This window comes from Rutidosis leptorrhynchoides, chromosome 4 (assembly GCF_046630445.1).
Source record: "Rutidosis leptorrhynchoides isolate AG116_Rl617_1_P2 chromosome 4, CSIRO_AGI_Rlap_v1, whole genome shotgun sequence".
NCBI classification, from domain to species: Eukaryota; Viridiplantae; Streptophyta; class Magnoliopsida; order Asterales; family Asteraceae; genus Rutidosis; species Rutidosis leptorrhynchoides.
In genome coordinates, this window is record NC_092336.1 from 327,159,377 (window position 1) to 327,231,465 (window position 72,089).

General features: G+C 35.3%; 1 protein-coding gene across 4 annotated transcripts; it reads left to right on the forward strand.

The window, feature by feature from the left end:
* Window positions 1-20,674: 20,674 nt before the first annotated feature.
* LOC139843694 (dihydroorotate dehydrogenase (quinone), mitochondrial-like) lies at window positions 20,675-35,936 on the forward strand. 4 transcript variants are annotated; one of them, XM_071833827.1, is made up of 13 exons: window positions 20,675-20,828; window positions 21,377-21,453; window positions 22,556-22,579; window positions 22,653-22,976; window positions 23,366-23,570; window positions 26,106-26,123; window positions 33,478-33,558; window positions 33,664-33,771; window positions 33,850-33,879; window positions 34,007-34,144; window positions 34,899-34,936; window positions 35,037-35,136; window positions 35,607-35,936. In XM_071833827.1, exons 1-13 carry the CDS (start codon window positions 20,706-20,708, stop codon window positions 35,679-35,681), a joined length of 1,341 nt encoding a protein of 446 aa, XP_071689928.1. In that variant the 5' UTR covers window positions 20,675-20,705; the 3' UTR covers window positions 35,682-35,936. The 4 variants fall into 4 exon arrangements, with proteins under 4 accessions (XP_071689928.1, XP_071689929.1, XP_071689930.1 ...); XM_071833828.1 differs by lacking the exon at window positions 26,106-26,123; XM_071833829.1 differs by lacking the exon at window positions 22,556-22,579.
* The last annotated feature ends 36,153 nt before the right edge of the window (window positions 35,937-72,089 follow it).

Here is a 72,089-nt window from a genome sequence, read left to right on the forward strand (position 1 = left end):
GCTGATCATTGGAGTGTATATACCAATAGTACATACATCTAAAAGCTGTGTATTGTACGAGTACGAATACGGGTGCATACGAGTAAAATTGTTGATGAAACTGAACGAGGATGTAATTGTAAGCATTTTTGTTAAGTAGAAGTATTTTGATAAGTGTCTTGAAGTCTTTCAAAAGTGTATGAATACATATTAAAACACTACATGTATATACATTTTAACTGAGTCGTTAAGTCATCGTTAGTCGTTACATGTAAATGTTGTTTTGAAACCTTTAGGTTAACGATCTTGTTGAATGTTATTAACCCATTGTTTATTATAATAAACGAGATGTTAAATTGTTATATTATCATGATATTATGATATATAATATATCTTAGTATGATATATATACAGTTAAATATCGTTACAACGATAATCGTTACATATATGTCTCGTTTCGAAATCATTAAGTTAGTAGTCTTATTTTTACATATGTATTTCATTGTTAATACACTTAATAATATATTTACTTATCATTTAACATAATTAACCAAGTATATCAATATCTTAATATGATTCATATGTACCTAGTAAGACGTTGTTATAACGATAATCGTTATATATATCGTTTTCGAGTTTCTTAAATTAATAGTCTCATTTTTATGTATTTAACTCATTGTTAAAATACCTAATGAGATACATACTTATAATAAAATCATTTTAACTATATATATAACCATATATATGTCATCGTATAGTTTTTACAAGTTTTAACGTTCGTGAATCACCGGTCAACTTGGGTGGTCAATTGTCTATATGAAACCTATTTCAATTAATCAAGTCTTAACAAGTTTGATTGCTTAACATGTTGGAAACACTTAATCATGTAAATAACAATTTAATTTAATATATATATAAACATGGAAAAGTTCGGGTCACTACAGTACCTACCCATTAAATAAATTTCGTCCCGAAATTTTAAGCAGTTGGAGGTGTTGACGTATCTTCTGGAAATAAATGCGGGTATTTCTTCTTCATTTGATCTTCACACTCCCAGGTGAGCTCGGGTCCTCTACGAGCATTCCATCGAACCTTAACAATCGGTATCTTGTTTTGTTTAAGTCTCTTAACCTCATGATCCATTATTTCGACGGGTTCTTCAATGAATTGAAGTTTTTCATTGATTTGGATTTCGTCCAACGGAATAGTGAGATCTTCTTTAGCAAAACATTTCTTCAAATTTAAGATTTGGAAAGTGTTATGTACAGCCACGAGTTGTTGAGGTAGCTCCAGTTGGTAAGCTACTGGTCCGACACGATCTATAATCTTAAATGGTCCAATGTACCTTGGATTTAGTTTCCCCCGTTTACCAAATCGAACAACGCCTTTCCAAGGTGAAACCTTAAGCATGACCATTTCTCCAATTTCAAACTCTATATCTTTTCTTTTACTGTCCGCATAGCTCTTTTGTCGACTATGGGCGGTTTTCAATCTTTGTTGAATTTGGATGATTTTCTCGGTAGTTTCTTGTATTATCTTCGGACCTGTAATCTGTCTATCCCCCACTTCACTCCAACAAATCGAAGACCTGCACTTTCTACCATAAAGTGCTTCAAAAGGCGCCATCTCAATGCTTGAATGGTAGCTGTTGTTGTAGGAAAATTCTGCTAACGGTAGATGTCGATCCCAACTGTTTCCGAAATCAATAACACAAGCTCGTAGCATGTCTTCAAGCATTTATATCGTCCTTTCACTCTGCCCATCAGTTTGTGGATGATAGGCAGTACTCATGTCTAGACGAGTTCCCAATGCTTGCTGTAATGTCTGCCAGAATCTTGAAATAAATCTGCCATCCCTATCAGAGATAATAGAGATTGGTATTCCATGTCTGGAGATGACTTCCTTCAAATACAGTCGTGCTAACTTCTCCATCTTGTCATTTTCTCTTATTGGCAGGAAGTGTGCTGACTTGGTGAGACGATCAACTATTACCCAAATAGTATCATAACCACTTGCAGTCCTTGGCAATTTAGTAATGAAATCCATGGTAATGTTTTCCCATTTCCATTCCGGGATTTCAGGTTGTTGTAGTAGACCTGATGGTTTCCGATGTTTAGCTTTGACCTTAGAACACGTCAAACATTCTCCTACATATTTAGCAATATCGGCTTTCATACCTGGCCACCAAAAATGTTTCTTAAGATCCTTGTACATCTACCCCGTTCCAGGATGTATTGAGTATCTGGTTTTATGAGCTTCTCTAAGTACCATTTCTCTCATATCTCCAAATTTTGGTACCCAAATTCTTTCAGCCCTATACCGGGTTCCGTCTTCCCGAATATTAAGATGCTTCTCCGATCCTTTGGGTATTTCATCCTTTAAATTTCCCTCTTTTAAAACTCCTTGTTGCGCCTCCTTTATTTGAGTAGTAAGGTTAGTGTGAATCATTATATTCATAGATTTTACTCGAATGGGTTCTCTGTCCTTTCTGCTCAAGGCGTCGGCTACCACATTTGCCTTTCCCGAGTGGTAACGAATCTCAAAGTCGTAATCATTCAACAATTCAATCCACCTACGCTGCCTCATATTCAGTTGTTTCTGATTAAATATGTGTTGAAGACTTTTTTGGTCGGTATATATAATACTTTTGACCCCATATAAGTAGTGCCTCCAAGTCTTTAATGCAAAAACAACCGCTCCTAATTCCAAATCATGCGTCGTATAATTTTGCTCGTGAATCTTCAATTGTCTAGACGCATAAGCAATCACCTTCGTTCGTTGCATTAATACACAACCGAGACCTTGCTTTGATGCGTCACAATAAATCACAAAATCATCATTCCCTTCAGGCAATGACAATATAGGTGCCGTAGTTAGCTTTTTCTTCAATAATTGAAACGCCTCCTCTTGTTCATCCTTCCATTTAAATTTCTTCCCTTTATGCATTAATGCAGTCAAGGGTTTTGCTATTTTGGAGAAATCTTGGATGAATCTTCTGTAGTAACCAGCCAATCCTAAAAATTGACGTATATGCTTCGGAGTTTTTGGGGTTTCCCACTTTTCAACGGTTTCGATCTTTGCCGGGTCCACCTGGATACCTTCTTTGTTCACTATGTGACCGAGGAATTGAACTTCTTCCAACCAAAATGCACACTTTGAAAACTTAGCGTACAGTTTTTCTTTCCTCAATACTTCTAGCACTTTTCTCAAATGTTCTTCGTGCTCTTGATCATTCTTTGAGTAAATAAGTATGTCATCGATGGAAACAATGACAAACTTGTCAAGATATGGCCCACACACTCGGTTCATAAGGTCCAAGAACACAACTGGTGAGTTAGTCAATCCAAACGGCATAACCATAAACTCGTAATGACCATAACGCGTCCTAAAAGCAGTTTTTGGAATATCATCCTCCTTTACTCGCATTTGATGATATCCAGAACGTAAATCGATCTTCGAATAAATCGACGAGCCTTGTAGTTGATCAAATAAGTCGTCAATTCTCGGCAGTGGATAACGGTTTTTGATGGTAAGTTTGTTCAACTCTCTGTAGTCAATACACAACCTAAATGTACCATCCTTATTCTTGACAAACAAAATAGGAGCTCCCCATGGTGATGTGCTTGGTCGAATGAAACCACGTTCTAATAGTTCTTGCAGTTGGCTTTGCATTTCTTTCATCTCGCTAGGTGCGAGTCTATAAGGAGCACGAGCTATTGGTGCAGCTCCTGGTACAAGATCTATTTGAAATTCAACAGATCGATGTGGAGGTAGTCCCGGTAATTCTTTCGGAAATACATCGGGAAATTCTTTTGCGACGGGAACATCATTGATGCTCTTTTCTTCAGTTTGTACTTTCTTGACGTGTGCTAGAACAGCATAGCAACCTTTTCTTATTAATTTTTGTGCCTTCAAATTACTAATAAGATGTAGCTTCATGTTGCCCTTTTCTCCGTACACCATTAAGGGTTCTCCTTCTTCTCGTACAATGCGAATTGCATTTTTATAACATACGATCTCTGCTTTCACCTTCTTCAGCCAGTCCATGCCAACTATTACATCAAAACTCCCTAACTCTACTGGTATCAAATCAATCTTAAATATTTCGCTACCCAGTTTAATTTATCGATTCTGGCATATATTATCTGCTGAAATTAATTTACCGTTTGCTAATTCGAGTAAAAATTTACTATCCAACGGCGTCAATGGACAACTTAATTTAGTACAAAAATCGCTACTCATATAGCTTCTATCCGCACCCGAATCAAATAAAACGTAAGCAGATTTATTGTCAATAAGAAACGTACCTGTAACAAGCTCCGGGTCTTCCTGTGCCTCTGCTGCATTAATATTGAAAAATCTTCCGCGGCCTTGTCCATTCGTGTTCTCCTGGTTCGGGCAATTTCTAATAATGTGGCCCGATTTTCCACATTTATAACAAACTACATTGGCATAACTTGCTCCGACACTACTTGCTCTGCCATTACTCATTCCGACACCATTTGTTCCTTTCGTTCTGTTAACCCCTGGTCCGTAGACCTCACACTTCGCCGCGCTATGACCATTTCTTTTACACTTGTTGAAAAATTTGGTGCAGAACCCCGAGTGATACTTTTCACACCTTTGGCATAGCTGCTTCTGATTGTTGTTGTTGTTGCGGTTGTTATTGTTGTTGGGATGATTGTTGTAGTTGATGTTGTTGTTGCTGTTGTTATTGTTGTTGTTGTTGTTGTTGGGCCGTTTGTTGTAGTTGCGATTGATGTTGCGATTGTTGGGATAATTGTTGCGATTATTATTGTAATTGCTGTTGTTGTTGTATTGGTGATTCTTATCACCGTTTTCCTCCCACTTTCTTTTGACTTGCTTCACATTGGCCTCTTCAGCCGTCTGTTCTTTAATTCTTTCCTCAATCTGGTTCACTAGTTTGTGAGCCATTCTACATGCCAGTTGTATGGAGGCGGGCTCGTGTGAACTTATATCTTCTTGAATTCTTTCTGGTAATCCTTTCACAAACGCGTCGATCTTCTCTTCCTCATCTTCGAACGCTCCCGGACACAATTGGCACAATTCTGTGAATCGTCTTTCGTACGTGGTAATATCAAATCCTTGGGTTCGTAACCCTCAAAGTTCTGTCTTGAGCTTATTGACCTCGGTTCTGGGACGGTACTTCTCGTTCATCAAGTGCTTGAATGCTGACTACGGTAGTGCGTACGCATCATCTTGTCCCACTTGCTCTAGATAGGTATTCCACCATGTTAACGCAGAACCTGTGAAGGTATGCGTAGCGTACTTCACTTTGTCGTCTTCAGTACACTTACTTATGGCAAACACCGATTCGACCTTCTCGGTCCACCGTTTCAATCCGATCGGTCCTTCGGTTCCATCAAATTCCAAAGGTTTGCAGGCAGTGAATTCTTTGTAGGTGCATCCTACACGATTTCCTGTACTGCTAGATCCAAGGTTATTGTTGGTATGTAGCGCAGCCTGTACTGCGGCTATGTTTGAAGCTAGAAAAGTACGGAATTCCTCTTCATTCATATTCACGGTGTGTCAAGTAGTCGGTGTCATTTCCTTCAAAATAGTCAAATGGAACAAGTTAATCATACAGAATATTAAGAGTAGTTAATAGTATTTCGTAGCATAATATGAACTCATTTATAAAAGCTTTTTCTTCATATTAGTGTTTTATAAGTTTAAATTCGGGTAGTACCTACCCGTTAAGTTCATACTTAGTAGCTAATATACAATTCAACTACTACAATTCTATATGAAAAACTGATTATAATAATATTTCGCGTTCAAACTTTTATACAATATTTTACAAACTTACAATACCGCTTATTTTACATAAAGCATGAAATATAGCACATAATAACTTTGATACAAGATAGTTGTCAAGATAATTCTAGCTAGTACACAAGTCGTTCAGCAAAGGCAATAAAGACACGTAATTCATACGTCCAGAAACAAGTCATGTATTCTGGTTTTACTAGGACTACTTCCCATCCTTGGTCTTGTGGAACATAACCGTTATGGCCGTTGATAAGACAGCGTGTTGTAACGTCGTCAAAGGGACGAGGGTTACGTAATGACCAACAGTCTCGTAATAACCTAAAAACCTCATTTCTTACCCCAATTACCGACTCCGTCACTTGTGGGAACATTTTGTTTAATAGTTGTAGCCCGATGTTCTTTTTCTCACTTTGGTGAGAAGCGAACATTACTAACCCGTAAGCATAGCATGCTTCTTTATGTTGCATGTTAGCCGCTTTTTCTAAATCATGAAGTCCTATATTCGGATACATTGAGTCAAAATAATTTCTTAACCCGTTGCGTAAAATAGCATTTGGGTTCCCCGCAATATATGCGTCAAAGTAAACACATCGTAACTTATGGGTTTCCTAATGTGATATCCCCCATCTTTCAAACGAAAGTCTCTTATAAACCAAGACATTCTTGGAACGTTCTTCGAATGTCTTACAAACTGATTTCGCCGTAAATAGTTGTGCCGAAGAATTCTGACCGACTCTAGACAAGATTTCATCAATCATGTCTCCGAGTAGGTCTCTTAAAATATTGGGTTGTCTATCCATTTTGTGTTTTTATACTGTAAAATAGACAAGAGTTAGATTCATAAAAAAAAATACTTATTAATACAAGCAATTTTTACATATATCATAAAGCATAAGCACACTATATTATATATATTACACCACACGAATACAACTATCTTATTCTGACTTGCTCGTTTCTTCTTCTTCAGTTTTGGTTCATTTTGCCAAGTTTCTAGGGATATTTGATGTTCCCCTAATACGAGCTGTCGTTTTCCACAACGGTTTAGAAAAACCTGGTGGTTTAGAGGTTCCCGGGTCATTGTTACAACTTAAGGGCTTCGGGGGTTGACGATACATATAAAGTTCATCGGGGTTGGAATTAGATTTCTCTATTTTTATGCTCTTTCCCTTATTATTTTCTTTTGCCTTTTTAAATTCAGTTGGGGTAATTTCTATAACATCATCGGAATTCTCGTCGGAATCCGATTCATCGGAGAATTGGTAATCCTCCCAATATTTTGCTTCCTTGGCGGAAACACCATTGACCATAATTAACCTTGGTCGGTTGGTTGAGGATTTTCTTTTACTTAACCGTTTTATTATTTCCCCCACCGGATCTATTTCCTCCTCCGGTTCCTCCTCTTCCGGTTCTGATTCTTCTTCCGGTTCTGATTCTTCTTCCGATTCTTCTTCGGGAACTTGTGAATCAGTCCAATATATATTCGACTCTTCGTTATTATTAGGTGAGTCAATGGGATTTATACTAGAGGTAGACATCTATCACACAATATCAAACATGTTAAGAGATTAATATATCACATAATATATACATGTTAATAATATATAGTTTCCAACAAAAATGTTAAGCAATCATTTTTAAAGAAAACACGGTCGAAGTCCAGACTCACTAATGCATCCTAACAAACTCGATAAGACACACTAATGCAAATTTTCTGGTTCTCTAAGACCAACGCTCGGATACCAACTGAAATGTCCCGTTCTTATTGATTAAAAACGTTCCATATTAATTGATTTCGTTGCGAGGTTTTGACCTCTATATGAGACGTTTTTCAAAGACTGCATTCATTTTTAAAACAAACCATAACCTTTATTTCATAAATAAAGATTTAAAAAGCTTTACATAGATTATCAAATAATAATAATCTAAAATATCCTGTTTACACACGACCATTACATAATGGTTTACAATACAAATATGTTACATCGAAATCAGTTTCTTGAATGCAGTTTTTACACAATATCATACAAACATGGACTCCAAATCTTGTCCTTATTTTAGTATGCAACAGCAGAAGCTCTTAGTATTCACCTGAGAATAAACATGCTTTAAACGTCAACAAAAATGTTGGTGAGTTATAGGTTTAACCTATATATATCAAATCGTAACAATAGACCACAAGATTTCATATTTCAATACACATCCCATACATAGAGATAAAAATCATTCATATGGTGAACACCTGGTAATCGACATTAACAAGATGCATATATAAGAATATCCCCATCATTCCGGGACACCCTTCGAATATGATATAAATTTTGAAGTACTAAAGCATCCGGTACTTTGGATGGGGTTTGTTAGGCCCAATAGATCTATCTTTAGGATTCGTGTCAATTAGGGTGTCTGTTCCCTAATTCTTAGATTACCAGACTTAATAAAAAGGGGCATATTCGATTTCGATAATTCAACCATAGAATGTAGTTTCACGTACTTGTGTCTATTTTGTAAATCATTTATAAAACCTGCATGTATTCTCATCCCAAAAATATTAGATTTTAAAAGTGGGACTATAACTCACTTTCACAGATTTTTACTTCATCAGGAAGTAAGACTTGGCCACTGGTTGATTCACGAACCTATAACAATATATACATATATATATCAAAGTATGTTCAAAATATATTTACAACACTTTTAATATATTTTGATGTTTTAAGTTTATTAAGTCAGCTGTCCTCGTTAGTAACCTATAACTAGTTGTCCACAGTTAGATGTACAAAAATAAATCGATAAATATTATCTTGAATCAATCCACGACCCAGTGTATACGTATCTCAGTATTGATCACAACTCAAACTATATATATTTTGGAATCAACCTCAACCCTGTATAGCTAACTCCAACATTCACATATAGAGTGTCTATGGTTGTTCCGAAATATATATAGATGTGTCGACATGATAGGTCGAAACATTGTATACGTGTCTATGGTATCTCAAGATTACATAATATACAATACAAGTTGATTAAGTTATGGTTGGAATAGATTTGTTACCAATTTTCACGTAGCTAAAATGAGAAAAATTATCCAATCTTGTTTTACCCATAACTTCTTCATTTTAAATCCGTTTTGAGTGAATCAAATTGCTATGGTTTCATATTGAACTCTATTTTATGAATATAAACAGAAAAAGTATAGGTTTATAGTCGGAAAAATAAGTTACAAGTCATTTTTGTAAAGGTAGTCATTTCAGTCGAAAGAACGACGTCTAGATGACCATTTTAGAAAACATACTTCCACATTGAGTTTAACCATAATTTTTGGATATAGTTTCATGTTCATAATAAAAATCATTTTCCCAGAATAACAACTTTTAAATCAAAGTTTATCATAGTTTTTAATTAACTAACCCAAAACAGCCCGCGGTTTTACTACGACGGCGTAAATCCAATTTTACGGTGTTTTTCGTGTTTCCAGGTTTTAAATCATTAAGTTAGCATATCATATAGATATAGAACATATGTTTAGTTGATTTTAAAAGTCAAGTTAGAAGGATTAACTTTTATTTGAGAACAAGTTTAGAATTAACTAAACTATGTTATAGTGATTACAAGTTTAAACCTTCGAATAAGATAGCTTTATATGTATGAATCGAATGATGTTATGAACATCATTACTACCTCAAGTTCCTTGGATAAACCTACTGAAAATGATAAAAATAGATCTAGCTTCAAAGGATCCTTGGATGGCTTGAAAGTTCTTGAAGCAGAATCATGACACGAAAACAATTTCAAGTAAGATTTCCACTTGAAATAAGATTGTTATAGTTATAGAAATTGAATTAAAGTTTGAATATGATTATTACCTTGTATTAGAAATATAACCTACTTTAAGTAACAAAGGTTTCTTGATCTTGGATGATTACTTGGAATGGATTTAGAAAACTTGGAAGTAAACTTGCAATCTTGGAAGTATTCTTGATTTTATGAAACTAGAACTTTTGGAATTTATGAAGAACACTTAGAACTTGATGATAGAACTTGAGAGAGATCAATTAGATGAAGAAAATTGAAGAATGAAAGTGTTTGTAGGTGTTTTTGGTCGTTGGTGTATGGATTAGATATAAAGGATATGTAATTTTGTTTTCATGTAAATAAGTCATGAATGATTACTCATATTTTTGTAATTTTATGAGATATTTCATGCTAGTTGCCAAATGATGGTTCCCACATGTGTTAGGTGACTCACATGGGCTACTAAGAGCTGATCATTGGAGTGTATATACCAATAGTACATACATCTAAAAGCTGTGTATTGTACGAGTACGAATACGGGTGCATACGAGTAGAATTGTTGATGAAACTGAACGAGGATGTAATTGTAAGCATTTTTGTTAAGTAGAAGTATTTTGATAAGTTTCTTGAAGTCTTTCAAAAGTGTATGAATACATATTAAAACACTACATGTATATACATTTTAACTGAGTCGTTAAGTCATCGTTAGTCGTTACATGTAAATGTTGTTTTGAAACCTTTAGGTTAACGATCTTGTTGAATGTTGTTAACCCATTGTTTATTATAACAAATGAGATGTTAAATTGTTATATTATCATGATATTATGATATATAATATATCTTAGTATGATATATATACAGTTAAATGTCGTTACAACGATAATCGTTACATATATGTCTCGTTTCTAAATCATTAAGTTAGTAGTCTTATTTTTACATATGTATTTCATTATTAATACACTTAATAATATATTTACTTATCATTTAACATAATTAACCAAGTGTATCAATATCTTAATATGATTCATATGTACCTAGTAAGACGTTGTTATAACGATAATCGTTATATATATCATTTTCGAGTTTCTTAAATTAATAGTCTCATTTTTATGTATATAACTCATTGTTAAAATACCTAATGAGATACATACTTATAATAAAATCATGTTAACTATATATATATAACCATATATATGTCATCGTATAGTTTTTACAAGTTTTAACGTTCGTGAATCACAGGTCAACTTGGGTGGTCAATTGTCTATATGAAACCTATTTCAATTAATCAAGTATTAACAAGTTTGATTGCTTAACATGTTGGAAACACTTAATCATGTAAATAACAATTTCATTTAATATATATATAAACATGGAAAAGTTCGGGTCACTACAGTATGTGTTTGGAGGATACTTTAATGTTTGATTTGATTAATGCATGATAATTATGAGTTTTGATTAAGAACCATTCTTGTGGGTGTTGATTATTATTACTAGGTTGATTAGTGATCTTGTTTGAACAAAGGGAACCCTGTTTCAATTTAGTACACTAGTTTTCAATTGATTTGTCTTAACCAATTGGGTGCTTACTGGACCAAGGGGGTAAACCGGGTAACAAAGATGAAACAAAATAGGGGTGAATTGTGTGGAGCGAAAGCGTAACCAATTGAATCTTAATCTTATAATTAGTTAATTATTAAGTCACAAACGAAAGAGGTCTTTGGTGAAAGGGAACCCTAAGCCAATAAATCCAAGTTTGACGTGTTTGCTAAAAGAGAACTCTTGGTAAACCGACTCTGTAGTTGCATGTATTGATAAATTGAACTAGAGCTTAATAACAAATCATCCGACACTGCGAATAGGAGATCTAGGCGAACATTCTTTTATCTATCGAATTCAAATATCTTTACTTTTCGTTGAGTCTGCATCTATTTCTATAAACTTAAAAACACAAAAATATTGTCTTCTACTTTTAATCAATCTTTGATTTGGCTAATCATTAAATAGCCACAAAACAAACTATCTCGTACTTTCGATTTTCATAGATTAACTTAGTTTATTTTATTAGTTTCAATCTCAATTCTCACGTTTAAACTGTCCTTGGAACGATTTCAGAATTACCAACTTTATAATATTGCACGATCGGGTACACTGCCCGTTAGTGTGTAGTAATCTTTAAACCGGCATTTTCCAAGATAAATTATATACTAGATTTTACACATCAGATTGCAAAGTTATCTTCGGTAATAACAACGTCGAAGGAGCTAGCACAGATACGTGTTAAACGTTTATTCAGTTTCCGAGAGTTTTTCATGTGTATAACTATATGCATGAATCTTTCCTTACGTAGATGAAGTACGGTTGGTTCATCCTCTAGATTGAGGTGTTTTCAAGAATCTTGAAAGGTTTGAACGCAGAATGTAATCGTCAAGATACATATGAGGTTTAAGATGAAATCAAGTGGCAAACTTGAAAAATTGTTTAGTTTCATATGTTATAATCAATATATTAATTCATTTTAATTGTCCAATGTTGGTAGTCCACAGTTAGAAATTCAATAATTCATATATAGCTTAATATATAATATTCGAATTAATTAATACGTGTCGTGACCCATTATATACATGTCTCAGACTCGATCACAACTCAAAGTATATATATTATTTTAGAATCAACCTCAACCATGTATAGCTAACTCAAACATTACTGCATATAGAGTGTCTATGGTTATTCCAAATAATATATATAGATGCGTCGATATGATATGTCAAAACCTTGTATATGTGTCCCGATATTTAAAGTGCGTAAAATAAATAACAGAAATTAAATGACGATAAATAAAATTGAGAGAATTAAAATTGCGATAATTAAATTGCGATAAATAAATGTAATAAGGAATTAACAGTTAGCTAGGATTTTGTTATCGTGGTTTCTTAACAGAATTTCTCATAGTTAACTTGTCTGTTTCTAACAAATTTTATTTTGTCAAATGTTTTCTTCATTATGCCACTTGTTGAATTCTGATAGGTCAAAATCCAAATATGAAATTGAATGAAAATGGTTATTCTGTGGTGAACAGATACATATATATGTGGATGTAAGTAGGATAGTAATTGACTGGTGAATCAGATTCGAAGAATGTACAGTGTAACTTATTAATGTAAAATCTAAATATTCCTCGGGTATTACCTACCCGTTAAAATATTTTTACCATTAACAGTTTATACGAAAGAATTTTTAATTACAATCTTTATGAAAATATACTTACATATATATTTTCTTCAGATGTAATTATGGATTTAATGAGTTAATATAATATTAAACTCATTAGATTTTCCGTTAGAACAAGAATATATATAATCTCTAAAACATTAGAGATTACATAATTGTCATGTCGAACGAAGATAAATGATGTAGAACGTCATGTAGAACGATGATTATACTCGAGGTAAAGATTGCGATGTTGAGGTGTGTGATGCAGATGTTGTTGTTGGTGGTACTAGTACTGTCGGTACCGATGTTGGTGGTACTGTTGGTGCCGGTGATGTTGCTAAAGTTGGTAAATTTGCACCATATTCTCCAAATTGATTACTCGAGCGCGAAGTTCGTTGACTTCTTATATTATTCCGGGATGATTGTCGATCGGAACGAGCGAATGAATAAGGTTTAGAATTTTAGATAGAATATAATCGTGGCAAGATATTCGGGAAATGAGGGTGAAAATGGTGTTTCGAATTGGTTCGTCGGTAAGTGCTTCAGGTTCTTCGCCAAGAGGTGAAGTTGGTTGGTGGAAAGGATCGCCTTCTTCTCGTCTCCATTGATTAAGTCGACTACGAACCCATCAGATGAATTGGGGATGGATGATTGGTTGATTCATTCTGGTGACGCTGCTTTCGGAGCTTAGGTGAACATCCATGTCGGAATAGCTGTCGGGTTCCGAAGAACTTGATCTAGTGACGAGTTCCATTTCGTACTATTGAGTAAAGGGTTTTTCGGTATGAAATGATTTTCGGATGTCGGATGATATTCTAATTACATAGAATACTTATATATTGTACAGAAGAACCCATAGATTACGGAGGAATTTGCAGAATATGTCAGGCAAAGTTTACAGTAATAGATAAGCTAAGATATGAGTTAGCAGATACGCTAAGATATGAGTTTTGTCTATACACTATTTAGGCAATAGAGGCAGTAAGATGTGTCTAGACTTTAAGGATGATAAGTAAGTAATATTTGACATGAAATGATAAGCAAAACTTTTGACACGCAGACACAGTCGAAGTCAAGACTCACTAATGCATCTTAACAACTAGCAGTTAGACACACTAATGCAAGACCTGGTTCGCTAAGACCACCGCTCTGATACCAACTTTAATGACCCGTTCATATCGATTATAAACGATTCACAATAGTTGAATACATCACGAGGTTCTGACCTCTATATGATACGTTTTACAAACATTGCATTCGTTTTTAAAAGACAAACTTTCGTTACATCGAAAGTTGACAGGCATGCATACCATTTCATAATATATCCAAACTATAAACGACTTAACAATAATCTTGTTGAACTCAACGACTCGAATGCAACGTCTTTTGAAATATGCCATGAATGACTCCAAGTAATATCTTTAAAATGAGCAAATGCACAACGGAAGATTTCTTTCATACCTGAGAATAAACATGCTTTCAAGTGTCAATCAAAACGTTGGTGAGTTCATTAGTTTATCATAAACAATCATTTTCAATAATATAATAGACCACAAGATTTCTATTTTCATTTTTCATAAACATCATCTCATATCAGGCATTTCGCACAAATTGCATAGAGATAAAAATCATTCATATGGTGAACACCTGGTAATTGACATTAACAAAGCGCGTCTAGAATATCCCCATCATTCCGGGACTCTCATCGGACATGATAAAATCGAAGTACTAAAGCATCCGTAACCCGGATGGGGTTTGTTAGGCCCAATAGATCAATCTTTAGGATTCGCGTCAATTAGGGTTTCTGTTCCCTAATTCTTAGATTACCAGACTAAAAAGGGTGATATTCGATTCGATAATCCAACCATAGAACGTAGTTTCGATTACTTGTGTCTATTTCGTAAAACATTTATAAAAGCAGCGCATGAATTCTTAGTCCCAAAAATATATATTGCAAAAACATTTAAAAAGAGAGCAAATGAAACTCACGATATGATATTTTGTAGTAAAAATATGCATACGACGGAACTGAACAAAGCAAGGTTGGCCTTGGATTCACGAACCTATATCAAATATGTTTATTAACACATATAATCACATAATTCCTCCTACATAATATTTATATATTAAGTGTTGTAGTTATATATACTTTATTTATATTTTATATCTTCAGTTATATTTTATATATAGTTATTTTGTAAATAATCAATATTCATACATATAGTTATATTACAATATATATATATATATATATATATATATATATATATATATATATATATATATATATATATATATATATATATATATATATATATATATATTTGGTATTATATCAAAAATCAGTAATTTGTTATATGTAATATTTATATAATAATGTTATTATGTTTGTAGTAATAATAATAATACTGTAATAATAATAATACTAATGATAATAATAGTGATAATAAAAATAATGTAAATAAAATTATATATAAAAATCATATGTTAATGAAATTAATAATAATAATGATAGTAATAATGATAATAATAACGATAGTTATAATTTTAATTAAAAAGGTTAATTTTAATGTTAATAATAATAATAACAATAATAATAATAATAATAATAATAATAATAATAATAATAATAATAATAATAATAATAATAATAATAATAATAATAATAATAATAATAATAATAATAATAATAATAATAATAATGAGTAATAAGTAAACTACCTCAACGAAATAGTTCTAAAAAAAATATGCCCAAGTCCGAGTTTGAACTCGCGACGTCCCGCTAACCCGATAACATCCTTAATCAATCTTCCATTTATGTTTATCTCACAACCAATATATGTATAACCCGAACTTCTGTTTCTATTTTCTTCTATCATCATCATAATCATAATTATAAATCATAATCATGATCATAAATCATAATCATCATCGAACCTATTATCAATAAACGCCATCAACATGATTATTTTCTTGAATCCTCACATCATAACTATATTTTTATCATCGTCTTTATTAACTCTCCTCCTCATTGTTTATCACTCGCTTTATCACCTATGCAACATCACCAAACCGTCATCATTTATGTATTCTTCATAACTCATCATCATAATATCGTCATCAGCCCTAACATCATCATAATCCTATTGTCGACATCGTGGTCATTATCATAACCCTGATCCTCGTGTACCATCATCATTTACGAATCATGTATCGTTATTATCAACCTACACTAATCAATATTGTAATACCTCCTTGTTCGTTTATAACACAAAAGCCATGAACTTCTTACGTTCATCAACTTTATCATCATTACAAATCTCTCGGCCCAAGAAAGATTATTTAGCCCATTTAATTAAAACCAACGGAAGCCCAACTTATTTGGTTAATTGGATTCAAAACCCGATAACATGTTATATTAGTTGATGGACAGTGGGGGTTGTTAGGTTTCAACAAAAGTGGGACATCAATATCATTCATCATCATATATCATACATAATCATCCTCATCATAAGCACATCATCATCATTCGTTTGTATTGTTTCTTGTAATTATTAAGTATTACTATGGAAGTCCATTAAGAGCCCAAAGAAAAGGAATAGCCTATTTATTTAAAAGGAGCCCAAATCAAAACCTAATTTGTACGTACTTGTGGCAATTGAGTTATCACAGGAACTCGGCTGGAAAAGAATAATAATACACATACAATTTTCAAGGAACAATTCCTTTTATCTGCCACTTCTCATCGATTTGATTAAACAATTTAGAAGTGGCCTTATAAATCGTTTATTATAATCAAGAGTTTATCCATAAAGTACTTTATTACTTTGAGCGAATTAAGTAACAGCATGAGGAGCATGTAGCAGAAACAATAGTGAACCACCATAAAAGATGGTAAGTTTGTCGATGGGTTAAGCCAGAAAAAGTATAGTAGCGGCTGCAATAAACGTGTATCAAAACAGAAGTAGGTCGAGCACGTTTTTAGGGTTTGTAGAGTTGGATGGAACCGAAAATTATAGTAGCTGTAGTTGTAGCTGATGGTGTACGAAAATAGAAAATAAAGTATAGCAGCAGCAAACTCGGGCAGTAGATCAGAAGAAACAATATGATTGTTTTGGTTTTGCGTGAATAATTGAAAACATAAGAGTTAGAGTCACAACAAACCTTTAATACGTGATGGTTTTGGTTATGGATTTGATCGAAAATAAAAGAAGCAAACAGGTTGCAGGTGTAGTGGTTTGTGAATCTGAACAGTAAACAGAAACAAGTAATGTAGTTGCCATCGATGGTGTTCTTAATCTTCTCATAATCCTAAGCCTCGTATCTTCTTAATCGCTGTAGCAGTAAGTAATCAGGAAAGAATAAGTAATATTACTCAAGTGGGTTTCATGAGGGTTTTATCGAACTTATAAGCAAGTTGGGGAATGTTTCAAGTTAACGAAGAAGAGACAAGGGTGGTGTTGGTTTTTGAATCGGTGGTGATAAATAGGGTGATGTGTGGTGGTCGTGGATGACATGGTGGTGGTGCTCTTGGTGGTGACGAATTTGAGTGTCGGTGGTGAAGTTTGGTTGTGAAAGTGAAGAAGAAAGAAATTTCATGATTCCTATCCATAAGTCTGAATGATTGATATAAAGGGAAGATAAGAATTCTGTAGCAATAATTAAGTGGGATTCAAACATACAAAAACAGTTTAAAGTGGTTGATTGACATAATAATGCAACTCGACATATACTCACAGATAAATAGGAAATCAGAAGAAAAAGAAAATATTGATCTGGATTGTTAACTGATTTTGTTCTATATGCTTAATATACTATATTAGTAGTAATAATAATAATAATAATTTAACAATTATATATATATATATATATATATATATATATATATATATATATATATCCATTTTCATAATAATATTGATAATATAAATATAGATGTTAATATTGAGAGTAATAATAATATTACTATAACAATTATAGTTTATAATTAAACTTATTATATTAAATATTAATATTACATATTATTAATTATATGATATGAGGAATATTCATTTGAGTCCATAAATTAAGTTGAGATTCAAGGGACCAATGAGAGCGCGACATGTGTCGCGAAAATCACATGTGATTAAAAAAAATTAAAAAATTTTGTTTCGAAAAAAAAATTTTAAATTTTTTTTGCGAAATTTTTTTTTTTAAATTTTTTTTCTACAATCACATGTGATTTACCTGCACAATCACATGTGATTTACCCGCACAATCACATGTGATTGAATTGTACAATCACATGTGATTGGGTTTACAATCACATGTGATTGACATGCATAATCACATATGATTTAAAAAAAAAATTCGAAAAAAAATTTCGAAAAAAAAATTCGAAAAAAAAGAATTTCGAAAAAAAAATTTCAAAAAAAAAAATTTCAAATTTTTTTTTCAATCACATGTGATTTTCGCGCCACATGTCGCGTTCTCATTGGTCCCTTTGTTTTCAAGTAAATTTATGGATGCAAGTGGTTACAACTCTATATGATATATATAATTACATACATTTGAATATTCAATATTCAAACATTACAATATATAGAAATCATATTTATTTATATATTGATTCATTTTTAAATTACACTTAATTACTTGGTATCTTATTTTATATATATAATTCTAAAGTAGTAATTATATTATATAATTTCAAATTATTATATATATACTTACATTCATGAATATATACATGTTTATTTACAAACAATTATTCGTGAATCGTCGGGAATAGTCAAGGTCAAATGTATTCATGAAAAATAGTTCCAACATTTTGAGACTCGGTTTAATAGACTTTGCTTATCGTGTTGAAATCATATAAGAATAAAGTTTAAATTTGATCGGAAATTTCCGGGTCGTCACATTTAGATGGATGTAAATAAGACGATGAGATTGAAAGCATGACACACTGTTTATCGATTCACGAATTTGAAACTCACAAACTAATGGAACCCTAATTTTAAAAGATTAAACTGTATTAGCACGGATGGAAGTATATGTAAGGATTGAAGGGATGTAATCCATGAATGCTTTAGAACAAACTGGATTATAAACGGAAGACGTCGATTGTATGAAGTTTGGATTTGGGGTTAGCTAGGGTTTTATCTTCCAGAGTTTTTTTTCTTTTTTTTTTGGTATCGACGTATGATACAAAGAGTACAAAATCGTAAGCTATTGAGTGAGATTGAAGGGTATAAAGAGAAATGTCTTTTAATCTTATCGAGAGATACAATTCTTAAATTAGATAAATATCAACCATTAGATCTTGGCTAAAAATCCTATCTAATGGTCGAAATTGGCTCCTGAAAGGGACCTTTTCAACATCTTAAGTAATTATGCCCCTGCTTTAATATATAGAGAAGATTCAGTTAAGCTACTAAAGTCTCTTTTCATATGGACATTACTAATTACATTAATTAAAACTTATCAAATCAAGTCTCTCGAATCAAAAATATAAAATTCAGACGCATATAAATTTAGTGTATAAGGTATTGGAATAGGAATATAGAGTATTCAAAAATGAATGAATTAACTGAATTTCACATACAAACCCTAAACTTTAAGAAACCCCAGTTTTCACCACCGTTTATCTTCTCCGGTAACACAACCACCACCGTTCATCTTCTCTGGTGTACAATTGAATCCGATTGAAGTGCTCACAAATCTAGTAGATCTGGTGTACGAAACTAAGATCCGATTGAAGTCCGCTTCCGAACACCTGCAACTCCGACCACCATATCCGGCGATTGATTTATTTTATATGCATTTTGGGTGATTTCATTTGGGTATCTCTAATTCTGAAATTCATTTCAGTCTTAAACAGTTTCGTGAACTCCATGGTCAAGATGTTGACGTGGACCGTCTTCGTATCAGTGCTTCCCATGTTTCTGATTCTAAAAATAATGTTTGATTATTTATTAATTGGTTTTGCATTATATGTGAAAAACGGGGTTTGCTGTTTGATGATAAAGTTAGTATATTTTTGTAATTGGGGGTTTGATTATTTGTTTTCGTGGTAATCATATGAAATGTGAATTGGGGTTTGTTGTTTGTTAATAAAGTTGGGATCTTTTTGCGTTTTGGGGTTTGATTATTATTCTTGTAGGAATTCACATGGAATGGGGTTTGTTATTTGAAGATAAAATTAAGATCTTTTTGTATATTAAGGGTTTGAATGTTTGATTTTGTGGCAAAATATTACGAAGTATTTGGTTTATTTTGGGAAATTAGTGGTTTTCATTGATGAATTTGAGAGAAATTTGGGAGGAAGATGAAGATGAAAACTTAACAAAAAATTTAATGCACGTTAAGTCGAGGGACCAATTACGTAATTTTTTTATATATTGACCTGTTACTTGAGTTACAAGTACTTAAATGCATAAAAGTTGAATGCATATAATAGGAGATATGAAAGTTAGATGCATACAATAGGAATTTGATGAAAGTTGATTGCATTTTCAAACAATTTTTCCTTTAATATATGAGTGATCTATGAACACAAAAGATAAATTTGGGTGACCTTAAAAAATTATATTCAAATATCAATGTCCTAAAAACACAAAGGGGATGATTCTCACACACACTTTTTTGATCCTCACACACTTATTTTAACCTTTTACTCTTCTAATAATACTCAATTGGTGTGTGAGGATCAAAAAAGTGTGTGTGAGAATCATTCCCAAACACAAAACCATAAAATTAGTGCCCCATATATATATATATATATATATATATATATATATATATATATATATATATATATATATATATATAATAATAATAATACCAAAATTTTAGGAGTAATATAAAGCAGAAGGGTTTTACATAAACACATACCATAAAATTTGAAGAACATAATCGGATTTTCATTTTGCCGAAATTACTTAAATATGGCGGGAATTGCATTCAGATTCATGAAACGATCTTCAAAATTAATTTCAAATTCCAGGCTTTACTCTTCAACATCCGCTGCTGCTGCTGCTAAACCTAATATTTCTCCTTCTTCACGAATGGTAAATTTTTTTAATTATATTTGATAGAGTATTGTTTAAGTGTATGCTAAAATACACACTACTGTAATAATTTATATAATACATCTCACATTGAATTTGATGATATAAGCTTCCATAGCTGATTGTGTAGAAGAAATTGATAACTTCTTGTTGAAGATGAAAGATAAACCACTGTTTTAGGAATAATGCGTGAACATTTTTAAGTGTTGGATAATGAATAGTTGAGATACAAAGTTCAATTTAATCAGATAAATGCAAGTTTTAAGGTAAGTTTTTTAACTTTGATATGTAGTTAAATTAAAAATAAATTTTTGTGGTAAATGAATACAGAGTATTATTTTATTAAATGGACTTAACTACATAAATGCTTGGAGAATACAAGGTTTGTAGCTAGTAAATGGTGAAATCGCGCCAATAATATAAGATGTTATTGTGTAATGCGTGTGTTTTTTTTTGTATAGATTATAACAATCTTTGACAGCATGTATTGTAGTTATGAGAAGGTATAGGTCAGCGAGTTACTAAATCGTAGTTATGTTAAACTATAGGAAAGATTGCTTGCAGGAACTGTCATCGGCCTTGTTGGAGGAGCTTATGTGAGTACCATAGATGAAGCAACTTTCAGGTATTTAATTTGATTATGTTTTAGGGTAGAGTCTTTTAGTATTATTTATGCTTCACTGTTTTTAGTGCGCTTCTTGTGTGGGTTAATCCACTCTATGGTCATTCTACGTCTTCAAAAATATCAATATGATATATCATATGTTTTATTTATTATTTTTTGTTTCTGAAGACCTGAAGGGGTAAGTCTATCTATGTTAAATATAATAATCAAGTCATTAATAACTGGCTCATAAGACTAACTAATAATAAGTTGTTGACAGTTGACTTGGCTATTTTTTAACGGGTTAATGCAGTTTATTGTCATCACACTCCTCAAAAAATCACTTAGTTATTTCACTATTTCTTTAAGATATGGTAAATGAGGGGAAAGGTGGTAACCAGTTATCAGTAAGTAATAAGGAGTAATTTGAATGCATAGATAGTTGTTTAGCTTTCAATTTTTAGAATGATTACAAGTACAATGACCTTGCCATTAAAAATAATAGTAGTAAAAGAACTGGAAAAAGAAGTTATTTTTATAGTTCATGCATGACTTGTTGAATAATGACCATTGAACTCAATTGGGATGTAGGTGATATAATATTGAGAACAAATAATAATCTATAGATAACGTATCTGACTCTGCTATAAAGATCTTGACTTGATACATAACGCTTGGATAATATGCTATATCTGCTGACAGTTTCTACATTATTATAAAAGAAATAAAGGATTCGGAACCTACCCGAGTACTCTAGTGTGGAAGCGTAAATAACGAACCATGATCACCGATCGAAATAGCAATCATAAGCGGAAAGCTATCATGATTCACAACCTAAAAGCTATCATGATTCACAACCTAAGATTTTTTTTGCCGGTTTACATAGAATATACATGATCCAATGAGTAGTTACTCGTTTCTTTCAATTACCTTCCCCGTGTGTGTGTGTGTGTGTGTTTGTTGTGTCTTTCTCATGTCTTCGACTCTACCATATAGAAATACCCCCGCTATATATACTCAACAGGTGTAACCACCAAGAAAGTGAGAAACTAAATAGTCTTCATTAAGCAGCACCATACATTATGTGTTAGGTGTAATGTACAAATTTCATGCTTGGTTTCAGGAAATATAAATACATGTGCTGTTGGTATATGATGTTCTATTAGCACATCTATCAAAAGTGTAAACTATACGAAGATTCCTGATGTATATTTCTGCAGTGGCTGGCTATTTACAGCATCAAAACTAGCCAATCCGGTTTTCGCATTGCTGGATCCAGAGGTTGCTCATCGTCTGGCTATATCTGCTGCAGCTCGGGGATTGATACCTAAAGAAAAGCGGGCCGATCAGCCGATTCTCAGACTTGAAGTTTGGGGAAGGAAGTTTTCCAATCCAATAGGACTCTCTGCTGGTTTCGATAAAAATGCAGAGGCTATTGACGGTTTACTCGGATTAGGGTTTGGTTTTGTAGAAGTTGGATCCGTAACTCCACTTCCACAAGAAGGCAATCCGAAGCCTCGTATGTTTAGATTAAGAGAGCAAGGGTAGTAACTAATTTTTCTTGTTCATTACTTACAATAATGATTGATAATAACTAACTTCTTGTTTGTGTTGCAGAACTCGGAATTACTCGGTGAGTACTCGGTTTTCGGTTTTGGCAGATCAGGGTGTACTTAGTCAAAATCGGTCAAACTTAGTCAAATTTGGTCAAAACTTGGTCAAAATCGGAAAACATTCAAAACTGGTCAAAACTCTGCCAAAATCGGTCAAAGTCAAACTTAGTCAACATCCGAGTACTCCCGAGTTGCTGAGTACTCCCAAAAAGTCCTGACCGAGTACTCCCCAAGTAGTGATTTTTGCAACCTTGCTTCTTGTTGCATATACCTTTGTACTGTATAAAGCTTATGTTTGGGATGATTGTGTTTGTGGGCAGTGCTATTATAAATAGGTGTGGATTCAATGGCGAAGGAATAAATGCTGCTTCGAAACGGTTGGGTGCGTACTATGAATTTAAACAAGGAGGGAAAGCGGGTCCAGGCGTTGTCGGGGTTAATATCGGAAAGAACAAAACCACTGAAGATGCTGCTTCAGACTATGCACATGGTGTACATGCTTTAGGACAGTATGCTGACTACTTGGTAGCTTCTTTGTTTAACTAATGCTTAAAATATTCTATCACCTGCATGTTATTGCACCTGCGCGCCTAGTTAAATTTTGATTTAGGTAGATTTTTTCCGATTAGTACCCTAATGCACAATCTTAGCAATAACTTTCTCTTTCATTTTTTGAGTTACTTATCTAAATTTACTGGTGATATTAATAAACTGCTCTTTTGTAATAGAAATTCTACTTCCATTGCTTTAAAGGTTAACAAATTCTACCAACGAGCTAATAGCTCAGTGAGTGAGTGGTACCCGTTGCCTTAGAAGCTGGGCCCACCATGTGGAAGCCTTTGCCAAAATGGGCGCAGGTTTGAGTCCCACTCTTGACAAAGCGTGATGATACTCGTTCTTGCTACATGAGGGTATTCGGTGGAAGTATTTTACAGGCATCCGACTCTTACAGGTGGGTTTCCAATGGAAACTCCTGCCGATCTACACCTTTTGTTAAAGTTAACAAAATGTCTTGGCTGTATTTTATTAATTCTTCGACTAAGATATATTTAGCTCGAATACAGACCTTAAAGCTTGATTATTTTCTCAAACTCGCATGTATAGAGTTGTGATTGAGTTTGGGTAGTATTCTCTAGTGATTATTGATAAGTTAGAGATATATGCAAACTTGTGTCTTGTCTTAAGTTTTAGGTCTCAAAGTGTTCATAGATTATAACCATCCTTATCTTTGTTCTTTTAGGTGCTTAACAATGCATGGAAATGAGCCTTGATTTTTTCATTCTTTGAGTTGTAGCCTTCTCTGTTTCTATTCACCTTGTACCCTCTTTACCTTCTTAGTCCACTCTTTCGTATATTCTTGTCTGCTGCTTAAGCAGTTCGTTAAGAAATGATTATTGTTCGATATATTCTCATCTGAATTTCGTGGGTTTCCAAATGGTTTATATTTACCCTGTTCTGTTTCTGATAATTCAAACTTATACAATTACGCTTAACATTACATTTGTGTAAGACCCGAATAATTGAAGTGTACACATGTGTATATAAGTGTATTGTGCGGTACTCGAATCGGGGTTTGGTTGTATATATTTAAAAAGGCAAAAGGAGCTGGACTGGGAGAGTTGCGCGCCGCGCGGCCTGGTGGCGCGCCGCGCCATCTGTCTGTGACAGATTCTCTCTTTCTTTTAAATTAGATATTTTGAGGGTATTTTGGTAAAATCACTTGGAGGCCGGATTTAATGCCTTAGATCAGTTTTGGGGAGTTCATTTACTCCTTCCACAACTACCAACACTTATCCAAATCAATTCTAGAGAGAGAGTGGCTTTTAGTGAGGGAAACCCCATTTTGGAGAAGAAGAAGAAGGTTTCTTGCTTAAGTCCAAGCATTAAAGTTGTTCGCCTTCCCTCTAGCTTCGTTGTGATAGTTGTGGTATGCTCTAATCTTAATTTCTTTGTTTAATTTGATTTAGGGCTAGGGTTTGGGGTGAAGATGAACATAAAACCCATTTTGTTAGTGTTTTGGGTGTTCTAGGGTAATTTGAGTCATGTAGACTCAATATTGGGTTAACTAGGGTTTGGAAGAGTTACTTGTTGTTAGAGAACCCTAATTAGCTAGTAAAATTGCTAGAACACCATGACTTATGTAAATGGGTGTAAATGGGTTAGTGGTTGACCCAAAATGGGTAGGTTGACTTTGAAAGTGTCAAATGGGTCAAAATGAACCTAAGCTAATTAATATGTGTGGTTGAAGCCTAAAACTAGTGTTAAAATGTGTAATGAACCTACTTTGGTTAATGATAGGGTTTTGTGATGAGTTAACCCGATTTTAGGGTTAAGGGTGCAAATGGGTCGGATTTGCACCATGGGTCAAATTAACACTAGGAGTGAGCTTTAGAGTGTTGACCAACTCGAGTTGTGATTTTGATATTGTGATAAATGTAATAGGTGCGTTACATTGAAGTGTTCAAGCTCGGTTATCTTTCACCAAGAGATTTTGAGGTGAGTGGAATAATTATGCATTCGTGTATATGGCGTGTTTATTTGTGGGTGTTATGGTATGAACCATCGAGCCGGTAGTACCATAGCATGTGTGTAAATTGATGTGAACCACGAGCCGGTAGCATCGAGTGTGAACCACGAGCCGGTAGCACTATAAAATAATTGATGTGAACCACGAGCCGGTAGCATCGAGTGTGAACCACGAGCCGGTAGCACTATAAACAAAGTGTGAACCACGAGCCGGTAGCACTATAAACGAGTGAGACTCAATGCGTATGGTGTGAACCACGAGCCGGTAGCACCATAGCGTCATGGTTAACCATATTAAGATTTGTTGATATTTAGCATGCTAAATTATTTATGGTTGTGTTGAGTATATGCTAACTCGGTTATGTTATTGTATGACTTGTTAAGTGTTTGAGGTTGATGACATGCTTTTGTGTTACACGTTTCGTACGAGGTATCTTGTGTTGTGATTGCAAATAGATGGGCGATATATATGTATGTGTAATTATTGCATTCACTAAGCTTTGCTTACCCTCTCGTTGTTTACCACTTTTATAGGTTCGGTGTTGGACAAGGGTAAGGGCATCGTTTTGGACTAGGGATCCCGCTTGTTGCTAAGGGACGCTTTTGGTTTTAGTAGCTCTCGGAGTTTGACCGATAGTTGGGTAGTTTAATCCAAACGCCATGCTCATTGTGTAGTTTGGAACTTAAACTTTTGGTGGTCGAAACTCCTAAATTGTACTAAACTTGTAATTTGGGTCGTGTGGGCCCCGCTTGTAAAACTTTAATTTTATGTTTGAAACATGTTAGTTTTACATATTTGGTTGTATGGTAAAAAGCGTTTTGTCTAAAAGTGCCGGGAACTAGTCAATCTTTTCGCGGTTAAAAGTCCCGGGGACAGCCAGATATGGCGCGGCGCGCGGGCCATATGGCGCGGCGCGCCGATGGTCTGCAACAGAATTTTTTTTTTTTTTTTATTTCGTTTTTTCTCAAGGTTTTTGTCGGGTGTTGGTTTGGGTTGTTACAAGTGGTATCAGAGCATGGTCTAAGGGATTTAGGTGACTTGAGATAGGCGCCTAGACTTAGACTTTTGTGTGCGTGATTATGCGGGACTTGTAGGACTTTGGGTCGGATCGGAATGATTAGTGCATAGGTTTATGTGAACTAATCATGCGCTATTTGTTTGTGTTGTGTTTAGCAATCATCAAGCGAGATGGACGTTGTACTAGCGAGTTAGCGCGACGTGCTCGCGTAGTAATGACTAGCTACCATTACTACGGGTGCAAATCGGGCCAAACAAGCAATGTACGACGATTGTTGAGCGAGATGGGGTAGTGAGGCGTATATGTATGTAATTGTGTATAATTGCCCTTTCGTTTCGTGGTTTAAGCTAATTCGTTTTATAGAATGAAGACGAGAAACGGTCCCGATCACGATAACGGAAGTACAAGTGAAGACGCCGAGTTCTCGACCAAGGTCGAGGCCGTCTTTAAGAAGTTGAAATCGGATTTTTTTGCGGACGTTCGAAAGGTCTTCCAAGAGTCGGTCAATGGGCAAGTGACCGAAATGATAAACGAACGAATGAAGGCCACTATTGAAGAGGCCCTTGATGCTAGAAACATTTATCCTCGAGGTGAAGGGGGTGATGGAAAGAGAGACTTCCACTACAAAAATTTTAAGGATACTCAACCTCCGACGTTTAATGGGGTGAGGGATCCGTTGAAAAGTACTTGTTGGATTTCGGACATCGAGGGGGCCTTCCGTACCGCGGAGTGTCCTCCCGAGAAGAAGACGAGGTTTGGGTCTAGCATGTTACGTGAAGAGGGCAAGTTGTGGTGGGATGATAAAATCAATTTGTATGGCGAAGAGCAATGCATGGACTTGACATGGGAGGAGTTCAAGAAAGAGTTTTTCAAGGAATACCGAACTTCATCCGATCTTGATCGAATCCGGGACGAGTTGCATCATTTGCAACAAGGTTCCATGGATTTAGTTACCCTCAAGTCTACATTCTTGGCAAAGACTCGTTTTTGCCCGGAGTATGTGGGTGATGATCATAAGCTTATGAAAGATTTTTATCGTACCTTGAATGCCGACTACAAGAGCAAGATTAGCCGGGGTATGGCTAAGACTTTTGATGAATTGTTTGAGTTGGCTCGGGGTTTTGAGCCGGAGGTGCCTAGGAAGAGTGATTTTACTTTTTCGAAAAGGAAGTTTGAAGGATCGAGCCATTCGAATTTTTCAAACAAGAAGTCCAAAAGAGGCGCCGAGAGCGTTAATAGTGCGAAGAAGGGTGGTTCCGGGAGTTTTGGACCCACTTGCTTTAATTGTAATCAAAGAGGGCACATGGCTCGCGAATGTCCTAAGGCGTCGACCAAGGTTACTTGCTTTAATTGCGGCAAGGAGGGGCATAAGAAGCCGGAGTGTCCCGACTTGCGAAATGATAATGTGAAAAGGTTGGAGAGGGCGGCGGGTACGGCTAGGGGTCGCAACTATTTGATGACTAATGATGAAGCCAAACAATCGAACGAAGTTGTCTCAGGTACTTTTATGGTTAATTCTAATCCGGCGAGAATTCTTTTTGATAGCGGTGCAAATTTGTCGTTTGTTTCTCCTAAATTTGTGCCTAAACTTGATAGACCATTAGCTAAGTTAAGTCGTCCGGTAGAAGTCGAAATAGCGGACGGCAAGACGGTGCTAGTGGTTGATGTGTGTAGGAATTGTGATGTTGTTTTTGGTGCCGAAACTTTTAAAATTAATCTCATTCCAATGACCTTGGGCGATTTTGATATTGTCGTTGGTATGGATTGGCTCGATCATTACAGAGCCGATATTGCATGCCATGACAAGTTTATTCGTGTTAAGGCCCCAAGTGGGGGAGAAATGATTATTCATGGTGATAAGAGAAGAAGAACGGTGCCGATATGCACTTTTGCACGGGCGCGTCGTTCCGTTGTTACCGGTGGCATGACTTTCCTTGCTCATGTTGTTGATACTCGTAATGAGCCACCACCTATTCGTGAAATTCCGGTAGTTAATGAGTTTGAAGACGTTTTTCCGGATGAGTTACCGGGTGTTCCGGCGGAAAGACAAGTCGAGTTTCGCATTGAGTTGGTTCCGGGGGCTACCCCCATCGCTAAAACTCCTTATCGTTTAGCACCAACGGAAATGCAAGAGTTGTTGAATCAAATTCAAGAGTTGCTTGAGAAAGGTTTTATCCGACCGAGTGCTTCGCCGTGGGGCGCTCCGGTCTTATTCGTGAAGAAGAAAGATGGTAGTATGCGTATGTGCATCGATTACCGTGAGTTAAATAAAGTGACGATCAAGAATCGTTATCCGTTACCTAGGATTGACGATTTGTTTGATCAACTTCAAGGCGCGACGTATTTCTCTAAGATCGACCTACGGTCCGGCTATCATCAAATGCGGGTCCGTGAGGAAGACATTGAGAAAACGGCTTTCCGAACGCGTTATGGGCATTATGAGTTTGTGGTTATGCCTTTTGGTCTTACGAATGCACCGGCGGCATTCATGGATCTTATGAACCGGGTGTGCCAACCTATGTTGGACAAGTCGGTCATTGTGTTCATTGACGACATACTAGTCTACTCGAAAAGTATGCACGAACATGAACGTCACTTGCGTGAAGTTTTGAAGACATTAAGAAAGGAGAAGTTGTATGCAAAATTCTCTAAATGTGAATTTTGGCTAAGAGAGGTCCAATTTCTTGGCCATATTGTGAACGAAGGCGGTATCCAAGTGGATCCGGGGAAGATTGAGACGGTGAAGAGTTGGAGACGACCGACTACGCCTACGGAAATCCGGAGTTTTCTCGGGTTGGCCGGTTATTATCGTCGGTTTATCCAAGATTTTTCTAAGATCGCTTCTTCGTTGACGAAATTGACAAGGAAAAATGCGAAGTTTGTTTGGGAGAACGAGCAAGAAATTGCTTTTCAATTGTTAAAAGAGAAGTTATGTCAGGCTCCGGTGTTAGTGTTACCGGAAGGTGTCGAAGATATGGTAGTTTTTTGTGATGCTTCCTTAAATGGGCTCGGGTGTGTTCTTATGCAAAGGGGTAAAGTCATTGCTTATGCCTCTCGACAATTAAAGGAGCACGAGACGAGGTACCCGACTCACGATTTAGAGATGGCGGCGGTTGTGCATGCGTTGAAAATTTGGCGCCATTACTTGTATGGTGTCAAGTGTACGATATATTCGGATCATAAAAATTTGAAACATCTTTTCACTCAAAGAGATTTGAATTATCGTCAACGTAGGTGGATGGATGTGGTGAAGGACTATGATTGTGAGATACTTTATCATCCGGGTAAGGCGAATGTGGTCGCGGATGCGTTAAGTCGAAAGACTCAACATCCGGCGATACGTGTAGCATCGTTACGTTTGGTTATCACTAACGACTTTCTTGAAAAGATGGGTGAAGATCAAATAGAGGCTTATGTTCACAATAAGCATGCGGAGCGAATTGTGGGCCAATCGGAATTCATTACTATGGGCCCGCGGGGTTTATTGTCGTTTCAAGGAAGGGTGTGGGTGCCTAAGATGGGTGATTACCGACGGGTGCTACTTGACGAGGCACATAAGTCAAAATATTCTATTCATCCGGGCGCGACAAAAATGTATCACGACTTGAAGAAAGACTATTGGTGGCCGGGCATGAAACGCGATGTTGTGAAATATGTTGAGCGATGTGTTACTTGCTTGCAAGTTAAAGCCGAGCACCAAAAGCCGTATGGTAAGTTGCAACCGTTAGAGATCCCGAAGTGGAAATGGGAGCACATTACCATGGATTTCATCACTAAGTTACCTAAGACGGCGAGGACTCAATATGATTCGATTTGGGTTATAGTTGATCGGTTGACGAAAAGCGCTTTGTTTCTTCCCATTAAAGAAGCAATATCTTTGGAGACCTTGGCTAAGTTGTTTATCAAGGAAGTGGTCGCTCGTCATGGGGTTCCTATATCTATTATCTCGGATCGAGATACCCGTTTTACATCTCGATTTTGGGAAAAGTTTCATGAAGATATGGGTACGCAATTGAAGTTGAGCACGGCGTATCATCCTCAAACGGACGGTCAAACCGAACGTACGAACCAAACTCTAGAAGATATGTTACGGGCGTGCATTATTGATTTTGGTGGTAGTTGGGACGAGCATTTGCCTTTGGTGGAATTCTCGTACAATAATAGTTATCATACTAGTATCGGGATGCCACCGTATGAGATGCTCTATGGGCGTAGATGTCGAACTCCCGTTTGTTGGGGAGAAGTGGGTCAACGAGAGATCGGGAGTACCGATTTGGTTTTGGAGACGAACAACAAGATTGATATTATTCGGGAACATTTGAAGAAGGCTCAAGATAGGCAAAAGTCGTATGCCGACAAACGTAGGCGAACGATCGAATTTCAAGAAGGCGACATGGTGATGCTTAAAGTTTCGCCATGGAAGGGTATTATTCGATTTCGAAAACGGGGAAAGTTAGCTCCTCGGTTTATTGGGCCATTCAAGGTTTTAGCTCGTGTTGGCGAAGTTGCATATCGATTGGAATTACCCGAAGAGCTTGCGGGGATCCATAATACATTCCATGTTTCCCACCTCCGTAAGTGTCTTGCGGATGATTCCTTATGGATGCCTTTAGACGAGATCGAGCTAAACAACAAGTTGGAATATGTCGAAGAACCGGTCGCCATACTCGATGAGAAAGTTAAGAGGTTGAGACATAAAGAAGTGAGGACTTTTAAAGTCCAATGGCGGCGTAGCAAGGGTTCCGAGTTCACTTGGGAACCCGAAGAGTTCGTGTTAGTGTATCTTCCCTCTTGTCATGCGGCTTGGGTTGCGAGGACGCAATCCGAATAAGTGGGGGAGAGTTGTAAGACCCGAATAATTGAAGTGTACACATGTGTATATAAGTGTATTGTGCGGTACTCGAATCGGGGTTTGGTTGTATATATTTAAAAAGGCAAAAGGAGCTGGACTGGGAGAGTTGCGCGCCGCGCGGCCTGGTGGCGCGCCGCGCCATCTGTCTGTGACAGATTCTCTCTTTCTTTTAAATTAGATATTTTGAGGGTATTTTGGTAAAATCACTTGGAGGCCGGATTTAATGCCTTAGATCGGTTTTGGGGAGTTCATTTACTCCTTCCACAACTACCAACACTTATCCAAATCAATTCTAGAGAGAGAGTGGCTTTTAGTGAGGGAAACCCCATTTTGGAGAAGAAGAAGAAGGTTTCTTGCTTAAGTCCAAGCATTAAAGTTGTTCGCCTTCCCTCTAGCTTCGTTGTGATAGTTGTGGTATGCTCTAATCTTAATTTCTTTGTTTAATTTGATTTAGGGCTAGGGTTTGGGGTGAAGATGAACATAAAACCCATTTTGTTAGTGTTTTGGGTGTTCTAGGGTAATTTGAGTCATGTAGACTCAATATTGGGTTAACTAGGGTTTGGAAGAGTTACTTGTTGTTAGAGAACCCTAATTAGCTAGTAAAATTGCTAGAACACCATGACTTATGTAAATGGGTGTAAATGGGTTAGTGGTTGACCCAAAATGGGTAGGTTGACTTTGAAAGTGTCAAATGGGTCAAAATGAACCTAAGCTAATTAATATGTGTGGTTGAAGCCTAAAACTAGTGTTAAAATGTGTAATGAACCTACTTTGGTTAATGATAGGGTTTTGTGATGAGTTAACCCGATTTTAGGGTTAAGGGTGCAAATGGGTCGGATTTGCACCATGGGTCAAATTAACACTAGGAGTGAGCTTTAGAGTGTTGACCAACTCGAGTTGTGATTTTGATATTGTGATAAATGTAATAGGTGCGTTACATTGAAGTGTTCAAGCTCGGTTATCTTTCACCAAGAGATTTTGAGGTGAGTGGAATAATTATGCATTCGTGTATATGGCGTGTTTATTTGTGGGTGTTATGGTATGAACCATCGAGCCGGTAGTACCATAGCATGTGTGTAAATTGATGTGAACCACGAGCCGGTAGCATCGAGTGTGAACCACGAGCCGGTAGCACTATAAAATAATTGATGTGAACCACGAGCCGGTAGCATCGAGTGTGAACCACGAGCCGGTAGCACTATAAACGAAGTGTGAACCACGAGCCGGTAGCACTATAAACGAGTGAGACTCAATGCGTATGGTGTGAACCACGAGCCGGTAGCACCATAGCGTCATGGTTAACCATATTAAGATTTGTTGATATTTAGCATGCTAAATTATTTATGGTTGTGTTGAGTATATGCTAACTCGGTTATGTTATTGTATGACTTGGTAAGTGTTTGAGGTTGATGACATGCTTTTGTGTTACACGTTTCGTACGAGGTATCTTGTGTTGTGATTGCAAATAGATGGGCGATATATATGTATGTGTAATTATTGCATTCACTAAGCTTTGCTTATCCTCTCGTTGTTTACCACTTTTATAGGTTCGGTGTTGGATAAGGGTAAGGGCATCGTTTTGGACTAGGGATCCCGCTTGTTGCTAAGGGACGCTTTTGGTTTTAGTAGCTCTCGGAGTTTGACCGATAGTTGGGTAGTTTAATCCCAAACGCCATGCTCATTGTGTAGTTTGGAACTTAAACTTTTGGTGGTCGAAACTCCTAAATTGTACTAAACTTGTAATTTGGGTCGTGTGGGCCCCGCTTGTAAAACTTTAATTTTATGTTTGAAACATGTTAGTTTTACATATTTGGTTGTATGGTAAAAAGCGTTTTGTCTAAAAGTGCCGGGAACTAGTCAATCTTTTCGCGGTTAAAAGTCCCGGGGACAGCCAGATATGGCGCGGCGCGCGGGCCATATGGCGCGGCGCGCCGATGGTCTGCAACAGAATTTTTTTTTTTTTTATTTCGTATTTTCACAAGGTTTTTGTCGGGTGTTGGTTTGGGTTGTTACAATTTGTTTAATTGTTGTATAGGTAATTAATGTCTCATCGCCCAATACTCCCGGACTCCGCCAGCTTCAAGGAAGAAAACAGTTAAAGGACCTTGTTGAAAAGGTATGACTTTTAATCCGACTTCTTGTTTAGTCTTATTATATCGTAAATTCAAATATAAAAGGGTGAAGATTCATCTCATTTTTTTTTTTTTTATAATTATTAAAGGTTCAAGCAGCTCGTGACAAAATGCAATGGAGTAAAGAAGGACCCCCTCCATTGCTTGTTAAAATTGCTCCTGACTTGTCTAGACAAGATCTTGAAGATATTGCAGCGGTATTAATTTATATTTGCAACTCTAGACTTACTCTTTCAGAAATTGGGATTTTTACACATTTCACTCTTACATTGTAGGTTGCTCTTGATCTCCACTTGGATGGTTTGGTATGTATCTTTATTCATATCCATATACATATATATGTTATATAGGAAACAAATGGTTATGATACTGTTGCTAAGAAAATAAGGAATCAAGTAATATGCAGTTAAAAACCTTTCTTGCTTCATGTAGATTATATCAAACACAACCATTTCAAGACCAGAAGTTGTACAAATGAATCCTGTGTCGGAGGAAAGTGGTGGACTAAGTGGGAAGCCCCTTTTCAGTTTGTCAAATGGTGTCCTGAAGGACATGTATATTCTAACAAAGGTACAATTGACTTTGTAGTAGATGTGTTTCGTTACATGGTTTCATTACAGTTGTCTAAAAATATGTTCAGGGTTTCAGAACTCGGAATTACTCGGCGAGTACTCCGTTTTTTCAACTCGGGATTACTCGGAAAATAGGTCAAAACTCGGTCAAAGTCAAACTTAGTCAACATCCGAGTACTCCCTATAAAGTCCTGACTGAGTACTCCTCGAGTAGCGAGATTTGCAACCTTTAATATGTTACCTTTTTATCGTCTGCCACACAGTGATTGAATATGACAATTTTTTTTTTCACTCTTTTAAGTTTGAAAGAGTATCGTGCCTGTCTAATATAGAAGACTTCTTTGGTAAGTTTGACTACACTTATATTGTTTTAAAGGATCCCAAGTTGACGCATAAATCAGTTCGACTACACTTGGAATGTAAACTAGTAAATGCTCAAATTCACATACAGTAACGATTTAAAAAAAAAAAAAAAAATCTGAACAGTTAGTTAATAATATCCTAGACCTGGAACCTTTTTTATGTGGTAGAAAATTCTAAATATATCTTACCTTAACAACTGTCTCTAATAGTAATACCCCTAGAGCACAGTACCTTATATTTCTCAACACTGCTTACACTTTGTAATATGTCCTTGTATGCTATCCATGTTTCATCCCATATTTGCTACTAAAGTGAATTTATGAGAAGTTGTTTGCCATTATTTTTATGCGTTTCGAAAGGCTATCTGTGAATTTTTACTTTGTTTCTAGGGAAAAATACCTTTGGTTGGCTGTGGAGGTGTCAGCAGGTTCGTGTCTGGTTGTATCTACTTTTATCGAGTACCGAGTTATGATTGTAACAACATTACTGGACTGATTGCTTACCAAATGTGTGTGTGTTTGATTTAGTGGTGAGGATGCTTACAAAAAAATAAGAGCAGGAGCAACTCTTGTTCAGATTTATTCTGCGTTTGCTTATGGTGGACCTTCCCTCATACCTCAGATTAAGGTATGATGATGCTGTGTGTGTGTGTGTGTGTGTGTGGTCACATGCTGCACCTAGTGTTATAAACGTAGACTGACTAGTCAGCCGACTATTCGGTTTAGTGACTAACCTGTCCCGTTTTGCTCAATAACGTCTGTCTGAGTAGGACCATATGTTATAGTAGTATTTTGGAGGCATATATTTGGGGTAGCAAGATGGGTGGGTTGGATTATTTATCAAAATGTATAAATTATGGAAAAAGTTGAAACAGCGTGGCTTGACCTGAATCACTTTTTGCCCATAATTAAGGCTTAGCATTTCAGATATTGGTACAACGTTTTTACTTCATTAATAATCCTGTTAATGAATTAAATTATCAGGTGGTTTTAGGATGACTTTTGACTCAATTTGCATCGTTAACAATCTTGTTAATGTATAATGCAAGCTGATTTGTGGATTTATCATGTATTATCAATTTTTTTCTTGCTTTGTAGGATGAACTTGCACACTGTTTAGAAAGAGACGGCTTCAAGTCAATTTATGATGCAGTTGGTGCAGACTGCCGGTAATCGTGCGAATTGTATTATGGTCAGTTTCAAGCTTTTGGTAACACGAGTGACTGGCGAGGATGAATATTCTGATCATATGTACAATTTGATCACGAAACTTTAATTTTCAACTGTTTTTTGTGTAAGCAGTGTAGTGGTCATGATGTTTGAGGGTTAAAGGTAAATCGAAATCTGATGATTGATGATGTTCCTAAAATTATCATCTATTGCTCATAATGAACGGGTTAGATAATCTCTGTTTCTATTAACCAATAATGACAATATGTTACGTATGTTAGTAATTCATGGTCGAATATATAATCTTTCAAATATGTGATATATGAATTATGATCTTGGGTGTGTCCTCTGGTGGATCCAAAGAATGGTAGCCAAAATATTATTAATTAGAACTGTAGATTGATCTTATTAGACACTTCCAAAAAAAGTAAAACATATTTCTTCTTCTAACTATTTTGTTTTGAAGATACAGTATGCAAATGGTAAAATGTATTTCAACAACAAACAAACAAGATTTTCAGAAGATATCAAATATCACATCCATCAAACAAACCATAAAACTCATTCATTCCCTTAATTTCGTATTAATTTTGATCACTTTCTTTCTACTCATAACAAACAAACTACCAACCAAAGTCTCTTAATTTCCCAATTCAATTATAAGCTGAACACCCAAAAATCTCATCTTTTTGACTAATTTTGTTCAAAGAAGAAGAATGGCAGGTAGGAGTGTATCTAGATTCATGAAAGAATGTTTAACAAAGAAGATGAAATCAATGGCGGCTTCTGCTGCTACACCCAGACATTATTCTTTTTATTCTGCTGCTGCTGCTGCAGTTAAACCTAATCTTCCTCATACTTCGAGAAAGGTGACCTTTTTTTTATTACAACTCATGTACATTTGTGATTGTTCATCATGGTTACTCTCACTGAAATTTCAAAAGAATCATTATCTACTTTCACAACTCCTAATCATGTTTATGATGTCTTTCTAAGTTTTAGAGGTGCTGACACTCGTCTTAGTTTCACCGATCATCTATACAAGGCTCTGCTGGATGCCAATATCAATACCTTTTTGGATAACGAAGAGATCCGAACTGGGGAAGATCTTAAGCCGGAACTGGAGAGCGCAATTAAAGCGTCTAGTGTTTCAATCGTTGTGTTGTCAAAGAATTATGCTTCATCTACATGGTTCCTTGATGAACTGGTATTGATCCCTGAGCGATGCAAGACCGCCAAACATATTGTGAATTGTTGAAATAATAAATTGGTTGGTGGATAGTTGAATAATAAATTGGTTGGTGAATGGCTGGCTAAATCACCTACCATGTTTTACAATCTAGCCGAAATATTTGAAGATTTTTGTGAATCTTCATATCTCACCAACCAAGTTGTCTACAAAATATTTACCATGATGTCATTCCATTTTGGGTGATACAAGCTTCAAAATGCATCCCATATTCATTCTTCAATCTTGTATTCTAGTAGATAAATAGAATTCTAGTAGATAAATAGAGAGTTGTGAGTATTAATCTCCTAATTACAAGAGATATAAAGATTGATACTTATCCTTGTACTTACAGAGAAAGTGTAATTCCTATTTTTCTTATTAGTGAAACGTTTCTTTCCTTGCCCTTGGTTTTTACCCTATTGGGGTTTTCCACGTTAAATCTTGGTGTTCCTTTATTGTCATTATTTCGAGTATTACTAGCGGTTTGCTATAATTCGGTGTCGCTTTTCTCAACAAGTGGTATCAGAGCTAAGGTCTAATATCTAGTGTGTATTAATCTACTTATCGTATGCTCTGTGGTTGCCACGGGAGTGGATCGTCCACATCAGAAAATAAGTAAGATTATTTTCACTCGATAAGATAAAATTTCCGTGGGTACTATTTATCGAAAAATAGTATTGTCGAAAAGAAGATTGTAATTATAACAATGTCTACGAAATTTGAAATTGAAAAGTTCAACGGGAGTAACTTCACGTTATGGAAACTAAAGATGAAAGCTATCCTGAGAAAGGATAAGTGTTTGGCGGCCATGCCGTTCCGCCAAAGTCACTGATGAAAAATGGGAAGAGATGGACGGCCAGGCTATCGCAAATCTTCATCTGGCACTAGCAGATGGCGTTTTGTCTAGCATTGAAGAAAAGAAGACGGCGAAAGAGATTTGGGATCACCTCGTAAAATTGTACGAGACCAAATCACTCCACAACAAGATATTCCTTAAGAGGAAACTTTATTCGCTACGCATGAATGAATCTACTTCAGTTAATGAGCACATTAATTCTTTGAATACTCTATTTTCTCAACTCGCTTCATTAAGTTGCAATATAGAGCCAAAAGAACGTGCTGAACTTTTACTCCAGAGTCTACCTGACTCGTATGATCAACTCATTATTAACTTAACCAATAATGTTCTCTCGGAGTATCTAGTCTATGATGAAGTTGCGGCTGCTATTCTAGAAGAAGAAAATCGGCGCAATAACAAGGAGGACAAACAGGCCGGTTCACGACAAATGGAGGCCTTGGTGGTGTCAGGAGGGAGATCAACGGAACGTGGCCCAAGTGGGAGTCACAATCATGGTAAACCGAAGTCTAAAAAGAAGAAGACCTATACATGCTACAATTGTGGCAAGAAAGGTCACCTGAAGAAGGATTGTCGGAGTTTAAATAACTCAAATCCTCAAGGAAATATTGCAAGCACTTCAGATGATGGGACTGCTTTGGTTAGTGAGGCAGTTGTAGCAAATGAAGGAAGAAAGACATTTGTTGATGTCTGGTTATTTGACTTGGGAGCTACTTTTCACATGACCTCTAGAACAGAATGGTTCAAACAATATGAACGTATCTCAGGAGGATCTGTATACAGTTGCAATGATCATGAACTAAAGATCATTGGAATCGGAGATATCATTCTGAAGATGCACGATGGTACAGTTCGTACTATTCAAGGTGTACGACACGTGGAGGGTTTGAAGAAGAACTTATTGTCTTTAGGACAATTAGATGATCTTGGTTGTAAGATGGAGATACAAGACAAGATCATGATAATCAAGAAAGGCGCGGTTGTACTTATGAAAGGAGAAAAGGTGGGTGCTAATTTATACATTCTAAAAGGCGAGACGGTACAGGAATCGAAAGCATCTGTTGCTTCGAATAGTTCAAGTGATAAAGTTGCTATGACATGGCATCAAAAGCTTGGACACATGTCTGAACAAGGTATGAAGATTCTTGTTGAAAGAAATCTTATTCCTGGTCTTACAAAGGTATCGCTACCTTTTTGTGAGCATTGTGTAATCAGCAAGCAGCATCGTCTGAAGTTTAACACATCAAATTCTAGAATTAAATTTGTTCTAGAATTGGTTCACTCTGATGTGTGGCAAACACCAGTTCAATCCCTAGGAGGAGCAAAGTATTTTGTATCATTTATTGATGATCACACTAGGAGATGTTGGGTGTACCCAATCAAGAGGAAGGCATATGTGTTTGAAGTTTTCAAAGTTTACAAAGCGCGGGTTGAACTTGAATCTGGTAAAAAGATCAAGTGTTTAAGGACGGATAATGGAGGAGAATACACTGGTGATGAACTTGATAAGTTCTGCAAACAAGAAGGTATCAAAAGGCAATTCACGACGGCATACACTCCTCAACAAAACGGAGTGGCAGAGCGGATGAATAGAACTTTGTTAGATAGAACAAGGGCGATGTTGGCAACTGCAAGCTTGGGAAAATCATTCTGGGCAGAAGCAGTAAATACTGCCTGTTACGTGATAAATCAGTCACCATCAACTACAATTGAATTGAAATCGCCGATGGAAATGTGGACTGGAAAACCAGTTAATTATTCTGACCTTCATATATTTGGAAGTCCTGTGTACGCAATGTACAATTCTCAAGAAACGACAAAGTTGGATCCGAAGTCCAGAAAGTGTTTGTTCTTGGGGTATGCTGATGGAGTTAAGGGGTATCTCTTGTGGGACCCCACTGCCCACAAAGTAGTCATCAGCAGAGATGTTGTCTTTACAGAAGACAAAGATCTTGAAGATGTTAGCACTTCAAAAGAAACTATACCGATACAGGTGGGTAATGAATTTCATAAAGATTCTTCTGAAGCAGTACCAGAGCACGATGAAAATCAAGTAGTCGTTGATGAAGCTCCGGCGACTCGTATTTCTAATCGGGAAAGGAAACGTCCAGGGTGGCACTCAGATTATATTATGAAAAGCAATGTTGCATATTGTCTTCTAACAGAGGAAGAAGAGTCAACAACTCTTCGCGAGGCACTAAATCATTCAGATGCATCTCGGTGGATGACGGCTATGCAGGAAGAAATTAAAGCTCTTCATAAAAATAAAACATGGGAACTTATGCCATTGCCGAAAGGTAGAAAACCTATTATAAATAAATGGGTGTATAAGATCAAGCGAAATGGCGATGATCAAGTGGAGCGGTATCGTGCAAGACTCTGGTTAAAGGATATGCTCAGAAAGAAGGTACGGAATTTAATGAAATATTTTCTCCTGTGGTTCGACTTACAACAATTCGAGTAGTTCTAGCGATGTGTGCTACATTTGATTTGAATCTAGAGCAGCTAGATGTGAAAACTGCATTTCTTCATGGAAATCTTGAAGAAGAAATTTATATGCTTCAACCAGAAGGTTTTGAACTACAAGAAAAAAAGAACTTGGTTTGCAGGTTAAAGAAATCTCTGTATGGTCTCAAACAGGCGCCGAGATGTTGGTACAAGAGATTTGATTCTTTCATAATGAGCCTTGAATATAACAGACTTTATGCAGACCCTTGTGCATATTTCAAGAGGTTTGGGGACAATGATTTTGTCATTTTGCTGTTATATGTAGACGACATGTTGGTTGCAGGCCCCAACAAAGATGGTATTAATAAGCTGAAGGCTCAATTGGCTAGGGAGTTTGAAATGAAAGACTTGGGTGCTGCAAACAAGATTCTAGGGATGCAAATTCACCGAGACAGAAATTATAGGAAGATTTGGCTTTCTCAAAAGAATTATTTGAGGAAAATCTTGGAGCGTTTCAATATGCAAGATAGTAAGCCAATCTCAACCCCACTTCCTACTAGTCTCAAGTTATCCGCCGTTATGTGTCCTAGCAGTGAATACGAGAGGAAGGAGATGTCTCGAGTACCGTATGCATCAGTAGTGGGAAGTTTAATGTTCGCAATGATATGTACAAGACCAGACATTGCACATGCAGTGGGGGTAGTTAGTCGGTACATGGCGAATCCTGGTAAAGAGCATTGGAATGCGGTAAAGAGGATCCTTAAATACATCAAGGGAACCTTAGATGTTGCATTATGTTATGGGGAACCGAAATTTATTGTCAAAGGGTATGTTGATTCATATTATGCAGGTGATATCGATAAAAGTAAATCTACCACTGCATATGTTTTCACACTTTGTGGTGGAATAGTAAGCTGGGTTTCAAAACTGCAGTCAGTTGTGGCGACATCAACAACAGAAGCAGAATATGTAGCAGCTACTCACGCTACTAAAGAGGCAGTATGGTTGAAGATGTTGTTGGAGGAACTCGGGCACAAACAAGAGAATATCACTCTATTTTGTGACAACCAGAGTGCCTTGCATCTTGCAAGGAATCCAACATTTCATTCAAAGACAAAGCATATACGAGTTCAGTATCACTTCGTTCGTGAGAAACTGGAAGAAGGAACTGTGGATGTGCAGAAAATTCATACTGAAGACAATGTGGCCAATTTTCTAACAGAGTCAATCAACCGTGACAAGTTTATTTGGTGCCGTTCCTCATGCGGCCTAGCGGAAACGTAAGCAACATCATTGGCAAGGAAGGATAATCGTGTGAAGATTGATTGAGCTTCAATCGAATCTTCAAGTGGGAAATTGTTGAAATAATAAATTGGTTGGTGGATAGTTGAATAATAAATTGGTTGGTGGATGGCTGGCTAAATCACCTACCATGTTTTACAATCTAGCCGAAATATTTGAAGACTTTTGTGAATCTTCATATCTCACCAAACAAGCTGTCTACAAAATATATACCATGATGCCATTCCATTTTGCTTTAAATACAGGGTGATACAAGCTTCAAAATGCATCCCATATTCATTCTTCAATCTTGTATTCTAGTAGATAAATAGAGAGTTGTGAGTATTAATATCCTAATTACAAGAGATATAAAGATTGGTGTTCCTTTATTGTCATTATTTCGAGTATCTATAATTCGGTGTCGCTTTTCTCAACATGATCCCCATCTTCTATCATGTGGAGCCCACCGATGTTAGGAAGCAGCATAGCAGCTTTGGAGTTGCCATGCCAGAACATAAACATAAGATGGAAGAAGAAACAGATCAAAAGAAGAAGACGGATAGAGCTCGTAAAATTGAGAAATGGCAGAACACACTTGCAGAAGTGACTGATTTGAAAGGCATGAATGCAAATGGCCGGCAGGGGTGTCTTCGAGCATAGGCAAGATAGGTAACCGGCTAGGGGCTAGGGCCCAAAAATTTTGAAGGGTACAAAATTTTGAATATATAAATATTTTTTCAATATATATAATTAAATCAAATAAAAAATTGTCAATTAAAGTTAAAATATTCCATTTTTAATAGTTAAATACAATATAAGTAAATAAATAGATAAATTGGAGTATTATTTTTTTTATGCGTAGTAAAAAATTTTAACGTATATGTGGACCAATTTTTATTTTCTTCTAGGATCTTTAAATTGTTGAGACAGCCCTGATAGCTAGTAATCACTTTCTTACTAATATTTCCCATAAGCCTCCTCTCATATTTGTTTGATAAATTAAGACTTAGTTGCATGGTTGGTCTAACATTTTCAGTGCTTGAACTTCACTTTATGTATTAACAGTCCAAAAATACAAAATTTGTTGCATATACAGATTTAAATTATAGATCTCAGCTGTTAAGTATATGAAAATTACTAAAATACCCCTATTTTCTATTTTTTGTTTACTTTTATGAATTAACCCATAAGAAAAACTATTTATATAGCTAACTATTTAGTTTTCTGAAAGCGTCAATTTAATTTATTGATGATTTAACTGCCGCTTAGAGCCTAAATTGAATTCCAGACAGGATTTAAAACTCATGGAAATTTGATTATACCATTTTCATAGCGTCTCATTTTTTATTTTTATATTTTATTTTTATTTTTAGAATTTTTTCTTACTTAATGGCCGGAGGTCCTCTTAGAAGCAATCTTTTTTTTCCGTCGAACAGAGAGAGACTTCTCTTTATCCTTTTAGGATAGAGGAAGGATTGTCTACATCTCACCTCCTTCATACCCTACACATGTGAGATGGGGTTTTGTTATTGTTATTGTTATTGTTATTGTTATTGTTATTTAGTTTTCTGAAAGATGTGTAATAGACATATTATAGATATAGTCTAATTCCAATATAATAGGAGTCATAACTTGCGTAGGAAGTCAAAGTGATAAGTCCTAATTGTATTAAACATATACTTTTCATATATTGTCTTTGTAATCTCCCATATATAAAAGATGTTATATTAATGAGAATACATATATTAATATCTTATATGGTATCAAAGCCAAACCTAAGAGCCTCTTCTTTCTCTCACCACCCCCTTCTCTCACATTTTTTTCTTTAGTTTTCTTATTTCTTTTATCAACAATGGCATATCAAAAATCCACCCAGCTCTTACGGTCACAAACATGTGTAGATCCCTATTACTCTTTAGATAGACAACATGTAATCTCCACGGTTGAATTGTTTAAGAGGGACAACGGGCAGTATATCTCCTGAGCTGAATTGTTTAAGATACATTCTATACCATACAACGTTCTTGATCATATTATCACGTCTGCAGTCGACTCTTCCTCCTCCTCAAAAACTGGTGTAACTACTGACCCTGAGCAGTGGGCACGAATTGATGCACTTGTCCTATAATGGATTTATGAAACTATTTCCAATGATCTCTTATACACAATCTTGTCACCTGGTGCAATTGCATAGTAGGCTTGAACCTATGTTGCCAATAATTTTCAAGATAACAAGATGCAACGTGCAATTTACATTGAACATCAATTCACAAATACATTCTCTTCAATGACTGCATATTGTCAAGATTTAAAGTCCATCACTGATCAGATGGCTAATGTGGGAACAACAATTGATGATAACTGATTGGTTCTTCAACTTGTGGTCTCAACGAGAGTTATGATGGGGTTGCCATGATGATTCAACAAACAACTCCACTCTCTGATTTCTATACTGCTTGATCGAAGTTGATCCTTGAGGAGACCAGAAAATCCAAACAATCAATCTGCTTCCATCGCCTCAAGTGCTGGCGCCGTTCGTTTTCTTCCAGCAATAACACCTATCGCAATCCTAATTTTTCTTTCCACAGCTAACCACATTTTCTTAATGCCGAAACTTTCTCTTTCGTCGAGCCCCGAGCTTGTGGTCCTCCTTTAAGTTTGGGTTCAATTGGATGAATCTGTCAAGTCAAGGTCAACGTACGTAGCAGTAAGGATGGTGCATCGCCTATTTATCGTTCTCTCTCAGGAGCCAAAACGAGATGATTACGATCCTTCGCGTTCATATTGAGGTCCTAGAAGGGGTTGAAGTTGAAGCAGACGTCCAGAGTCTAGAACTACACGTGCAAGTTTCTCTGCATGTGGCTCGTCCGTGATAATTTCTTCGAATTTGCGTGAACTAGCGGACCGGTCACTAAGTGGGGATGCTCCCTCCAGCATGAGCGAAGCTCTTCGAAAGTACAATAGCATGGCAAGGGTCGCAGTCGAGGGATAAAACTCGTGGACGAGGTACTGGTCTATTTGGGGAAATAACCCTAATTCTAATTAGGAGGTGTTCCTCACACACCATTTTTTAGGTCCATACACACTAACTTACTATTATACCCTTACTTATATTGATGTAAATTCAACTTGCTATACTAACCTGGGGTATAATTATAAGTTTATGATACAAAAGTGTGTATGGATCAAAAATTGATGTGTGAGAATCACTTCGCATTCTAATTATGGACGTGGATCGCAACAGTGGACAAATTCACCTTGGAGTTACAACTCAGTGCCTAAGGCTATTAATTATTGGGCCGGCCCACCTTAACCTTGGGCCTATCCGTCATGTCCCTACTCTTCAGCCCCATGGATTCAGCCCAATGCAAATAATTCTGGATCAGCTACTCCACAAGCTGGCATCGTAGGACCACGTTCTTCTCAAGCCTATGCTGCTTCAACTACAGGCTTAACTCCACCTGATCTTGGCAATGCTTTCCATACCATGTCCATTGACTGCGAACGACAATTGGTACATGGGTACGGGCGCGTCATCGCATATGAGTAATGCATCAGGTAAACTCTCTTCTTATTCTAATTCTAGCAATTCAAATATTGTAGTTGGTAATTGTTGGGATTTAACAAGTTCATATATCTTAAAACCTTTTAAGAATCATTATAAACGGAAGCGTGTAATTATCAATTTTTACTTGTTGAACTTTAAGCCAATTAAAGCTAAATCCCATAGATCAAGTTGTGAACATTATGCTTACATATTAACAAGAGAAGGAAGAGTGTTTTATACCTCCTTAAACTAAGTTTAAGGGCTGTTTTGATGCAAGAAGATGATGAAGAAATAATGCTTCAACACACCCTTGAGTTGGTTGAACCTTTAAGCCTTTATAACCTTGCTATCCAAGCTTGAAACCACTTCTTTTGCACTTGAATAAACCAATCAGCAGCAACACTGATTTGAGCAGAAAGTTAATGAACTTATTGATGAACTTAGCCTCTAACTTGAAGCCTCAAGTGTTGCATACCCCAAGCCTTTTGTGCACCAACACCACCTTTACTTTGGTTAGGATTTTGACACTTAATGAACTAGATTGCCAAGCTCAAAACCCTCTCTCTTTTTATAAAAAATTCGGCCAGCAGCTGTATGAAATGAGTGAGAGAGTTTTTTTACTTCTTGGTTGAATACTTGAGTCAAATTCCTTGGTATATGAACTCTAGCATGCACTTGATAAATGTGTGTTCTTGAAAGTAAACAAAAGCAAGTATGGGAGACTCCTTGGTTGAAACAAAACCGTCCCCCATCCCTTTTTTTATAACAAGATTGTTATTTTTTATATCTTGTATAAAATACCTTTGTATTTATATAAAACATGTTATATAAAATTTGTAATTGCTAAGTTACTTGCATTTTACAAACCAATTTATAAAATATTACACAACATAATTATTTAAACCTATAAATAATTAAATATAAATTATCCAAGTAATTTATCTCAAGTGGTTATATTTTAGAAAACCCATTTTCTAAAATCCAAGTGTCGCGTATTTATTTAACGAACCTATCGTTAAGATTAAATACTTATAAGGTGTCGGTAAGCTTGATGTTGGGTATGACCCGACTTGGATCATAACATGTTAGCCACATTAATTTAATATGTCTCTCGGGCATACGAAATACCTTCAATCTCCCACTTGCACGAGAAACATAAGAAATTAATGCAAGTGATGGATACCACCTAACGACCGTCCAACACCCCCAATATGTTATGACTTTGTGCCATTCAATAACATCATCCCTTTCGAGTTCCCATCTCGAATATGAATAGGTGAATCTTTCATCACATCCTTTTGTCCTAGATGTCATGTTAAATCCAAGAGATACAGAGTGACCACTCTCTTATAGATTTAACTTTAGCAGGCCTTAGACATCTGACTCTCAACGAATAAGAGGGACAAATTCCATCTTGACTACATACGTCCTAGATACACACTTTGTATTATACCTGAGCTCTTCCTTATGTACTACCATATTTCAGAATAGCGAAGGAAAGAATCAAGGCATAATACTCGGTGAATATCAGGACCCAATATGTATCTCAGGTCAGAGGATACGATGATATTCGCCTTTACTCAAGATTACATGTGATCAACCACAAAGGCTCCATGCAGTAAATCTTGAGAGCGGGTCTTCCAATATTTGTATCTCACAAATATCTATGAACCTTGGTAGCAACCCTGCCCCACATTCAACCTATGAATGTATACCAATCCAAGTTCATAATAGTCTAAACCTCACACTTGTTCCCACAAATGTGATCAACTACGGAATTTAGAATAATAGTTTATTCATGGATAAAATATGCAAAATTGGAACATGACTCATAATTAAATTAATACCATAATTATATTAATGAGTTTGAATAATTTCGTTCCGTTACAATACTTAAAACAGATCATGACCAATCACTAGAATATCGAAGCCCTAAAGCACAAACATGTCCTGCATGTTTTGATCCATGTAAGAGCTTCGTGAGTGGATCCGCTATGTTAAGATCTGTGTGAACTTTGTGAATACATATCTTTCCCTTTTCAACTTCATCCCTTATGTAGTTGAATCTCCGCTCATTGTGACGGGTCTTTTGGTGAGCACGAGGTTCTTTGATTTGAGCAATCGCACCCTCGTTATCACAAAAGATCTCAAGAGGGTCCTGAATGGAAGGGACTACTCCTAAGTCGTCGATGAATTTCTTCATCCATGCAGCTTCCTGAGCTGCCAATGATGCAGCGATGTACTCCGACTCTGTAGTGGATAAAGCAACAACATCCTGTTTTGAACTCTTCCAAGAGACCGCACCTCCATTTAACGTGAAGACATAACCGGATTGTGATCGAGAATCATCTCGATCAGTTTGGAAACTTGCATCTACGTAACCTTTTACAGCGAGTTCCTCCTCACCAGACCCGTATATAAGAAACATATCCTTAGTCCTCCTAAGGTATTTCAATATACTTTTGACAGCAATCCAATGACTGTTTCCTGGGTTATTCTGGTATCTACTTGTCAGGCTAAGAGTGCATGACACATCCGGTCTAGTGCATATCATTGCATACATGATTGACCCAATAGCAGACGCATATGGGACTTTCTTCATTCTCTTCTGTTCATCTTTCGTGGTGGGGCACTGAGATGAACTGAGAAGTGTTCCCTTTTGAATAGGTACCAAACCTTTCTTAGAGTTCTCCATCTTGAACCTTTTCAAGATCTTTTCAATGTATGCACTTTGATTCAAACCTATCAGCTTCTTGGATCTATCCCTGTAGATCCCAATCCCCAAAACGTATTGTGCTTCTCCAAGATCCTTAATGGAGAAGCATTTACTTAACCAAGTTTTAACTCCTTGCATTGCCGGAACATCATTTCCAAATAGTAATATATCATCCACATATAATACAAGGAACATGATAGTGCTCCCACTAGCTTTCTTGTATACACAAGCTTCATCACCATTTTTAATGAAGCCAAATTTCTTGGCCTCCTCATTAAAACGATGATTCCACATTCTAGATGCTTGTTTCAATCCGTAGATTGACTTCTTTAACTTGCATACCTTCTTAGGATATTTCGGATCAACAAAACCTTCAGGCTGAACCATGTAGACATCTTCCTCAAGATGTCCGTTTAGGAAAGCGGTCTTGACATCCATTTGCCATATTTCATAATCATAATGAGCAGCAATGGCAAGTAATATCCTAATAGACTTTAGCATTGCCACAGGCGAAAAAGTTTCATCATAGTCAACCCCTTGAGTTTGAGTGAAACCTTTTGCTACAAGTCTAGCTTTATATGTATCCAAGTTTCCATGTATGTTGGTTTTCATCTTGAAAAGCCATTTACAATCAACTAGCCTTGAGCCAGTAGGTTGTTCAACAAGTTCCCAAACTTGGTTGTCATACATGGATTGCATCTCAGCGTTCATGGCTTCCTGCCATTTATCCTTATCAATCCTTGATAAAGCATCTTGGTAGTTTGTTGGTTCATCCAAATCAACCACATAGCAACCATCCATGAGAAACCCATATCTCTCAGGAGGATTACTAATCCTACCAGATCTGCGAACGTCTTGTGTATTTTGATCATCCATTTGATCACTCTCAACATTTTCATGTTGAGTGCTAGTGTCAACCAATTGTGTATCATCTACTTGATCTTGAACCTCTTCAAGATCTATCTTCCTTTCACTATTTCCTTCCATTAGGAACTTAGTTTCAAGGAATTCAGCCTTTCGAGCAACAAATACATTTTGCTCGGATGGATCATAGAAATAATATCCCATATCATCCTTGGGATATCCTATGAAGATACACTTCGTGGATCGAGCATTCAACTTATTAGGGACGTAACGCTTAGGATAAGCTTCACATCCCCATACCTTTAAGTATGATAGAGATGGAGGTTTTCCAAACCACATCTCATGAGGAGTTCGTTCCACTTTCTTGGTTGGGGCCATATTTAAAATACGAGCCGCGGAGCATAGACAATAACCCCAAAATGATAGAGGTAACGTGCTTCTAGCCATCATAGATCGAACCATATCCATTAGGGTTCGGTTCCTCCTTTCGGAAACTCCATTAAGTTGGGGTGTTCCAGGTGGAGTAAGTTGTGAGATAATCCCACAACTCCTAAGATGATCTTGGAAAGCATCGCTTAGGTATTCACCTCCTCTATCGGTACGAAGTACCTTGATTGTCTTACTGAGTTGATTTTGTACTTCGCTTTGATATTCTTTGAATGCTTCAAAAGTTTCGTCCTTATGTCTTAACAAGTAGACATATCCAAAACGACTGAAGTCATCAATGAAAGTAACGAAGTATCTTTCACCATTCCTAGCTATGGGCTTAAAGGGTCCACATACATCCGAATGTATTAATCCCAATAAGTCCTTAGCCCTTTCATAGGTCCCTTTGAAAGGTGCTTTAGTCATTTTGCCTTGTAAACAAGATTCACACACATCAAACGAGTCCATCTCATTTGATTTCAAGAGTCCATTCTTTTGAAGTGTATGCATTCGGTTCTTGTTTATGTGACCAAGGCGACAATGCCATAAGTAGGAATCACTCAAATCCCTTTTGAGTTTCTTGGTGCTAGTATGGTATATAGAGCTCGATGATGTGTCATCATGAACCAATTCATAAATTCCATTTGAAGGCGAAGCCTTGAAATAGAATACATTATCTTTAGAAACATGAATATCATCATCAATAAAATTAACAACGTAACCACATTGTCTTAAGCGAGAAATAGAAATAATGTTTCTACACAAATCCGGAGCATACAAAACATTTTCTAAAATAAGTTCCAATCCGCTTGGAAGCTTCAAAATAAAATCTCCTTGAGCTTTAACATGCACCTTTGCACCATTGCCCATATAGAGACTTGATGTTCCCGCCTTATGATCACTTCTTTTGAACCCCTGCAAAGAATTGCAAATATGAGTTCCACATCCCGTGTCTAATACCCATGTATTAGAAGAAGTAATACTAAGCTCTATATATACCATATACATATTACCTGAGGTTTGCCCTGCATCCCTCTTGTCCTTCAACTCCTTAAGATAGACCGGACAGTTTCGTTTCCAATGACCCATCTCACCGCAACCGAAACATGGGTCTTCTTTGGGGTTTGCCTTCTCGGCTACCTTTTGCTTCTTAGCCTTGTTGATGGTTGGGGTAACCATCTTCCCTTTCCCTTTGCCTTGATGGGCGGGTCCTTTTCTCTTGGCCACCTTTGTCTTAGAGGTGTTACCTTTTGACCCACCTTGATCGATTGCTAACACGGGTAAAGCCCTTTTACCCATGCTAGTTTCCGCCGTTCTAAGCATACCGTGAAGCTCACCTATTCTCTTATCCATCCCATTTATATTGTAATTAATTACAAATTGATCAAACCTTTTTGATAGGGAGTTAAGGATAAGATCGGTGGCTAACTCATTTGATATGTTTAGGTTAAGACAGTTAGCACGATCGATAAGGCTTTTCATCTTAAGTACATAAGATGAAACCGATTGGGTATCGTCCATACGACAAGCATGTAGCGCCCGAACCGTTTCGAAACGCTCGACACGCGCTTGTTGGAGGAACATCTCCTTCAATTGCGTTATCATGTCGTATGCACTATGATGCTCGAAATCCTTTTGGAGTTCGGGTATCATAGTCCCAAGCATTAAGCATGAGACTTGAAGGGAGTCGTGGCAATACTTATCATAAGAGGCCATTGCTTCCATATCATTCTCATCCGGTTGATCGGGAATGGGGTCCTCAAGTACATACGCTTTATCCTCTTGTTTGAGGACAATTCGAAGATTGCGGAACCAATCCATAAAGTTGGTATGGTTAAGTTTGTCTTTCTCGAGGAGAGACCGTAACGATAGGTTGTTCATGTTAAGTGGTGCGTTTTGCATGTTGTTGTTGTTATTAGCGGCCATCTACAAAATTCAACAAAGTTCATTTTAAGTATCGATTTTAGATTTAATAAACAATACCCTTTTAATTTGTTTTATTAAATATTAGAATCCATCGGTAAATCAAATTTCGGTTAGGTGACCTTTATCCCGTCATTTGATTTAGCTAGGTAGTCATAATGACAATTGCAATCCTTTTGCAACTTCTAATTTTATGGGATCATGCAATCCTTTTGCATGGCATATTAATCCCATCAACGCCTATTTGTTCCTCATGCTTCGGTGACCCTAAGTTCATGATTCCCAAATCAAGTCGTCCTACTTGTGTAAACATGTAGACTTAACATACAAGTGGTTAGGTGACCTTTATCCCACATGTATGCGAAGTGTACCTTATTCATATTAGTTCACTCATGACGGTTAGGTGACCTTTATCCCATCAAGAGATTCCTAATATGTCTAAGTGTTTCCACAAAAGGATGGCGTTTAACTTGTTTACCTTGTATTAGTTAAAGGGATTTTATGTTTTCTACATTCTAGTTTTAGAAAACAAAATGCTATACACCAACATGCATTTGGTGTGTAGTGTTTTATGAAAAACCTATTTCATATCCTTTTAGTAAACCAATTACCAATTCATTACCATTTTATTTACATTTTCATCTAGTACCTAATAACCATTTATTAGTGTCATGTTGTTATAATTATAACCAATTATAATGTCATTTTTGCAAGTTGTTTCAAGAGATTTTGTATCAACCAAACACATACAAAAAACATACAAGCATGCAAAATAAAAGTCCACAATCATGCCAAAGTGGTAAGAACTTGTTTAGCCAAAACAAGTGTTACCTAAAGGGTTAAACAAGTAAGAGATTTTAAACAAAATCTCCCACTAAATCTTGTAATCTTCAAAGTTCCATCTTGTAATCTTCTTCATGAATCTTCACTTTTCTTTTACAAAAAATATATAACCTAATACATTTTCTCTAAGAAAAGGAAATAACAACCTATTCTATTTTACAAACCAAACAGAATAAATTACATCAAGAAATTACAAAATTAATTACAACTTATTACAAACCAAAATGAATGAATAATTATTACAAATCACACACAAATCCAACCACAAGGTCAAGGCATGATTGTGAACCAAAACAACAACAAATCTTGGCCAAACTTGAAGCTCCAAACCCATTTTAGAAGCCCTTTAATTCGGCCAAAATAATACCCCCATCCAAAACATATAATTTTTGCATTTTACAATCATGCATGTACATAAAATGCAAAATATATAGTGAGTTTAATAACCATCTCGAAGCATATTTCAACAACCTCGGCTCTGATACCATTGTTGGGATTTAACAAGTTCATATATCTTAAAACCTTTTAAGAATCATTATAAACGGAAGCGTGTAATTATCAATTTTTACTTGTTGAACTTTAAGCAAATTAAAGCTAAATCCCATGGATCAAGTTGTGAACATTATGCTTACATATTAACAAGAGAAGGAAGAGTGTTTTATACCTCCTTAAACTAAGTTTAAGGGCTGTTTTGATGCAAGAAGATGATGAAGAAATAATGCTTCAACACACCCTTGAGTTGGTTGAACCTTTAAGCCTTTATAACCTTGCTATCCAAGCTTGAAACCACTTCTTTTGCACTTGAATAAACCAATCAGCAGCAACACTGATTTGAGCAGAAAGTTAATGAACTTATTGATGAACTTAGCCTCTAACTTGAAGCCTCAAGTGTTGCATACCCCAAGCCTTTTGTGCACCAACACCACCTTTACTTTGGTTAGGATTTTGACACTTAATGAACTAGATTGCCAAGCTCAAAACCCTCTCTCTTTTTATAAAAAATTCGGCCAGCAGCTGTATGAAATGAGTGAGAGAGTTTTTTTACTTCTTGGTTGAATACTTGAGTCAAATTCCTTGGTATATGAACTCTAGCATGCACTTGATAAATGTGTGTTCTTGAAAGTAAACAAAAGCAAGTATGGGAGACTCCTTGGTTGAAACAAAACCGTCCCCCATCCCTTTTTTTATAACAAGATTGTTATTTTTTATATCTTGTATAAAATACCTTTGTATTTATATAAAACATGTTATATAAAATTTGTAATTGCTAAGTTACTTGCATTTTACAAACCAATTTATAAAATATTACACAACATAATTATTTAAACCTATAAATAATTAAATATAAATTATCCAAGTAATTTATCTCAAGTGGTTATATTTTAGAAAACCCATTTTCTAAAATCCAAGTGTCGCGTATTTATTTAACGAACCTATCGTTAAGATTAAATACTTATAAGGTGTCGGTAAGCTTGATGTTGGGTATGACCCGACTTGGATCATAACATGTTAGCCACATTAATTTAATATGTCTCTCGGGCATACGAAATACCTTCAGTAATGGCACTGTTATACCAATTCGGGGCACGGGCCACCATAAACTACCATACTCATACCCCCCCCCCCCTTTTGTCCTTAAAAAAGTCCTTCATGATCTTGCTCTTATTAAAAACCTTTTATCTGTTCGGAAATTAGTCACTGATAATTCTCTTTCTATCTCATTTGACCCGTTTGGTTTAGATGCCAAGGACTTCCAGACGCGGATACCAAATAACAACTCCTTTTTTTTGCTGCTTTTACTATAGATTTATGGCATTCTAGATTAGGACATCTGGGCGCATCTATTTTGCAAACCCTAAGCAATAAATCACGAATTTTGTTTCGTGACTCAAAATTATCTACTTCTTGTCGTTCTTGTATTTTTTGGCAAACATACTAAGTTGCCTTTCTTTGATTTTATTAATAATACTACTTTACCTTTGGATATAGTTCATAATGATTTATGGACCTCCCCGATTGTTAGCTAATGTGGTCACCGTTATTATGTTTTATTCTTGGATGACTACTAAACTTTTTATGGACTTACCCAATCGGCACTAAATTTCAAGTGCTTTCTATTTTTTGTAATTCCCATACTTATGTTAAAACACATTTTGAATGAAACATAAAGTGATCACAATGTGACAACGGAACCGAGTTCACCAAAAATGCTTTTAAACAATTCTGTCTCACAAATGGAAAAGCCGGATGAAAAATACAAACAATTAATAACATGATCTGCACCCTTCTTTCCCATTCTTCGGTCCCTGTGCCTTTTTGACCACATGCCCTTCAAATGGCTACCTACTTGATCACCTTCACGTGTTTGGTTTCTTGTGCTATCCTTTATTTCCTTCTAACACCATACACAAGATAGAATCTCGTTCCACACCTTGCGTCTTTCTAAAATACCCCTCCAATCACCAGGGGTACAAGTGCTATTACTTGTCAATCAATAAAATTATCCTGTCCCGTCATGTAGTGAATGATGAAACTTTATTTCCGTTCTCACAGTCCAACCCATCACACTATGACTTTTTAACAGACCCTATACACCCACTCTTCACTCCTATGATTGCCACGCCTACTAATAAACCTACGGTTTTCAGTCAGACTACACCATCTACACATTTTGATGTAATCAGGTTACCTCAAATAGTTAGCTCCCCCATCTAGAACTCCTACTACCCCTTGATTACTTATTCCCGACTTCGCAACCAACCTCCAATGGCACCAACCCAACCGAACCACCCTCCCCTTCCACCTCCACCACAACCCGTACCACCACCAACACCACAACCCTCCTCCCTCCGTACTATGGTCACATGTAGCATGAGTCGAGGATCTAATCCTCCCACCTGCACCTAACTTTAACAAGTCTACATCTTTCGTTTCACCTATCCCTAAGAATCCTCTCCACGCTCTCTCCAACCTGAATTTGAAATGTGCCATGACTAACGTATATAATTCTCTTATTCAGAATAATACATGCGAGTTAGTACCTAGGACACCTAACATGAATATTATTCCTAGTATGTGGATTATTAAACAAAAGACACGAGCTGATGGGTCATTTGAGATGTACAAAGCACACTTTGTGGGATACAGGAGATCACAACATGTTGGTATTGATTTTCTGGACACGTTTACTACAGTTGTCAAACCATCAACTATCCGGGCTGTTTTGAGTATTCCGGTTAGCAAATCGTGGTATATTCATCAGTTAAACGTTAAAAATTCTTTCCTTCATGGGAAACTCATTGAAACCAGTCTACATGTATCAGCCTCTCGGTTTTCAAAATAGGTCTTATCCTGATCATGTGTGCTTGCTTAAAAAGTCCTTGCACGATTTGAAGCAGGCACCTAGAGCTTGGTATCAACGGTTAGCAGATTATGCGACCACGATGGGTTTCTCACATGGCAAGAGTGACCATTCGCTTTTTATTTACCGACATGGGGGTGCACAACTTACTTACTCGTGTATGTAGATGATTGCTTGCTTACCACCTCTTCACACTCGTTACGAGAGCGGTTTATAGGTCTCCTAGCAACTAAATTTGCGATGAAGGATTTGGAACCAATTAATTTTATTTGGCATTTCAGCTACTCGCACGTCGCAGGGTCACTTCTTATCTCAATCCAAATATGCTAATGATATATTTGAACGCACATGCATGTCAAATTGCAAGCCTGTCTCCACCCCAGTTGATACAGCAACTAAATTAAGTTCCAATTCAGGTCTAACCCTACACAATACCTTGATTGGCTCTACAATATTTTACTTTTACGCGACCTGATATATTATACGCTGTGCGACATATTTGTCTTCACATGCACGCCCCTACAGATGCGCATATGAATGCTTTCAAGTGGATTTTTAGATATATTTGAGGGACTTCTAGTTACGGGCTTTAACTTTTTAAGTCCCCCACTACGAGTTTAGTTTCTTACACGAATGTGGATTGGGGTGGATGCCCTGACACTCGTCGTTCCACGTCATGATATTGTATTCTCCTTGGTGACAATTTAATTTTTTGGTCGTCCAAACGTCAAACAACAATGTCCCGTATGAATGCTGAAGCGGAATATTGGGGTGTGGCGAATGTCCTCTCTGAAACATGTTGGCTCCATAACCTTTTTCTTGAGCTTCACTGTCCAGTTAGCAAAGCTACTATTGTTTATTGCGACAACGTCAACGCTATCTATCTTGCCAGAAATCCAGTCAAGCATCAGTGAACGAAACACATTGAGATGGATATTCATTTTGTTCATGAAAAAGTAGCTCGAGAACTTGTTCGGCTCTTACATGTTCCTTCTAGATATTAAGTCGCAGACATATTCACCAAAGGCCTAACGCGTGTTCTTTTCCAAGATTTTCATGGCAGTCTCAATGTTTGATGTCTTCCCATTTCGACAGCGGGGCTATAATAGATGTATTATAGATATAGTCTAATTCCAAAATAATAGGAGTCATAATTTATGGAGGAAGTCTAAGGGATAAGTTCCAACTGTATTATAGATATACTTTTCATATATTGTTAATGATACGCATAATGATCCGTCTCCTTTCTCGACATCTGTTAGACGTCTTCCCGGTTATCTACCATGACGGACAAATGGCAGGACCAAGAACTTGGATGACACACACAACTGGCACCATGCAGGCGGTCAGGATAATCACAACTAGGCACCGCAAAAATAGTCATCATAATCACGACCGAGAAGAAACACTTGGAACAAGTGTCTGGCGAAACCTACCCGACTAGAATGAGAGCACCGTGATGCCTTAACCGGAATCAACCCTCCGACACTACCGTCTCGGCGTTCCAAACCGACATGAAGACATTCTCCCGAGACAAGCATGTTGTCCCGGAAGAAAATGCATTACCCCGGAGCAGGCACTCTGTCCCGGAATGACCACTTGATAACGGAACAAGCATGAAAGCAAGTTGTGAAGACCCGTCCTAATCCATCCGGACGAAGTCCATATCGATAATAAACGATTCACAATAGTTGATTACATCGCGAGGTACTTGACCTCTATATGATACATTTTACAAACATTGCATTCGTTTTTGAAAAGACCATCTTTCATTACATCAAAAGTTGACGGCGTGCATACCATTTTATAATATATCTAACTATAATTGACTTAATAACAATCTTGATGAACTCAACGACTCGAATGCAACGTCTTTTGAAATATGTCATGAATGACTCCAAGTAATATCTTTGAAATGAGCAATTGCACAGCGGAAGACTTCTTTCATACCTGAGAATAAACATGCTTTCAAGTGTCAACCAAAAGGTTGGTGAGTTCATTAGTTTAACATAAATAATCATTTCATAATTTTAATAGACCACAAGATTTCATATTTTCATTTCTCATAAACATACGTCCCATGCATAGAGACAAAAATATCATTCATATGGATTGAACACCTGGTAACCGACATTCACAATATGCATATAAGAATATCCCCATCATTCCGGGATCCTCCTTCGGACATGATATAAATTTCGAAGTACTAAAGCATCCGGTACTTTGGATGGGGCTTGTTGGGCCCGATAGATCTATCTTTAGAGTTCGCGTCAATTAGGGTGTCTGTTCCCTAATTCTTAGATTACCAGGCTTAATAAAAAGGGGCATATTCGATTTCGATAATTCAACCATAGAATGTAGTTTCACGTACTTGTGTCTATTTCGTAAAACATTTATAAAATCAACGCATGTATTCTCAGCCCAAAAATATAAAGAGTAAAAAAGTAAATGAAACTCACTGTAATGTATTTTGTAGTAAAAATACATATGACGATATTGAACAACTGAACAATGCAGGGTTGGCCTCGGATTCATGAACCTATATCATTTGTAATATTATTAATATACGTAGTTGTAGTCGAACAAATATAAATTTATTAATTATATCCTTTTTATATTGATAATATATATATGTTCCTTATATTCATTTCGTATATAAAAATATATTAAATTTTGTTATGTTATGTGTATTAAATATATCATTTGTATATTAATAATTAAAAATAGTAGTTATAATAAGATCAAAATAATATTAATAGTGGTAAAATGGTTATAATACATAATATTATTAATAAGGTAGTAATGTTAATGATTCTATTAACAATAATAATAATAATGTTATTAATGATAATAAATGTAAATATATTATTTTTTAGTGTTAATGATAGTTTTAATAATAATGTCTTACTAATAATAATAATAATAATAATAATAATAAGAATAATAATAATAATAATAATAATAATAATAATAATAATAATAATAATAATAGTAATAATAATAGTAATAATAATAGTAATAATAATAGTAGTAATAATAATAATAATAATAATAATAATAATAATAATAATAATAATAATAATAATAATAATAATAATAATAATAATAATAATAATAATAATAATAATAATAATAATAATCATAGTTGTAACTAGGGTTATGCTAATAATAATATTAAAGGGTTGCTAATACATGTATTAGTAATAATGATAATACTAATAACTAACGTTCGTAATACATAATAATAATAATACTAATATCTATAACCTTAATACTTAATGATAATAACAATAATAATAAATATAATTACAATAATATTAATAATGATAATAATAATAATTATAATAAATAATTAGGAAACTACCTCATAAAAATGGGGTTTAAAAAGAATTGCCACCAGCGGGACTCGAACCCGCGACCTCTCGCACAACCGACACTCCTCTAAACCATTCCTCCAGTTTATCCTTTCTAATTTATTTCTTATTCCATTACTATTTATCATATTCCCGATTATTTCCAAGTTCATCTTCTTCAACCCATTTCATTATACCAAATTCGAATTAATCACAACAACCCCTTTTGATTCTATAGTTTAAACAGAAACGTTTTGTATATTGAGTATTTAAATTACAAGACTTGCACAAAACAAAGAATAAAAAAAAAATAAAAGATATATACATATATATCTGTTACTATTCGACGAAGGTAAATAAAGAAGAAGAAAAATTTAATTTCGAATTTGGTAATGTTTTAGCCAAAGTTCATAACACGAAATATGTTGCAAATCATCTCTATAAACTATAAAATTTTTCAATTTAATTCAATTCGAAACAGAATCTGCGAATTTGACTGAAGAACAATTGTTGACTTTTAAAATCCTAAACTTTGACTCCCAAAATTAGAGCTCAATATAATGAATTGACAGATGAGCTTTTGCAGAAAGTTTACTTGTGGAATTCCTAACAACACTGCGATTACAATTTTTGAAATTTAACACTAATTTGAAGTTTTGATTAAAAGTGGTATAACAGAGATGTCGAGTGCAGAAAAGAAAAAAAAAATGAATAAATCTGTTAAATTTACAGGAACAAGAAGATTGTGTAATTGATAATGATATAAAAAGGTCGAATTAATTCCCATCAACCTGGTAAGACGTCTGTCCTATAATGGAAGGAAAAAAAAATGTCGACATTATATTCTCAAACAAAACGAGTTCATAAAAAGATAAATAGATGGTTTTGATGGGCAACTGAATCTGACAATTACAAAAATTTAGCACAGTAATATTGAAATTGAGAACTGATTTTGATTCTAAAGTCTGTACGTATGATTTGATTATTACTATTAATAATTAATAATTATATTAATAATAATAATAATAATAATAATAATAATAATAATAATAAATAATAATAATATTGATTTCCTTATACATATATATATATATATCTCTATTTGTGTTTACATATCTCTATTTTTTTTATAACATTATTTTAAAAAAATTCTGTATCTAACAATAATCGTGCATCTGTATTGATATCCACATTTATATATCTCTTTAGTTCATATTTATATTTATACGTTATAATTAATCTTATTGATAAATATAACTAAAATAATACTACCTAACTTGTAGTAACAATGATAACAATCTATTTAATAAATATTAATAATATTACTTAACAATGATACTAGTAATGATAATAATATTAATAATATGTTAATGTTATTAGTAACAATAATGATACAAATAATAATACTATCAATAAAATATTACATGTATCAAATCTGTTATCAATGTTAATATTAATAATGAAGGTGAAAATATTACTATACCATTTAGTTTAACTTGTAATTTCAATTTAATATATTATAATTACATATTTTTAACTATGTAATATTTAATAATATATAATAATATATAATAATATATTTTCAATATTGGATATTTATTTATGTTATATATGTTTTACAATATACATATAATATTAATTATGTTTAAAAATCATATATATATTTCTCTACCTAATTAATTTAAATGATTAAATGGTATTATATTAATTCAAATTAATATATATACTTATTTTTATATTTACATATATATATTTATTCATATACTTACTTGCACACAATTGTTCGTGAATCGTCGGGAATAGTCAATTGGTAAATGCATTCTTGTAACTGTTCCAAAGTTTTCGAGTCTCAACATTACAGACTTTGCTTATCGTATCGAAATCAAATAAGATTCAAGTTTAAATTTGGTCGAAAATTCCCGGGTCATCACACAAGTTGCATGCCACGTCAGCCCGCTGATGTTATGCGAGGTGTATATAAAATAGTTTATATTTTACTAGGAAAAACTATTAAATACGATACAATTTTACACAAGATATTTATTTATTTATAGAATGGATATACTTAAACCTTGCTACAACACTTATAGGCAGTGTACCTAATCGTACAGTAGTGTAGTTTTTAGTAAGTCCGGTTCGTTCCACAGGGAAATCTTTAAACAAAGCTCAACACTATATTAGTTTACTTTTATAAAAATACAAACATATATATAAGTAATATTATTATTATAAAGGGGGGTTTTTACCGTTTAATGACCGGTTTGTCGATTTTAAAACTTTAGTCGCAGTTAAAACCTAATGTAAAATATAAAATAAATACAAGACTTAAATTAAAGCGTAAAGTAAATAACGATAATGAAATTGCGAATAATAAAAGTGCGATAAAATAAACTTGAGATAATTAAAAAGTACGATAATTAAAAGTGCGATAAAATAAAATAAATAAAAGTGCGATAATTAGAAGTGCAATTAAATATAAAATAAAGGAAATTAAATATGAAATAAAAGAATTATGCTTATTTAAACTTCCGTAATCATGATGTTTGACGTGTTGATTTTAGTTTTATGCCCATGGGTTAATTGTCCTTTGTCCTGGATTATTCAATATGTCCGTCTGGTTTTTGTCCATAACAGTCCATCAGTCATAAATATAAATTGCAAGTGTCCTTGTCAAATTATTATTATACCCGAAGTTAAATATTCCAACTAATTGGGGATTCGAATTGTAACAAGGTTTTAATACTTTGTTTAATGAATACACCAGGTTATCGACTGCGTGTAAACCAAGGTTTTACTACTTTGTTAACAATTACACCAATTACCCTTGAATGTAATTTCACCCCTGTTTTAATTATTCTAGTGGCTATTAATCCATTCCCGTGTCCGGTTAAATGAACGATTATTCGTACATATAAATACCCCGCCCATCGTGTCCGATCGAGTGTATATGGTAATTTATAGGGACGCCCAATTGTAAATCTTTATATTAACATTAACAAACTTTCATTTAGTTAAACAAATATAAAGCCCATTAATAGCCCATAGTCTAATTTCCACAAGTGTCGTTCTTTTGTCCAAACCCCAATTATGGTACAAAGCCCAATTACCCAATTTTAGTAATTAGCCCAACATCATGATTACTTCGTTTTAAATAAGCATAATAATAACTTAGCTACGAGAAATTAATGTAAAAAGGTTGAACATAACTTACAATGATTAAAAATAGCGTAGCGTTACACGGACAGAATTTCGACTTACACCCTTACAACATTCGCTAACATACCCTTATTATTATTATTATAATTAAAATTAAAATTAAAATATAAATTATATATATATATATATATCGTATAGATAGAGAAGAGAGAAAATAGAATATGAAATTTTGATCAGAATTCGGTTTGCTTTATAGCCAGAGTTGAAATTTGGGGCTCCGCGACTCGCGGCAAAATCCCCTTCAAACTCCGCGAGTCGCGGAGAATGTATTTACAGCTCACACCCTTGGAGTTTCTCTGCCGACGGTTTTTTATATATAAATATAATATATATATAATTAATATAATTAATTATATATTATATTATATTTATATACATAGTTAACTTGTAATTTTTAGTCCGTTGCGTCGAGCGTTAAGAGTTGACTCTGGTCCCGGTTCCGGATTTTCGAACGTCCTCGCGTACAATTTAATATCTTGTACTTTGCGTTTTGAATCTTGTACTTTTGTAATTTCGAGACGTTTCTTATCAATAATTGGAACCTCTTTGATTGTCTTTTGTTCTTTTGAGCTTTTTGGTCGTTTGCGTCTTCAAATCGTCGAATCTGTCTTTTGTCTTCACCTTTTATTATTTAAACGAATATCACTTGTAAATAGAACAATTGCAACTAAAAGCTTGTCTTTCTTGAGGAATAATGCTATGAAATATATGTTCGTTTTTAGCATTATCAAATATTCCCACACTTGAGCGTTGCTTGTCCTCAAGCAATATCGTCTTGAAATACTAGAATCACTTCTTTATTCTTCACACTTTGTACATCAGTGATTTCTATACGGCGGTATAAACAATGGTAGTAACGATATGGTTTACAGTCCCACATGACTATAAAAATTTAGATCCATTAAGGAAATTGGATCTTTATGAAAACATTTGATCTTTTGAAAATTAAATCTAGTTTTTACCCTAGATAAGTTTTCCGGAATAACCCTTTACCGGTGTTTGCAAAATATTTTTGTGGGTTTGGTGGGTTTCAGATTTGAAAATTTTAGCTCAAACTTGCGGTTTTGTGTCACCCACTTGCTAACCTTGTATTTGGAAAGCAACACGTCCAGTTTACTTGTTCCGTATATTACCTTTCGGCAAACTACCGTCCGGTTGTAAAGGAAAGCGTTGAACAAGTAACTGTTAAGGCAATGTCCCGTGACATGCTTTTGATTATGGTCTATAACGTGTCGGATGCAATTACTATCCTTGGTAGGAGCAATAGTAAAGCTCACCCTTATAATTTTTTCGGTCTGGCACAAGGTCATGTCTTTGACCATGCTATGCAACCACTGTTCTTACGGTTGACACCCGATTTAGTTCAGGTGACCTAATGAATTCCAGGTGAATTCCTAGGATTTTACGTTCAATGGTAATGAACGCATTGAAAATAGGGTTTTCAGAAAACAAATCGGTTTGTAATTTTGATCAAAATATTTTCTCGTTCAAGCTCGAGTTTAGATATCATTGAATTCCATGAGTTTGTAATTCTCAATCTTTAAGGTCAATCTCTAGGATTGAGTAATATCAGTCTTAAAAGCTGATTTTTAATCTTTAAGGAGATTATCCTTTCTGGGGATCTGATTCATTAGTCTTATCCAGCTAATTTGCATGGTGCCCCCCCATTGTACGAGATAAATCCTTCTCATGGTTAGGATAAATCTGACCACTTGGCGACCCTGTTTGATGCTGAGGTCCGTGGATTTCCTGCTGATTTTAGTGATGACTTTTCTAGATTTTTCGTCAACCTACAGCTGGTCTGGACGACAACTTCATGACCTAAATCAAGAAGCGCGTGTCTTTTTCGGAAGACTTTACTTTCTTTTAATGATGGAATTGATTCATCATGTAGATCCATCTCTTCTTTTCTTTCATTGGGTAAAATAGTTTAGTTTAGTCCAAAGCAAAAGTATTTTCAGTTATTTGTTACAGATATATGTGACATATGTTTAAAATAACTTGGTAAATTTTCCCACACTTGGCTTTTATTTTCCTTTTTATCGTCCTCTATTCCATTTTAAATGAATTTTAACATTTTAGTTTGTTTCTTAATTTATGTCCTTTCCGAGGTAACAATAATTTCGGTGTTAAAACCTAGTTTTATCGTTCATAAATATGTATAAACATGATTTGGAATTCATTTAATTGAAAATTTTCAAAAATTTTACTAGAATTGGGTAGTCAGTATATAAGACTAGGGCTGTTCTTTTTTATCAGAGAGCACTAGATTCTAATACAACTACTGCTTTACTAGTATTTTTAATGGTAACCAAGTGTATAAAGTAAAAATTTTTAAAATCCGAAAGAATTTAACCCCTTCCCACACTTAAGATCTTGCAATGCCCTCATTTGCAAGAAATCAGTAACAATTTAAATTATTGAGGGTGATTTGTGTGAAAATGATTAAATTTTTACCAAAGTTTCCAAATATATTGGCGTTTGTTTGCTGAATGATAAATGGTGCACATCATTTGTTCATTCCGTCTTGTTGTTATTTCACATATATTTTGCATCTTGTCTTCAAAATTAGTTGCTTTTGCTGAACTTAATGCCAGTCTTTGAAAATGCGTTGTTTTACCCTGTTGTGTACATAAGATAAACTGCAAACATATATACATATTTTTGAAGTTTGGTATATTACCCCACATTCAAAAATTATTAAAATTTAAGAATAAAAGTTAGAAATTATAAAAATGATTACAATATTAACAAAAATATTAAATGTATCAATAATTACAAATTACAAAATAAAAAAAATAATAATAAGTAAACTAAGGATGATATTGGTACCAATAGGGGTTCCAGGCATAACCATAAGTGCTATAGAATGCTTCGGCAGGGTCATACGTAGGATATGGTGGCTGCATCTCTATAGACCAAGGAGGGAAGACGGGTTTCGGTGTAGGAATATAGTTTCTACCTATATGTTGGCAATGAGCTATGATCTGGTTCTGATGAACTTGCCAATCTTCAAATGCTCTCTGTCTAGCATTTTCGTATTCCTGAGAAGCTATAAACCTATGCATTTCTTGCATCTCATTCCCCCCTCCTACATTACCTTGTTGCTGGTTTCTCTCCACCTGTGGATGTCTACCATGGTATCGTACTGCGGCGTTATTTCGCCTCTTCAAAACTTTCTCACCATGGTATACATTTAAACCTATAGTATCGCGGGGTTCCGGCTCTTCTAGTAATAATCCCCCCCGACTTATATCCACACCGAGATATTCACCAATCAAAGTAATAAAAATACCACCTCCTATTATGCTATGTGGTCGCATCCCCCGAACCATAGCTGATAAATAATAACCCACACAATATGGTATACTTACAGCGCTCTGTGGGTCTCGAATACACATATGGTAAAACAAATCCTGTTCATTTACTTTTTCCTTGTTTTTACCCCTTTGTGTAATCGAATTAGCTAAAAACCTATGTATCACTCTTAATTCGGCTCTATCTATATCCAAATAAGAGTAGTTTCCCCCTTTGAAACGGTGATGGCTTGTCATTTGACTCCACACACCGTGTGTATCAAAATTTTCATCTATCTTTCTACCGTTTAGTATCAATCCTCTACAATCGGCAGACGCTAACTCCTCAGGCGTATATATACGTAAAGCCTGAGCCATGTCCAGTAAAGACATGTGGCGCATCGAACCGCCTAACAAAAATCTAATAAAAGAACGATCGGTTAAACTAGCTACCCGATCATTCAACTCTATACTACATAACAACTCTTCACACCATACTTTATATACAGGTCTGCGTATGGTGAATAAACATATCCAGTCATTAAAAGAAGAATTACCATACCTCTGTACAAGTAATTCCCTAATTGGCCCGGCCAATTCTACAGCTTCTAAGGGTCCCCATTCTATGACCCTCGGTACCTCAACAACCTTAGAATGAAGAGTATGCAAACCCCGTTGATATTTTGGATAATCTATCCAAAGTCTGTCAAATCTCAGGTTCGGGTGAAATTCTTCCAAGTGCATATCGGAAAAGGTTATGACTGGATGAGGTACATCCTGCTTGTAGTAGTTATCCACCTCCTGTTGTTCCAAATTCTCAGCAGGAGCATTGCGGGCTTGGGATGAAGATTCACCCCTTTCATTCTGCAAAACACATCAAACACAAATTTTGTGCATCCAAATATGCATTAGTGTCAGCAAAATCATCAATCAAAATAATTACAATGACATTATCAATTTATATCAAACTTAAGCTCATTTTCACATTTTTATCAAATCTACACTTTTTCAAATAAGCATATACGAAAATTTTCGCCAAGTTCATAAGCATTCAACTCAAATAACATGTCAAAATAATCATTACTAGCAATTAAACAAGTCTCAAATGGCATTATCTTTCAAAAATCAAGTTCATGAATTTTAGACTTGAAAAACTCCACTTTAATTCTCAAAATCATGTTTAGGCTCAAAGTTTGGATCATTTAACTACCTAGACATGTTACACTACTCAATTTAGCAACAATTCATAACAAAAATCGGCCATAACCTGTTTATATCAAAAAGCCCCAAATTTGCTCAAGAACACAAACCCTAGATTACTCAAAATTTGAAGTTTAAGGCTTCTAATCATGTTAAACAGCATCAATCTAGGTTATACAAGCATAATACATAAACAATTTAAGTCTAATTACACTAAAAAGCATCAAAATCAAATTGGGGAAAAAATAGCTCAAGAACACCAAAATTCGGATTAAATGGTGTTTAGGTGTAGAAATTTACCGTTTTTCTTGAGTAATTCTTAGATAGCATCCTTCTCAACATGATTTTAGCAAAAAATTTGGTGATTAACGGTTAAAAATTGGTATTTTTGGGGTGTTTTTGGGTGGTTTTTCGGGGTTTTTCGCAGCAGTTTTCGGGTGTTTTTGTGTGGGGGGAGTGAACTGATCGTTCAGCTCTTTATATTTTTTTTTCTGATTTTTGGTCCCTCCGCGAGTCGCGGAGATTTAACCACCAAACTCCGCGAGTCGCGGAGTTTGGTAATTTTTTTTTTTTTTTTTTTATAATCATTAACTTATTAAAACAATTAAGTAATTAATTTTAAAATTTTGTTTCCCTTGTTATTTAGGACGAGGTCGTTTCGGATCGATGTCCTAGTCCGTCCTTCGACAAAATTTTAAAATTTGTCTTTTTGTAGCGATTGTTTTAAAAGCTAAGATTTTTGGGTTTTTTCAATGTTTTTGGCATACTCTAATTCAATAAGATTAAAAATAATGATAATAAAAGTTCTCGTCCCTCCCTCGGGTAAAGCAATTTCGGTTCAAAGACCTAGTCTTCAACTTACGACGAATTTTAAAAATCATATTTTTAACTTAATGAGATAAAGTAAATTTTTGTTTTTAAATTCACACAATTTAAATATAAAATTCAAAATTAATATTTAAAAAAAAAAAATCACACCAACTTAAAATTTGAAATGCATAAAATTAAAAATTCATATTTTAAAAATTCACACCAGACTTAATTTAAAAATTCATATTATAAATTCACACCAAACTTATATTAATTTTTCAAATATTTACAATTTTAAATATATTGTTTTTACAAAGTTTACAATATTAATTTAATATTTATATTAATTTTAAAAATATGGTAAAAATAAAATTAAAAATCTTTTTGGCTTTTTATCCCACTTTAATCAATCAAATATTATCAAAAATATGCGCCCCTCTTTTCGGTAAAGTAATTTCGGTTTCAAGACCTAATTTAACTCATGACGAATTTTTGAAATATTTTGGGTTGATTATTTAAAGATATTTATACCTTAAGAATAAACGTTAAATTTCGCAGTGATGTAATAAATTTTTGAATGATATCAATAATTTCGGTCGCCAAACCTAATTTTATTCAATACCAATTTAATACTTTTTAGCGAACAAATTAGCGTTTATTATCAAAAGGTTAAAAATAAAAATAAAAATAAAAACTGTACAGACATACCTGTGAAATAGATTTCTTAGTTATATGATCTATTCCATTCATAAGATAGTCGGTTTAATTGATTTTCCATGGCTATATAGGCGTAACCTCGAGCATTCAGTGTCTTTTCTTCTAAACATATGAACGGTCCGTCTCTGCATAAAGTAACAAATTCGGTATTTGAATAGGTTTGATTATTTGAACATTTACCTCCATGTGACCATTTTCCGCATTTGTGACATCGTTCTAGGTGTCGTGCTCTTCTTTTCGCTGCGGATTTTGATTTTCCTTTACCAAATTGTAACTTATTATCTTCGCATCTGGATTCTTTTCTAACTCCGTCCATTCTTTCTCTGATTACTGATACTAATTCGCTCGGTAGTATGTCATTATTTCTTTTAGTGATCAAAGCGTGTAGCATTAGACCATGGTTTAGTTCACAGGCAGTCTTCATTTCGTAAAAACCTAAAAAAATAAAAATTCAGAATGGGGGGAGAAGACTAGTTCTTTAGGGTCTGCTAGGGAAAGACCATTCGGGTTCCATTTTCGAGAACTACACGAAAACAGACAATCTAACTCTAACAGAAATACATATTATCCTTTAAAGACTTGATTCTCCCCACACTTAGTTAGCTGTGGTATCGAAATTATGATTAACTTCATTGTCGACTTCCATCGGACCATGTATGTAATGTTTAACTCTGTGACCATTAACTTTAAATTCTATCCCATTTGAATTTATTAATTCTATCGTTCCGTATGGGAAAACTCTTTTGACTATGAATGGTCCAGACCATCTTGATTTCAATTTTCCAGGAAATAGCTTGAATCGTGAATTGAAAAGAAGAACTCTGTCTCCTTCTTTAAATTCTTTTGAACTTCTGATTCTTTTATCATGCCATTTCTTCGTTCTTTCTTTATAGATTAACGAATTTTCGTATGCTTCATGTCTTAATTCTTCTAATTCATTTAGTTGACTTAATCGTAGACGTCCGGCTTTATGTAAATCAAGATTACATGTCTTCAAAGCCCAAAATGCTTTGTGTTCAATTTCTACTGGAAGATGACATGCTTTTCCATAAACAAGTCTAAAAGGTGTGGTTCCAATTGGAGTTTTGTAGGCTGTTCTAAAAGCCCAGAGTGCATCCTCCAATTTAATGGACCATTCCTTCGGATTTGATCCTACGGTTTTCTCTAGAATACGTTTTAAAGCTCGGTTGGTATTTTCAACTTGTCCACTTGTTTGTGGATGATATGCGGTGGAGATTTTATGAGTTACTCCATATCTTTTAAGAACTTTCTCAAGTTGATTATTACAGAAATGAGTACCCCGATCACTTATTAAAGCTTTCGGTGTTCCAAACCTTGCAAAAAGACGTTTTAAAAAGTTGACTACAACTCGTGCATCGTTTGTTGGGAGAGCTTGTGCTTCCGCCCATTTAGATACATAATCAATGGCTACGAGTATATATAGATTATTATTAGATTTTGGAAATGGACCCATAAAGTCAATACCCCAAATGTCAAATACTTCACATACTTGGATGACATTTTGTGGCATTTCATCACGTTGACTTATTTTTCCGGCCCTTTGACATGCATCACAGGATTTGCAAAGAAGGTGTGCGTCTTTGTAAATTGTAGGCCAATAGAATCCAGCATCATAAACTTTTCTTGCTGTTAGTTGAGGCCCATAATGCCCTCCTGTTGGTCCTGTGTGACAATGGTTTAAAATTTTACTAGCTTCATCTCCAAATACACATCGGCGTATTATTCCATCGGGACAACTTTTAAACAGATGTGGATCTTCCCAGAAATAGTGTTTTATATCACTGAAGAATTTCTTTCGTCTTTGGTACGATAATCCTTTTTCAAGGAATCCACAAACTAAGTAGTTTGCATAGTCTGCAAACCATGGGATTTCTTTATAATCTATCTTCAATAGATATTCATCAGGAAAGTTGTCTTGTATGGCTGATTCATTTAGAACTTCTAATTCAGGATTTTCAAGACGAGAAAGATGATCAGCGGCGAGATTTTCTGCTCCTCTTTTATCTCGGATTTCAATATCAAACTCTTGTAAGAGTAAGATCCAACGGATTAATCTTGGTTTAGCATCTTGTTTTGAAAATAGGTATCTAAGAGCAGAATGGTCGGTATAGACCACCGTTTTTGCTAGAACGAGATATGATCGAAATTTGTCAAAAGCAAAGACAATAGCAAGGAGTTCTTTTTCAGTAGTTGTATAGTTCGTTTGTGCTCCTTGTAATGTCTTACTAGCATAATATATAGGTTGAAATCGTTTTTCAATCCTTTGTCCTAAAACGGCTCCCATTGCAAAATCACTTGCATCGCACATTAGTTCAAATGGTAGATTCCAATTTGGTGTTATCATGATCGGCGCATTAGTGAGTTTTTCTTTAAGAATATTAAAAGATTTGATACATTCATCTGAAAAGATGAATGGCGCATCCTTTTCTAGGAGTTTATTCATAGGAGTGGCAATTTTTGAAAAATCTTTTATGAAACGTCGGTAAAAACCGGCATGCCCTAGAAAACTCCTAACTCCTCTAACATTTGTGGGATGTGGAAGTTTAGCAATTACATCTACTTTAGCTCTATCCACTTCTATTCCTTCTTTTGAAATTTTATGTCCAAGAACGATGCCTTCTTTAACCATGAAATGGCATTTCTCCCAATTAAGTACTAGATTTGATTTTTCGCATCTAATTAGCATTCGTTCCAGATTAACTAGACATGATTTAAATGTATCACCGAAGACTGAAAAGTCATCCATGAATACTTCCATGCATTCTTCTATCATGTCGTGAAAAATCGCCATCATACACCTTTGAAAGGTTGCAGGGGCGTTACAAAGTCCAAATGGCATGCGTTTGTAAGCAAAAGTACCATAAGGGCACGTGAATGTGGTTTTCTCTTGATCTTCGGGTGCTATTGGAATTTGAAAATATCCGGAAAATCCATCTAGAAAACAATAGTAACTATTTCCGGCTAATCTTTCCAACATTTGATCTATGAAAGGTAAGGGAAAGTGATCTTTTCTGGTGGCGTCATTTAATTTTCTATAATCAATACATACACGCCATCCTGTTACAGTCCTAGTAGGAATAAGCTCATTTTTCTCATTTGTAATGACAGTCATGCCACCCTTCTTAGGTACGCATTGAACTGGGCTTACCCATGGACTATCAGAGATTGGATATATCAAACCTGCATCTAGCAGTTTAATAATCTCTTTCTTAACTACATCTTGCATATTAGGATTTAGTCTTCGTTGGCGTTGCACATACGTTTTATGACCTTCTTCCATAAGGATTTTATGTGTGCAATACGAAGGACTTATTCCTTTAATATCATGAATCTTCCATGCAATGGCTGGTTTATGAGCTTTCAACACAGAAATGAGTTGTGATTTCTCATTTTCAGTAAGAGAAGACGATATTATTACAGGTAATTCAGATTCACCATGTAAATAAGCGTATTCCAAATGGTTTGGAAGTGGCTTTAACTCTAATTTCGGAGGTTCTTCTATCGATGATTTATATCGATATCTGTCTTCTTCTTTTAGCATTTGAATTTATTCTGTTGTTGGTTCATATCCATTAGCTATAAGTGTAGCTAACATTTCAGCTTCATCAATTGGTTCATTACCTTCTCCTAAAGAACATTCTCCTGTTCCTTGTAATTCTGGAAATTCTTCTAATAATTCTGCATGTGCATCTATAGTTTGAATATAATAACATGTATCATCTGCAGATTGTGGTTGTTGCATTGCTCTATCAATTGAAAAGGTAACACTCTCATCCTCTATACTTAGGGTCAGTTTCTTACCGAACACGTCTATCATTGCTTTAGCCGTGTTTAAGAATGGTCTTCCTAATATGAGAGGAACTTGAGAATCTTCTTCCATGTCCAAAACAACAAAATCTACTGGAAATACTAAAGTACCAACTTTAACTAGTATGTTCTCCATTATCCCTCTAGGATATTTTATTGATCTATCGGCTAGTTGTATGCTTATTCTGGTTGGTTTCAATTCTCCAAGGTCTAGTTTAGCGTATAGTGAATACGGCATTAGATTTATACTAGCACCTAAGTCTGCCAATGCTTCTATTGAACTAAGACTACCCAGAAAACATGGAATTGTGAAACTTCCTGGATCAGATAGTTTTTCTGGTATCTTATTCAACAGCACTGCTGAACAATTAGCATTCATAGTAACAGCCGAGAGTTCTTCCATTTTCTTTCTATTTGAGATTAGATCTTTCAAGAATTTAGCATATCTTGGCATTCCTGAAATCACATCAATGAAAGGAAGATTTACATTTATCT

Bases quoted from the DNA above. Each gene is read 5' to 3' on its own strand.
- LOC139843694 (XM_071833827.1), top strand. From the start codon at position 20,706: ATGGCGGGAATTGCATTCAGATTCATGAAACGATCTTCAAAATTAATT. The intron at 33,772-33,849 runs GTATTAATTTAT...CTTACATTGTAG, and splicing joins ATCTTGAAGATATTGCAGCG to GTTGCTCTTGATCTCCACTT. The intron at 34,937-35,036 runs GTTCGTGTCTGG...TGTTTGATTTAG, and splicing joins GGCTGTGGAGGTGTCAGCAG to TGGTGAGGATGCTTACAAAA.